Source organism: Syngnathus scovelli, unplaced genomic scaffold, assembly GCF_024217435.2.
Source record: "Syngnathus scovelli strain Florida unplaced genomic scaffold, RoL_Ssco_1.2 HiC_scaffold_23, whole genome shotgun sequence".
NCBI classification, from domain to species: domain Eukaryota; kingdom Metazoa; phylum Chordata; class Actinopteri; order Syngnathiformes; family Syngnathidae; genus Syngnathus; species Syngnathus scovelli.
The window spans coordinates 627,203-699,291 of NW_026061323.1; the positions used below are offsets into that span (position 1 = coordinate 627,203).

General features: G+C 47.0%; 2 long non-coding RNA genes across 2 annotated transcripts; both read left to right on the plus strand.

Moving 5' to 3' along the window:
- Positions 1–7,594: 7,594 nt before the first annotated feature.
- On the plus strand, positions 7,595–39,299 carry LOC137839857 (uncharacterized). Its single transcript, XR_011086251.1, has 4 exons — positions 7,595–7,804; positions 36,377–36,440; positions 39,082–39,153; positions 39,236–39,299. It is a non-coding gene; the product is annotated as an uncharacterized lncRNA (long non-coding RNA).
- Positions 23,758–28,260, plus strand: LOC125992663 (uncharacterized). Its single transcript, XR_007489724.2, has 2 exons — positions 23,758–27,250; positions 27,334–28,260. It is a non-coding gene; the product is annotated as an uncharacterized lncRNA (long non-coding RNA).
- Positions 39,300–72,089: the final 32,790 nt, after the last annotated feature.

The window sequence follows — 72,089 nt, forward strand, 5'->3', positions numbered from 1 at the left end:
AACCACACGGGAGACAAGTAAGTCCTTTTGGACACCTGCAGGTGGAGAGTCCATTCGTCGCTGTGCGTGCAGCGATGATCGAATGGAGGTCTGAAAAATCTCCTTCCTGCAAGGGCATATTTATTAGGAACAGAGTGGGGGTGAGAGTGGGGGTCAGAGTAGACAAATGGCCGAAGCCCCTGGCCTGTTGATCAAAGCACAGCAGGGGGTCTTTCACGATGTTGTGTAAACAAAACAAATTTGATTGCTTCCTCTGCAGCTAGTCAATCAGTTCAAAAGATCTTAGCACTTTGTTCTACTACTTTTGTTAAGACAGGACAGGCGAGGGTAATTATTACAGGTTACATTCCAACATAATCCTACGATAAAGATAACCTGGAAAACCCTAACAGCTCCCATTTCATGGTGGGAGCAACACTGCCTCCCGGCGGATGGAAGAAGGTTTACCTTTCAACACGTGTGTGTGTGTGTGTGTGTGTGTGTGTGTATGTGTGTGTGTGTGTGTGTGTGTGTTTGTGTGTGTGTGTGCGTGCGTGCGTGCGTGCGTGTGCGGGCGTGCGCGCGCGCGCGTGTGTGTCAGTAAGTTAAACGGTACATGGATGCAAAGACAAATCAAACAATTTGCATGCATGCATGTGCTTGTGTTTGTGAGCGTGTGCACGTGTGTGCGTGTGTGTTTGTGTGCATGCGTGCGTGTGTGTAACCCTTCCAGGAGTACAAAACTAGCTCTCGGGGTCATGGAGACGCGCAAAGTGCCCCACCACGATAAGGTGATGATGATGATGATGATGATGATGATGATGATGATGATGATGATGATGATGATGATGATGATGATGATAGAACTTTATTCATCCCACACCGGGGAAATTCACTTGTCACAGCAGCGCATAATGAATGCAAGAACAATACAAGTCCAAATAAAAACAAGTGCCAGAATTATAAAAAAGGGGAAATAACAGACAAGGACAAACACAAGCGCTGCTAGCAGAGACGAAACCCATTCATTTTATCAGGTGGCATGCATGTTGTAAAGTTTGACAGCAGAGGGAATGAAGGACCTGCGGAACCGTTCCTTCCTACACAGAGGGTGCAAAAGCCTGCCGCTAAAGGAGCTGCTCAGGGACCGCACAATCTCATGGAGGGGGTGAGAGGTGTTGTCCACGAAGGATTTAAGCTTAATCAACGTCCTCCTCTCACCCACAACCTCAATGGAGTCCAGGGGACAGCCCAGGACAGAGCTTGCTCTTAATTAATTTGTAATCAAATATAATTTACGATTGGCCTCATGCGGGCCGGACAGGGACGCACAAAGGGCCGGATGTGGCCCGCGGGCCGTATTTTGCCCAGCCCTGAAGACACCGAAGGACCTCAGTCTCCTCAGCAGGTGGAGGTGACTCTGGCCCTTTTTGTACAGGGCGTGGGTGTGATCAGTTCAGTCCAGTTTATTGTTAAGGCGAACACCCAGGAATGTGTAGTTCTCCACTCAATAAGATCCGCTGGGTCACTGTATCCCTCCGGGGATAATGGGATACACCTTCAGGTTAGTACAGTTGCAGGCTGCCAGAGATCCAGTCTAACGGAAATCTGCCCATATGTGTACCCCCGGAGCAGTGGATCGCTCTAAGTCTGGCCTCTACCCTTCGACCTGTTTGGTTTGGGTAACACTGCCAGGAGTAGCGGAACAGGTCGAAGGATTGAGGCCAGACTAAGAGCGATGCAGTGCTCCGGGGATACACATATGGGCAGATTTCCGATAGACTGGATTCCTGGCAGTCCCCTGCAACTGCACTCACCTGAGCTTCACGTGCCACTGGAATATGGTGAGTGTGGCTTTATGTGGATTGTGGGGGAAGGAAATGCGCGCCCCATTCCTCACAGAAATCCACTCTTTGCGCAAGCTTCAGCTTCTTTTGTAAAGTCCTCTGGTGACAGGATAAAGCGAAGGGGGCAGATCAAGGATGTGACTGGAAGTTCCAAGCTTGAGTCCTTCACAGGGGCGGAGCGGGTGTGATGATCGTTGGAAGATTGGGATTCAGGAACAAGATCTTGCTTCAGCACCTGCTGGACTGAGCAGCCCTATTTAGGATTTGCATTGCTCACCCGAAATTGGAGAAGGGTCTGGAAAGGGTGACCCAAAATTTGCTTGTTCCTCATACCTGGGTGGCCAACTGTAGCCACCAAGGCATCCCCCACTGCGGTCGAAAACGTTAGCAGAGTTATTTCAATAAAATGAGTAATACTGTGGACAAAGAACAAAATGATGACCATCACAACTCATTTTGGTTTGCCAGTGCCAATCAACACATTGGTAACAACAGTTTTTTTTTATTGAGCACATTTGTCAAACAGATATAGTAAAAACAATACTTCCTGTGTACCATCCTTCAAAATAAAAGTACGTAATACATAAAAGTAAGTAAATATAGACCACATATACTAACCATAACAAATGAAAACCCATGACTATGTGTTAGGGTTGACAAATTACTTTGATTGTATGACTATGTTGGGATGTAGACTAGAATAATTAACTTTGTTAAAACCTTCCACCTTTCCTTGACTCGTGGAAAGTTTCCACATTCAGTTGTTGAAACTTTCCAAATGATTTGCTTAGTTAGTTATCTAAAATGGTCCACTCGTATCTGTTTCCACAACCTTATAAAACAAAACGCTAAGACTCTCTACACCACGGGTGTCCAAACTTTTTGCAACGTGGGCAATATTTGGTTAGATGAAAATAGCCCATTCGCACTGACATTCCTCAAACCATTAGTACTGTAAATGAACTTGTAAATATATAATTATATATTTTGCTTTCTGCAGACAGGTTAATATTGCAAATGAGAATCTGTTGTCATTTACACTACCAGAAAAGTTAAAGATTAAAATAATAATAAACTAAATACAAATGAACAACTTTATGAAAGTTGAATGACTTTTTCTTAGGTGTATTAAGTTTGTTTTATTATTGTTATTGTTGCATTAATAACAAGGATGATATTGGTGTTTGTGACTGCAGTAAACAGGCCAGGTTGCATTATGTCAGATTTTTAATCCAAATCCATCCATCCATCCATCCATCCATCCATCCATCCATCCATCCATCCATCCATCCATCCATCCATCCATCCATCCATCCATCCATCCATCCATCCATCCATCCATCCATCCATCCATCCATCCATCCATCCATCCATCCATCCATCCATCCATCCATCCATCCATCCATCCATCCATCCATCCATCCATCCATCCATCCATCCATCCATCCATCCATCCATCCATCTTCTTCCGCTTATCCGGGGTCGCGGGGGCAGCAGCTTCAGGAGGGACTCCCAGACTTCCCTCTCCTCAGCCACTTCATCCAGCTCATCCCGGGGGATCCCAAAGCGTTCCCAGGCCAGCTGAGAGATATAGTCTCTCCAGCGCGTCCTGCGTCGTCCCCGGGGTCTCCTACCGGTGGGACATGCCCGGAACACCTCCCCAGGGAGGCATCTAGGAGGCATCCTGATGAGATGCCCGAGCCACCTCATCTTGCTCCTCTCAACGTGGAGGAGTAGCGACTCTACTCCGAGTGTCTCCCGGATGACCGAGCTTCTCACCCTATCTCTAAGGGAGAGCCCGGACATCCTGCGGAGAAAACTCATTTTGGCCGCTTGTATCCGGGATCTCGTTGTTTCGGTCACGACCCATAGCTCGTGACCATAGGTGAGGGTAGGAGCGTAAATCGACCGGTAAATTGAGAGCTTTGCCTTTTGGCTCAGCTCTCTCTTTGCCACGACGGACCGGTACAGAGTCCGCATTACTGCCGATGCTGCACCGATCCGTCCTTCAATCTCGCGCTCCATCCTCCCCTCACTCGTGAACAAGACCCCAAGATACTTAAACTCCTCCACTTGGGGCAGGATCTCATCCCCGATCTGGAGAGGGCATTCCACCCTTTTCAGATCGAGGACCATGGACTCGGATTTGGAGGTGCTGACCTCATCCCGACCGCTTCACACTCGGCTGAGAACCGCTCCAGTGAGAGCTGGAGATCACGGCCTGAAGAAGCCAACAGCACCACGTCGTCTGCAAAAAGCAGAGAATTCTGAGGTCCCCAAACCGGACCCCCTCAACGCCTCGGCTGCGCCTAGAAATTCTGTCCATAAAAATTATGAACAGAATCGGTGACAAAGGCCACTCACTGGGAACGAATCCGACTTACTGCCGGAAATGCGGACCAAACTCTTGCATCGGTGATACAGGGACCGAACCGCCCTTATCAGTTGGCTCGGCACCCCGTACTCCCGAAGCACCCTCCGAAGAACGTCCCGAGGGACACGGTCGAACGCCTTCTCCAAGTCCACGAAACACATGTGGACTGGTTGGGCGAACTCCCATGCACCCTTGAGGATCCTGCTGAGGGTGTAGAGCTGGTCCACTGTTCCACGGCCGGGACAAAAGCCACACTGCTCCTCCTGAATCCGAGGTTCGACCTCCCGATGGACCCTCCTCTCCAGCACCCCTGAATAGACCTTACCAGGGAGGCTGAGGAGTGTGATTCCCCTGTAATTGGAACCTATCCTCCGGTCCCCCTTCTTAAAGAGGGGAACCAACACCCCAGTCTGCCAATCCAGAGGTACTGTCCCCGATGTCCACGCGATATTGTAGAGGCGTGTAAGCAATGACAGCCCCACAACATCCAGAGCCCTTAAGAACTCACTATCCGCAGTAATACTATTCTCTCATCAGACACCTTCAAGTTCCTGGGAACCACAATCTCTCGGGACCTGAAATGGACCGGCCACATAGACTCTGTCCGCAAGAAGGCCCAGCAGAGGCTGTACTTCCTGAGACAGCTCAAGAAGTTCAACCTGCCACGGGAGCTGCTGAAGACCTTCTACACTGCCATCATCCAGTCTGTCCTCTGCACCTCCATCACTGTCTGGTTTGGATCGGCCTCCAAACAAGACAAGCACAGACTGCAACGGACAATAAGGACTGCAGAAAAGATAATTGGAATCAACCTCCCATCTATCCAAGACTTGTACCTGTCCAGGACCAGGAAACGTGCAAGTAACATCTCAACAGACCCTTCGCACCCAGGTTGCAGCCTGTTTGAACTACTCCCCTCCGGACGCCGTTATAGAGCTCTGTACACTAAAACCAGCAGACACAGAGACAGCTTCTTCCCCCAGGCTGTCGCTCTGATGAACTCACACCACTCTTAGAGTCTCAGAGTCATTACTGTGCAATAACATCCCGCTTGCCACACCTTTTTTGTCTACACTGTTTGTACTATGTGTCCTCTCTGCATCCATTGCAGCCTGGTCATCCTAGAAGAGGGACCCTCCCATCTGTGGTCTCTTCTCAAGGTTTCTCATTTCCCCTAGCTGGAGTTTTGAGTTTTTCCTTGCCCTCTTGGGAGTTTAAGATCAGGGGGTGTTTGAGAATATCTTTCGTTCTTCACATGTCCTGAGTGTTGTTGTTAGTCAACTAAATGTTGAACAGAGGCTGTGATTTACCGAAGTCAAATTCCTTGTTTGGCACGCTCAAACATGGCGAATAAAAAACTCTTGAATCTTGAATCTTGAACTCCAGGCACATCTCATCCACCCCCGGGGCCTTGCCACCGAGGAGTTTTTTAACTACCTCAGTGACTTCGACCCCAGAGATTGGAGAGTCCGCCTCGGAGTCCCCAGGCCCTGCTTCCACAATGGAAGGCGTGTAGGTGGAATTGAGGAGGTCAGCAGCACGCCATCCCCACTGTAAACAGTGTTAACGTTGCACTGCTTCCCCCTCCTGAGACGCCGGATGGTGGACCAGAATTTCCTCAAAGCCGTCCGGAAGTCATTCTCCATGGCCTCACCAAACTCCTACCACGCCCGGGTTTTTGCCTCAGCAACCGCCGAAGCCACGTTCCGCTTGGCCATCCGGTACCTGTCGGCTGCCTCCGGAGTCTCACAGGCCAAAACGGCCCGATAGGACTCCTTCTTCAGCTTGAGGGCATCCCTTACCGCCGGTGTCCACCAGCGGGTTCGGGGATTGCCGCCACGACATGCAGCAACGACCTTACGGCCACAGCTCCAGTCGGCCGCCTCAACAATGGAGGCGCGGAACATGGTCCACTCAGACTCAATGTCCCCCGCCTCCCCCGGGACGTGGGAAAACCTCTGCCGGAGGTGGGAGTTGAAGCGCTTCCTGACAGGAGATTCTGCCAGACGTTCCCAGCAGACCCTCACAGAGTATTTGGGTCTGCCAGGTCGGACCGGCATCTTCCCCCACCATCGGAGCCAACCCACCACCAGGTGGTGATCAGTTGACAGCTCCGCCCCTCTCTTCACCCGAGTGTCCAAAACATACGGCCGCAAATCCGATGACACAACTACAGAGTCGATCGTCGAACTGTGGCCTAGGGTGTCCTGGTGCCAAGTGCACACATGGACACCCTTATTTTTGATTATGGTGTTCATTATAGAAAATCCGTGTCGAGCACAGAAGTCCAATAATAGAACACAGCTCGGGTTCAAATCGGGGGGGCTGTTCCTCCCAATCATGCCCTTCCAGGTCTCACTGTCATTGCCCACATGAGCATTGAAGTCACTCAGTAGAACAATGGAGTCCCCAGAAAGAGTGCTCTCCAGCACTTCCTCCGGGGACTCCAAAAAGGGTGGGTACTCTGAGCTGCCATTTGGTGCATACACACAAACAACAGTCCGGACCCATCCCCCCACCCGAAGGCGGAGGGAGGCTACCCTCTCGTTCACCGGGGTGAACCCCAATGTACAGGCGCCCAGCTGGGGGGGGCAATAAGTATACCCACACCTGCTCGACGGCTCTCACCGTGGGCAACTCCAGAGTGGAAGAGAGTCCAGCCCCTCTCGAGAGGGCTTGTACCGGAACCCAAAATGTGCGTGGAGGCAAGTATGACTATGTCTAGTCTGAACTTTTCTGCCTCTCACACCAGCTCGGGCTCCTTTCCAGCCAGAGAGGTGACATTCCATATCCCAAGAGCCAGCTTCTGTAGCTGGGGATCAGACCGCCAAGGTCCATGCCTTTGGCCGCCGCCCAGCTTACACTGTACCCGACCCCTTTGGCCCCACCCACAGGTGGTGAGCCCATGGGAAGGGGGACCCACGTTTCCTTTTCGGGCTGTGCCCGGCCGGGCCCAATGGGCGAAGGCCCTTCCACCAGACGCTCGCCTTCGAGTCACGCCTCCAGGCCTGGCTCCAGAGGGGGGCCCCAGTGACCCGCGTCAGGGCGAGGGAAAACGCAATCCATTTATTTTATTCATCATAAGGGGGTTGTGAGCCCCTTCGATGGCCTTCACACATATGTTATTCTACACCAATCCTCATTATTGTGTGAAGGCAATGGTTTTCACTCATATGTTATTCTACACCATTCACTTTTATTATTATTATTATTATTATTATTATTATTATTATTATTATTATTATTATTATTATTATTGTGTGAAGGCGATGGCCTTCACACATGTCACATATAACCGAGGTTGGCGTTGTCGTACAGTCATTGTCACCCTATAACAGGAATGCAGGATTGTTATTCTACACCTGTCATGTCTTTGTAGTCTATGATCAGTGTTACGATAGAGTAGGTCACGTGACTAGAATCAGGAAGTAAGCGCATGTTAATATGGTGTTGAAAGCGAACGCTGCCTGGACAGCGATTCACAGAGCCAACAATGGCACCACATCTACACTCTCACAACAAGGCAAGATGGCTACACGTAGATCAGCATCTTATCTTCCCCCGCAAGGTGACGATTCATATCTACGTGCAGATACTGTGACAGGTAAGTCTATTACAGCTCCACGGCCCATATCAGAGAATGGTCTAGCCGATGCCAACCTCACTTATACACCGGCGAACAGACTACTCATTGGCCACAACAACATGCCCCTATCACAGGTATGGGCAAACTACGGCCCGCGGGCCACATCCGGCCCACGGGACCGTTTAATCCGGCCCCCCAACCCTAAATAAATTGTATTGTTAAACTTTTTTTTTTTTTTTTCTCGGTCATTTTGCCTGCAATGACTGCGTTTCCCCAGTAGATGGGGAACCACTCGCCTGCGCATTTACTACCGGAAGCCGTGTCAGAAAGCTCGGTGCACACTCACAAGTGCGTGTACGTACTCAGTAGTACGGAAATGGCGCACTCGCGCTCTATTTGTCTCAGTGCCGAATTTAGAGGGTGGGCTGTGACGACAGCATTCTTGTAATTTGCGCGCCGAGCTTTCGGATACAGTTTTACGCTAAAGCCACCCACAAACCTTCCCCTGGAATCCTTCCATTAAAATGAGTCGCCCAAGGAAAAGCAAGGTGGACACTGAGTGCCGAGTGTTTCAAAAGAGTGGCCAATTGAGATGAGATGGTTCAAGATGGCGGCGCGTGCACACGCAGCGGCCACTCTCTGTCCCGTTCGGTGTTTTGTGAGTGTTTACTGAGTGTTTGTCTGGCAGTTTTGTGTGTATTCGTCTCGTGTGATACGTCGTGCTACTAGTGCGGCGGGCATGTTCTGCTCAACATCGGCGGAAGTGGGTTTTATGGCGTTCTGGACTTTGGTGTGGAGAGATTTGCTGCTGGTGTTAGCGCTCGGACTGCTTCGTCATGGAGCGACGCCGGACTGGCCTGCTCTTCCTCCCCCGGTTGGACTGCGTCCTGAGCTCGGACTGCTCCGTCCTGGAGCATTGTTGGGATGCGTCGGCAGCGGGTCTGCGAGGCAGCGGAAGAGGGGCCAGCGCGGAGACGTCGGGCCAGGCTTGCGGCCAACCCAGCTCGCCCATCCGTGCCTTCCATTCTCCTGGCGTACGTTCGTTCGCGGGACGACAAGATGGGTTGCGTTCGCCTGATAGGATCCACGAACCGGACAGTGCGTGCCTGCTGTGTGCTCGTGTTCACAGTGGCCTGGTTGACTGTCATCTTACCGGACTCTGCTGTGCATCGGGAGCGGCTAGCGTGCTATCACGCTTATTGTTCATTGATGTTGACTTCTTATGTTATGTTTCCTGTGTTGTTTACTTGTATGTGCGTTGTGAACTCTGTCTTGTCACCCTGGGATAGTGAGAAACGTAATTTCGGTCTCTTTGTGTGTCTTGACATGCGGAGGAATTGACAATAAAGGAGACTTTGACTTTGACTTTGACTTTTTGAATTTGGCTCGACGTACGCGACGTGACGTTCAGCCACATAAACATCAACATCAACCCGTTACAGATCTAGGTAAACGGACCAACACCTCGGATCTCTCCTAAGAATTGCCACAACAAATTTTACTCCAGACTATGGCACACTAGCAAAAAAAGGGAGACCACTGAAAATGAAAGGGAGGCTTTCAAGTTTGTTGTAAAAAAAATGCATTTTTAATATGATCTGTACAAATAGCAGGGATTGAAACTAGCGACCATTCTCATTTTCAAACAATGCAGGATGCTCAAGGACATTGGTGCACCACCTGTTTGTGACTAATCTTAACCTGTAAAGTTCTTAAGGCTTACTTTAAGGAAGTGTTTCCCGTTTCCTCACCTCTGTTATTAGGTGTTTGTGAGTTAAAACTCTGCTCTAATTTTCAGATACCCCTCACCGTGTTGCCGTTTTGATTACTTTATTTGGATGTATGCTTTCACCGATTCTTCAAGATGATATATTTGGTCAGAATGTTTGCTGTTTGATGTGATCTCATAAGATAAACATCTTTCATTAATCTGACCTGCAGACACTGAAGTGATGGAGACTGTTATTCATAATAACAGTGTCGTATTTTATGGGAATCACTGATAGCAGTTTTTTAGGGATTTTTTTTTAATGCTGTTAATAAATGCATTTGTTTTCAAAAAACTTTTTTTGAATATCCACGCTTTACTACCTACTAAAGGCCAAAACCTCGTTTATATTACTTCACACAAACACTACATCCAACTGCTCCTGGTTCGGCCCCCCGGTCAAAATTTAGAACCCAATTCGGCCCGCAAGTCAAAAAGTTTGCCCACCCCTGCCCTATCACATCTCTTATACCAAGAGATACACAGGGTCATCAGGGCACATATACAGCTACACCCAGATACCGGGGTCCATCATGTCCTACCGTGTCCAACTACACACCCCAAAGCAACCAGCACGACCAATCAGGTATCAATGACATTGTCAGATATTTCAAGAGCTGGTCACTCCAGGTATGACTCAATTCAACGACAAGCCTGCAAGCTACAGAGCTTGGTGACTGTCCTTTCAAAACGCAGTGAGAGGACTCAATCTCACTCCCAGCGAGGAGATGGATCTACTGGTCAAGTGGCTCAAGAAAGAGTCGGGAGAGCATGCAAAGCGTATCAGGGAATTAAGAGCAGCCAAGGCAGACGGAACCCTTCCAGGCCTTCAGTCCCGAGACACACCCAGAGGAATAAGTCCCCTGGTTTACAGGCTGCACTTTAGCCTGCAAGAGGAGTGGCAGACTATCGGATTCAGCTACAAACAATGTTATGGAGTTTCATTCCCCCCCTTCGGAATTTTCGTGGACTTCATCTTCCATCAGGCTAAAATCATGAATGACCCAAGCTTCTCGGCCATTAGCCAAACGGACATTCCTGAACCAAGCAAGAACACGAAAATGCGCAGACAAAGGGAGATCTCAGTCCACAAGACGGACGTCGGTGCTGCGGAGCGCAGCGCTGGAGCCGAGAGCCCCGATCGCCAGTGCCCTATTCACAAAAAGCCTCACCTATTAAGGAAATGTCGGGCTTTCCGGGAAAAACCCATAGAAGAGAGGAGAGCGTTCCTGAAAGAGCACAGAATCTGCTTTAAATGTCTCACATCTACTAAGCACATGGCCCAGGACTGCAAGTATACAACCACATGTACTGAATGCGGGAGTGAGAACGATAACTCTGCACTTCACCCTGGACCAGTATCGCAGACCAAGGAGCCAGCTCCCACTACAGAGCATGGCGGGGAGCTAGCCCCTACAGCTCCTTCAGAGGTCACAAGCAAAGCACCGATGTCTGCGGTGGCGATCAGAGCAACAGATCATGCTCTAAAATATGCCTTGTCAGGATCTACCCTGTCAACCATCATAGGAAAGCGACAAAGGTCTACGCAATCATCGATGAACACAGCAACAGATCCTTGGCTCGTTCCGAGTTCTTCGACACCTTGTCATGTAACATGGGGAGAAGAGATGGTGTAAAGGGTAAATATGGATTGTTCACAGGAATAAATTGGTAGAGTCGAAATTCCAAATATGTCCAAAAGATGGCGCCAGACCGAAACATGAGACAAAAAAGGGGCCAAAGAAAGCTAAGCTAGTAAAAATAGAAATAAAACAGGAACACGGTGTTGGATTGAGAGTCACGCATGGAAGTACAAATGTGGTTTTTACTTTTTTGATTTCTTTGCTTGGCTAAAATGTATTCTATAACAGCTTAAAGCAATATTGTTAGTCAATTCGATCAAGGGGCCCGTCACTGTGAGAATAGTGGCGTGACATAAATTGTTTGGAGAAGTACAAATGTGATTTTTACTTTTTGATTTCTTTGCTTGGCTAAAATGTGTTCTGCAACAGCTTAAAGCAATATTGTTAGTCAATTTGATCAAGGGGCCCGCCACTGTGAGAATAATGGCGTGACATAAATTGTTTGGAGAAGTACAAATGTGATTTTTACTTTTTGATTTCTTTGCTTGGCTAAAATGTATTCTGTAACAGCTTAAAGCAATATTGTTAGTCAATTCAATCAAGGGGCCCGCCACTGTGAGAGTAGTGGCGTGATATAAATTGTTTAAAGAAATAGATCAAAGGTTTGGATTTTTATTTCAGAGTTAATTGAAGTGTAACTTTGAAGAGTTATCCTCATGAAACAGGAAGTGAAGAAAAGAGGAAGTGAAAGGTTTTACCAGGGGCTAGCTGTACACTTGGTGGAAAGTAATGCGTGGGCGGAAACAGCTGCTGAAGGGAACAGGTGTCCGAGCGTGGGAGAACTGGGCAATCTTACCCTATAGGAGGCGTGGGAAAACTGACCAATTTTATTCTATAGGGGCGTGGGAAAACTGGGCAATCTTACCCTATAGGGAGGGTATAGAAGAAAGAAAGGGGGGGGGACAGAGAAGTCTATAAAAAGTCCTGCAGGGGCAGCTATGGGGCTTTTTCCCCCAAAGAGCGCTCATACGTGAAGAAGCCCGAAGGAGTTTCAAGATTTTTTCCAAAGTCCCGGGATCTTTGTGTGAGACGCAGGATCGGTTACTTGGATTAACTTGGATTTACTCAAAAGAATTGGACTGGACAACTTTGCATGAGGAACTAGGTGAGTGGAACGACTTTCTGTATCTACGCGGGGGGGGGGGAATAGCCATCGGGTTGTCGGTCCCCTCGAGGCCAACCTGTTTCTCTAATTTGGATTTTAGAAGTAAGATCGAACTGATCACTCGACTTTGCTTCCACCAAAAATAGCACCCAACTGGTATCTACCTTTTCCCTCTTTCATGAACTGTGTTTTGCAATCGAATTGTTCTGGAATTGAATGATTTTATTAGCACGGGTATCAGTGAGTGAAATTGTTCGGTTTCTGGAGTAATTGAGATTTGTAATTCTATTTCATGTTTCTTCAATAAAAGTGTTTTGTATATTCATCTACTTCGTTGTGCGCTGATCTGTACGGAATCTGCAATCGATTGTTTGGGGTTGATTTGACAAATTTGATTAATGAGCGGGTGGTTATTATGGTATAACTTAGGACCGTAATAAATAAAAGTAACATCAGACAATTTTAGAGAATTAAATAACCTTCGTAGTTATTTGAGATACGAGTGAATTTCAGTCCGTTTGAAAGTTTGCTTCGTCTGAATAAATTAACGGAAGTGTTTGGATCGGATTATTGTTTGGTGTAGAATTTAAAGTAATTTAATTCTTTGGAGGGCGCAGGCCCGTTTCCCTTTTTGACGGGTCGCGTAAAAAGTCACTCCGTACATGTTAAAGAATTGGATAGCCTTCGTAATTATTTAAAGGAAGAATGAATTTCGTTAAATGTTAATTCGTTTGAAAATTTACTTCCTCTAAATAAAATAACGACGGTGGTTAAATCAGATTATTTGAGTTGGTGACGGATAAAAGTATTTTTTGTCCGACGGGTTTCTAACTTTGTCGGGCCGCGTCAAAAGTTAAATAAGACACGATCGAAAAATAGACTTTTCTTCCAAATTAATTACAGGGCAAATCTAATTAGAGTAGGACATTTTGGTTCGTTTTGAGAGAGTTATTAATCTTTTTAAAGCGATCGAGTGGGTTGAAGCACTCCGACAGTTAAGTGCTGGATCTACGTATAAGAAGTTAAAATTAATAATGTAAAGTGCATTAACTTTCTTCTTAAATGCTATTATGGTCACACTTTTATTAATTCAATTCTCTTTCGGATAAACAATTTGGTCGGCTCGCTGCTTGAGCGACCAAGTGGAACGGACCCATATCAACATTTACTTCGGCAAAACTAGTGCTAGGGTGCGCTATACAAACGAATCCCTGAGGTCTTAACAAAGACATCTAAAAATATCCGTAACATAATAAAAACTTCAAACAGTAGCGGGGAGCCATCAATACGATGCGGTCACTTCGAAGTCTTGCCTCGAATTGAGTTACTCGGCTCGAGCTTCAGGTGACTTGAGAGGGATTGGCGTCGTACAGAAATTAGATTGATTCCGGTGGAGTTAATTTAACTCGGGTGGTTAGATTACGGACGAATCTCTGAACCCGGCTAAGACAAACCCGTTACCGGGAAGCCGGGGGCACCTTATTGAAAAAGGTGTCAATGTCCAAGGACCCCCTTCTCCATACTCTCTCCGCACATGCTCTGGAGTGACAGAAACCATGGGGAGAAGAGCTCTGGGCTACCAAATTGAATCCATGGACGGCAAAGTTAGGCTTCTCCTACCAAGTCTTGTAGAATGTAACGACATCCCAAACAACAGATCCGAGATACCAACTCCGAATGCTGCATCCAACCTGAAATCAATCGCTCATTTCATCCCAGAACTTGAACAGAGCACTCCCATAATGCTTCTCCTTAGGCGAGACATCATCACGGCCCAAAAAGTTCGCAAGCAGGTGAACGGTCCAAGAGATGCTCCATTCGCCCAGAAACTCGACTTTGGATGGGTGATCGTCGGAAATGTGTGTTTGGGAGGGTTTCACAAGCCTGACACCATAAACAGTGGCCCTGTATACCAGGACTGTTAGAGATTTGCTCACTCCAACTTATTTTGCAAGAACCACACGGAAGACAAGCAAGTTCTTTTAGACACCTGCAGGTGGAGAGATCACTCGCTACAGGAATGAAATCTGGAGCCTCTCCCAACTGCAAAGGCATATTTATTAAGAGAAAGAGTGGGGGTAAGAGTAGACTGAATAGGAAGCCCTTGTGCTCTAGTCAAAACATATCAGGGGATGTTTTACGACCTTGTGTAGGATGAGACAAGGTAGGTTATTTATTACCGGTTGCATTCCAACATAATCATACGATAAGGATAATTTGAAAAACCCTAACAAGGACTACAGAGCAGAAACGCCCCTCCATCTTCGAACCCTGCCCGAACGTCTTTCAGGTGAAAGAGAGGTACAGTCAATTCCAAGGCACCAATCATCCTAAGCCACAGTCGACAGAGAAACTTGCCGGCAACAGAGAAACCGACCAGCTGGGTTCTACAGTGTTTCAACAAACAAAGGATGATAATAAGGTGGCTCCCTCCATTGACGACCTCTTGTTCCTGAACATCATGGAAAGGAACCTAAAGAAAGAAAAAGATATTAGCTGGGTGGCCCCGCTTCCATTTAAGTCACCAAGGCGTTGCCTCTCTGACAACAAAGTCCAGGCCACAAATCAACTTTCATTACTGAGACGGAGTCTTGAAAGGGAACCAGCGATGAAACAGCATTTCCTCACCTTCATGGAGAAGGTCTTTCGGAACAAACACATAGAAGTGGCCCCTCCTCTGAAAGAGAACGAAGAGTGTTGGTACATGCCAACCTTCGGAGTTTATCATCCAAAGAAGCCCGGCAACATCCGTGTGGTGTTCGACTCAAGCGCCCAGCATGGAGGAGTTTCACTGAATAATGTTCTGCTGACCGGGCCTGACCTTAACAATACCCTGCTCATGTTCCGAAAGAAGGCTGTGGCAGTGACAGCGGACATCGAACAAATGTTCCACTGTTGCCTCGTCAAGGAAGAGGACCGCAACTTCCTGAGGTTCCTGTGGTTCCGGGACAACAACCCATACAAAAACATTATCGAGTACTGCATGAGGGTCCACGTATTCAGGAGTAGTCCCTCCCCTGCGGTAGCCATCTACTGCTTCCGGCAGAGCAGAGAGAATGGGGACCCTGACGTCAAACAGTTTGTCAAACGGGACTTTTATGTGGATGATGGCTTGAAGTCGTTCCCTACAGTGGAAGCAGCAGTGGACCTGCTCAAGAGACCGCAAGACACTCTCTCAGAATCAAACTTGCGACTGCATAAAATCGCCTCAAACTATAGAGAAGTAATGGAGGCCTTCCCAGCCTGAGACCACGCTACAGACTTCAAAGACCTCGATCTCGGTTCCGATGCACTTCCCATGCAGCACAGCTTGGGTCTCAACTGTGACCTAATGTCCGACACCTTCACCTTCAAGTTAGGCAACGAAGAGAAACCCTTCACCCGCCGAGGCATCCTATCTAGCATGAACAGCATTTACGATCCTCTCGGATTCATCGCCCCAGTCACCATCCAAGGCAAAGACATTCTCAGTAAACTAACAAAGGATCATAGTGACTGGGACTCGCCTCTCCTACAAGAGATGGAAGAGATGTGGATCACATGACGGTCTTCTTTAGACGACCTTGGCACCCTCCAGATACCTCGGACCTACGGAGAGATCTCTCTCTCAGTAATGTCACGCAGAGAGTTATGCGTCTTTTGCGACGCCTCAACTAAAGCAATCAGTGATGTAGCCTATCTTAGGCTAACAGATGCAGAGGACACCATCCACGTGGGCTTCGTTATGGGTAAGGCTAAGCTGGCCCCCATCCCCGAGCACACAGTGGCAAGACTCGAGCTCTGCGCAGCGGTTCTTGTAGTGGAACTTGCGGAACTCATGTCCTCAGAGATCGACATGCAACTAGACGAGACTACCTTATACAGCGACACAACCCTTCTCACCCAGAAGGTGAATGTACCTTCAACCCCAGTCGGTGACTGGATCAAAGACCTCCACAAGTCCCAGTGGCGCCAAGTCCAACATCTAGCCCAAACGTTTGTCCTTCTCAAAGACAATCAGGTCGTGAGAAACGAGTGGCCTCTGGGACTGATTACTCAGGTCTTCCCCAGCAACGATGGCATGGTATGTAAAGTTGAGGTCAAGGTCTCCAAGACAGGCGGGACAAAACTGTACCAGCGTCCCATCTCCTTCTTGCCCCTGATGAGAAACAGTAAGAACTGTATGATGGACCTTTAAGGTTGTGGCAAAATGCCAGATGGGGAGTGTCATGTCTTTGTAGTCTGTGATCAGTGTTACGATGGAGTATGTTAGGGTTTTTCAAATTATCCTTATCGTATGATTATGTTGGAATGCAACCGGTAATAAATAACCTACCTTGTCTCATCCTACACAAGGTCGTAAAACATCCCCTGATATGTTTTGACTAGAGCACAAGGGCTTCCTATTCAGTCTACTCTTACCCCCACTATTTCTCTTAATAAATATGTCCTTGCAGTTGGGAGAGCCAGACTTCATTCTGGAGCGAGTGAACTCTCCACCTGCAGGTGTCTAAAAGTACTTGCCTGTCTCCCGTGTGGTTCTTGCAAAATAAGTTGGAGTGAGCAAATCTCTAACAGAGTAGGTCACGTGACTATAATCAGGAAGTAAGCGCATGTTAGTACGGTGTTGAAAGCAAACGCTGCTTGTTCTATTCTCTCCTGCAGTTCGGCAAAACTACTACCTACATTTTGTGTTATACAAGGCACCGTTGGTATGTACCTTTGTATAAGATTCAAGATTCAAGATTCAAGAGTTTTTTAATTCACCATGTTTGAGCGTGCCAAACAAGGAATTTGACTTCGGTAAATCCCAGCCTCTGTTCAACATTTAGGTGACAACACTCAGGACATGTGAAAAATGGAAGATATTCTCAAACATGCCCTGATCTTAAACTCCCAAGAGGGCAAGGAAAAACTCAAAACTCCAGCTAGGGGAAATGAGAAACCTTGAGAAGAGACCACAGATGGGAGGGTCCCTCTTCTCGGGTGACCAGGCTGCAATGGATGCAGAGAGGACACATAGTACAAACAGTGTAGACAAAAAAGTTATTATGTATTGAAATACATCCTCTGAGTTCTGAAATTATTATTATTATTATTATAGTTTTCTGTGATGTTAGACGATCTGTTGGGAAAGCGAACGTCATGTCGGTTAACATTGAGTTTCATGACTAACGTTAGTCATTCTCCTGTCGCCCTATTGTGGCCGTAGTCAATGTGTTCATGTGTAATAAATATGTTAATAATGATTCACTAATTCATAGATTTCATATTGATTTAATTCATTTAGTTTGTATGACTGATTATACAATGTGGTTTGTATTCTCCCAGTTTCACCCATTTCCTTGTTATTAAACCTGGAGTCCCTCTCCGTGAGTAGTCACCTTATCGTGGTGGAGGGGTTTGCGTGCCCCTATGATCCTAGGAGCCATGTTGTCCGGGGCTTCATGCCCCTGGTAGTGTTACCCATGGCAAAAGTGTCCTAGGTGAGGGGCCAAACAAAGCACGGCTCACCCAAGCCCCTTATGACGAAAAAGACAAATGGACTTCGTTTTCCCTCGCCCGGACGCGGGTCACTGCCCCCCCCCTCCCCCTCTGGAGCCAGGTCTGGAGGTGGGGCTCAAAGGCGAGTGCCTGGTGGCTGGGCCTTTGCCCACGGGGCCCGGCCGGGCATAGCCCGAAAAGAAAACATGGGTTCCCCTTCCCATGGGCTCACCACCTGTAGGAGGGGCCAAAGGGTCGGGTGCAAAGTGAGCTGGGCGGCGGCCAAAGGCGGGGACCTTGGTGGTCCGATCCCCGGCTGCAGAGGCTGGCTCTTGGGACATGGAATGTCACCTCTCTGGTTGGAAAGGAGCCCGAGCTGGTGTGTGAGGCAGAAAAGTTCCGACTAGACATAGTCGGAATTGCCTTCACACATAGTTTGGGCTCTGGTACAAGCCCTCTCTTCCACTCTGGATTTGCCCACGGTGAATGGCGTCGAGCAGATGTGGGCATACTTATTGCCCCTCGGCTGGGCACCTGCACATTGGGGTTCACCCCGGTGAACGAGAGGGTAGCCTCCCTCCGCCTTCGGGTGGGGGGACGGGTCCTGACTGTTGTTTGTGTCTATGCACCAAACGGCAGCTCAGAGTACCAACCCTTCTTGGAGTCCCTGGAGGAAGTGCTGGAGAGTGCTCCTTCTGGGGACTCAATTGTTCTACTGGGTGACTTCAATGCTCATGTGGGCAATGACAGTGAGACCCGGAAGGGCGTGATTAGGTGGAACCCACCAGAGTCGTGTCGTCGGCATATTTCAGCACACGGTTGCTGCTGTAAGTTGCAGTGCAGTCATGCGTCAGCAGGGTGAAGAGCAGCGGACTGAGCACGCAGCCTTGGGGGGCCCCCATGCTCAGCGTGATGCTGGCGGAGATATTGTCGCCAACACGTACTACCTGAGGCCTCTGACAGAGGAAGTCCAGTAGCCAGTTGCAGAGGTAGGTACTGAGGCCCAGCTTGTCAAGTTTGCAGATGAGTCGCTGTGGTACAATGGTGTTGAATGCAGAACTGAAGTCCACAAACAGCAATCTCACATACGAGTCCCTTCTTCCAGGTGGGTGAGGGCTGAGTGGAGGGCAGAGCAGATGGCATCCTCAGAGGACCGTTTGACTCGGTACTCAAACTAGAAGGGGTCTATGGTGGGGGTAGAATGGATCTGATGTGCTCCATGACAAGCTGTGCAAAGTACTTCATGATGATCGGTGTCAGTGCCACGGGGCGGTAGTCATTGAAGCAGGATGGACCAGGTTTCTTCGGCACAGGTACGATGGTGGCAGCCTGAAACATGATGGGACGATTACCTGCTGCAGGGAAATGTTAAAGATGTCCGTGAAGACACCCGTCAGCTCCTCAGCGCAGTCCTTCAGCGCTCGACCTGGGATGTTGTCTGGGCCCGCCGCCTTACGGCAAGCATCGTCCTCACGCTATCGGCAGAGAGGCACAGGGGCTGCTCGTGTGGAGGGGGAAGGGTCTTCAGCGGGCAAGTGCTGTTCTGAGCGTCGAAGTGAGCAAAGAAGCGGTTCAGATCGTTGAGCAGAGGGATGTTGCCCTCACAGCTCTGCGGCACGGGCTTGTAGTCCGTGATGGTCTGAATGCCTTGCCATAGGCTCCGTGCATCCCTGCTGTCTTTGAAGTGGGTGGTAATCTTGCAAGAGAATGCCTTTTTCGCTTCCTTGATGCTCCGGGACAGGTCGCCCCTCGCTGTTCTCATGCCAGCCTCATCCTCAGCTCTGAAGGCTTTGTCCCTGGCCCTCAGCAGCCTGAGGACAGCCCCTGTCAGCCATGGCTTCCAGTTAGCCCGAGTGACGATGTATTTTGTGTGGGTCACATCATCAATGTATTTCGTGATGATTCTTTGATCCAAGATGGCGGCGCGCACGGACGCAGCGGCTTACGGCTCTCCACGCCAGTGCTCTTTTTTCCTTGCCTATATTTTTTTATTTTCACTCTTTGGCACACTCTGTACTGGGAATCCCAAGTACACTTTCCACTCGCTCACGGACATTGGACACCAAGCACGGATACCTATTTCAAGTGACTTTCACCGCAAGCACAACATCCCAGACGAGATTGCGAGACCGCCGGGGTCTCCGTGGATTGTTGTCGGGCCTGGGAGGCGACGCAGGCGAAGAAGAGAGAGGAAGCAAAAGCGAGGCCGTCGGTCTGGCCTAATGCTAAGGCTACGTAAACAACCGCACAAGCCGCCTCTCCCGAGCCTGTTCCTCTCCAACGCCAGATCCCTGCTGCATAAAATGGATGACCTGGATCTACAGCTCACGGGAAACCACTACGTCCGGGACTGTTGTGTGATTATTATAACCGAAACCTGGCTGCGCCCGGATATCCCCGATGCTAGCATGCAGCTAGCAAGCCGCTCCCTGCTACGCGCGGACAGAACATTGGACTCCGGTAAACGCAGAGGTGGGGGGCTTTGTATGTATGTGCACGAAAACTGGTGCAACAATGCGACCATCGTAGGCAGCCACTGCTGTCCGGACCTTGAGTACATGGCAGTCAGGTGCCGGCCTGTTTTCCTCCCGAGGGAGCTAGCTGTTGTTATCGTCATTGCTGTTTACATTCCACCCGACGCTGACGTAAGCACGGCACTCTCTCTCCTGCTGAGAGCTGTGAGTGAACAACAACGGGCTCACCCTGATGGCTTCCACATTGTAGCGGGGGATTTTAACAAGGCCAACTTAAAGACTGTACTGCCGAATTTCCACCAGCACGTAAAGTGTGCTTCACGGGGTGAGAACACCCTGGACCATGTCTACACCAACATCAAACATGCATACAGAGCTATCCCCCTCCCCCACCTCGGGCAATCAGACCATCTGTCCCTCCTGCTCTTCCCTGCCTACACCCCCCTCAGACGCAAACTCAGACCCACCTTAAGGACCATCACCTCCTGGCCTGAGGATGCACTCCACAAACTCAAAGACTGTTTTCAACGGACAGACTGGGACCTGTTCGACCACCAGGAGCTGGGGACACACACAGACACAGTTCTGGGCTACATCCAGTTCTGCGCCAGCAATGTGACTGTGACCAAAACCATCCGGGTCTTCCCTAACCAGAAACCCTGGATATGCAGCCAGGTCCGCTCTCTCCTCAGAGCCCGCGACACCGCCTTCAGGTCAGGAGACAGAGCTCTGTACAGCGCTGCCAGAGCTGAGCTGAGGAGAGGAGTCAAACGGGCGAAAGCGGACCACAGACAACGCATCGAGTCCCACCTGTCCAGCAACAATGGCCGCAAGGTGTGGCAGGGCATCCAGGAGATCACCAACTTCAGGGGCAGTGCCGCTCAAGTCGAAGACCAAGGCGCACAGCTGGCAGAGGAGCTAAACAGCTTCTTTGCTCGGTTTGGAACATCCCAGCAGCACTCCCCTGTCCCTGCCCTGCCCCCTCCCCCACCCAGCTCTGACATCACTCCACTCACTGTTCAGGAGCACAAGGTCAGAAAGGTGCTCCTTACAGTGAATCCCAGAAAGGCCACAGGCCCGGATGGGGTCCCCGGCAAGGTGCTGAGGGCATGCGCTGAGGAGCTCGCCCCCACCTTCACCACGATCTTCAACCGCTCCCTGGCCCTAGCAACCGTCCCGCCCTGCCTGAAAACCTCAACCATCATCCCAGTGCCGAAGAAGTCGGCCATCTCTAGCCTGAATGATTACCGACCAGTGGCCCTCACTCCGGTGATCATGAAGTGCTTTGAGAGGCTGGTTCTTCAGCACATCAAGGATTATCTTCCCCCACACCTCGACCCCCACCAGTTTGCATACCGGACCAACAGATCCACAGAAGACGCCATCGCCGTAGCCCTCCATTGTGCGGTGAACCACCTGGAGCAGCAGCAGAGCTATGTCCGGATGCTCTTTGTGGATTACAGTTCGGCATTCAACACCATCCTCCCGGACAGACTCACCACAAAGCTGGACACTCTCGGACTCCCCTCTCTCACATGTGCCTGGATTAATGACTTTCTGACCAACCGACTCCAGGCTGTGAAAGTTGGCTCCCGCCTCTCCTCCACCCGTACGCTGAGCATCGGCTCCCCACAGGGCTGTGTGTTGAGCCCCCTCCTCTTCTGCCTCTACACTCATGATTGCAGACCGGCTCACAACCACAACCGGATTGTCAAGTTCGCCGACGATACCACTGTGGTCGGTCTCATCTCCAATGGCGATGAGGTAGCCTACAGAGAGGAGGTCCTGGAGCTGGTCGACTGGTGCTCTGAGAACAATCTCGCTCTGAACACCAAGAAGACCAACGAGCTCATCATAGACTTCAGAAGACACAGCCCTGAGCCAACTCCCCTCTTCATCAACGGCGAGCAGGTGGAGAGGGTCCACAGCACCAAGTACCTGGGCGTCCACATCTCTGACCGGATCTCCTGGTCAGAGAACATCACCACCATCGTCAAGAAGGCTCAGCAGCGGTTACACTTCCTGAGCGTCCTCAGGAGGTACAACCTCAACACCGACCTGTTGCTGACCTTCTACCGATCTTCCATCGAGAGTCTACTGACCTACTGCATCGTAGTATGGTTCGGCAGCTCCACCGCCGCTGACAGGGAGAAGCTGCAGAGAGTGGTGAAGGCAGCCCAGAGGATCATCGGGCGCCCTCTCCCCTCCCTTACGGACATCTACACTACCCGCTGCCTCAGCAGGGCTAAGGCCATCTCAGCGGACAGCTCCCACCCTGGCTCCGCCCTGTTTGACCTGTTGCCCTCTGGAAGACGCTACAGGCAAATGAAGACCAGGGCAAACAGACTCAGAAACAGTTTCTTTCCCCAAGCCATAGCCGCCCTCAACTTTCAACAGGTTTTCTGATTCTGATTCTGATTTCTGATGTAAGAGGAAACAGAGTCAGTATACTCCTCTATGTCCGTCTGATTGTTGCAAGTGGCTGCCTGCTTAAACATTTCCCAGTCAGTTGTGTCAAAGCAGTCTCGAAGCGCATCAGAGGCACCCTCAGGCCACACTCTTACCCGCTTGTGAGCCGGCCTGGATGCTTTCACTCTTTGTCTGTATGCGGGCATAAGCATAACAGTGATATGGTCAGAAAGTCCAATATGGGGTTAGGGGGTGGCTTTGAAAGCCCCTTTATGTGTAGTGTAGACCAGGTCCAGGAAGCTGTCACCACATGTTGGAAAATTAGCATGCTGGTGAAGCCTTGGAAAAACAGACTTTAGGTTAGCATGATTAAAATCCCCAGCGAAGACGGTGAAACCGTCAGGGTGCGCTGTCTGTTGTTCACTGACAGCCTGGTATAACTCACTAAGAGCCGTGATCCTGTCGCTTTCAATGTTGGAAAGCGGGATGTATACCACGACTAGCAGAATCGCAGTAAATTCCCTTGGCAGGTAAAAAGGACGGCACTTAATGATCACAAACTCCGCCAGTGGCGAGCAGTGCTTTCATACAACTACAGAGTCCCGGCACCATTCGTCACGGATGTAGACACGGATTCCTCCTCCTCGCGATTCACCCCCTTCACAATGGCCCGGTCTGCCCGATAGCACATTAGCTGCTCCAGATGCACAGCAGAGTCCGGAATGTTGACACTCAAGCAAGTCTCAGTGAACATGAGCACACAGCAAATACTCACTGTCCGGTTCGTAGATCTCACCAGTCGAATGTAATCCATTTTGTTGTCCAGCGATCGAACATTTGCCAGAAGAATGGAAGACACGAGTTTGGTTGGCCGCTAGCCTGGGCCGGATGCCTCCGCGCTTGCCTCTCTTCTGCCTCCTCGCACACTGCCTCCGACGCTTTCTATCCGGGGGAGGAGTAGCAGGCGAGTCCGGCGTTGTTTCAGGCCGGAGTAGTCCGAGTTCCTTTAATGTCTTTGTTTCAAAGTTCAGAACGCTGCAAAACTCGCTTTTGCCAATGTCGAGTAGAACCTGCTCGTAGCACGACGTAGGAAGGCAAGATGAATGTTAGGGTTTTCAGGTTAGTTTGATCCTATGATTATGTTGGAATGTAGACTGTAATGATTAAATCAATCTTGTCTTGCCCTCACAATGTAATGATTAAATCAATCACGTCTGGCCCTCACAATGCAGAGTAAGATGAAGTGGTTGCTTCCTCTGCTTGATTGACCAGCTGCAGGGGAAGCAATCAAAGTTGTTCTGTTTCCCACAATAGTGTAAAACACCCCCTGCTCTGATCTTATCAGAGGCCGGGGGTTCACCAAACCTGTCCACTCCCACCCCCACTCTGTTCCTCCTAATAAATATGCCCTTGCAGGGAGGAGACTTTTAGACTTCATTCGATAATCGCTGTTCAGACAGCGACGAATGGACTCTCCACCTGCAGGTGTCTAAAAGAACTTGCTTGTCTCCTGTTTGGTTCTTGCAAAATAAGTTGGAGTGAGCAAATCTCTAACATTTTGGTGCCGAAACCCGGGACCCTCATACCCATCATCTGGCTGACGGAGGACGACGCGCTGTACACCGTCGACGGGCCAGGATCCATTAGCCGGACCTGGTAAAGAAAGACCTGGGAAGGAAATTCTTCGCTGGGCCAGCATCTTAGGTCTGCCTTCGTCTGACAGAGGTGGATTGACGGGACCCGGCAGTGCAACGAACCAGGGGACAAGTAAGTTAAAGGCTTAAAGTTGTGTTGTGTTGTTAAACGCGTAACACGTAGAGGTGCACGGGAGCCAGCTTGGGTTCAAGTCCCAGTGGAAGAAACAGGCTAAGAAAGGCAGAGCTTCTTTTTCGTTCATCGAAGAAGTGTGTAGACTCTTCTTGGTCTGTTTTTCCGAGCTGAGGGATCTGGCTTGGGTTAAAGTCCCAGTGGAAGGAACGTGCTAAGAAACACGGAGCTTCTTTTTTGTTAATCAAAGAAGGGCGTAGATTTTTCTTTGTATGTTTTTCCAAGCCAAAGAACAGCTTGGGTTCAAGTCCCAGTGGAAGAAACGGGCTAAGAAAAACAGAGCTTCTTTTTCTTAATTGAAGAAGGGCGTAGATTTTTTCTTTTGTCCGTTTTTCCAAAGCTGTTTGGGAGGGTTTTACACCCATCCCTGGATAGGCCTAAAAAAGCGCTGGAGTTAGTGTGATTGAGTGTGTGACTGGTAGGATAAATTGACAAAAAAGCAGTTCTAGCATTGATCCACAGCAATAATACAGGCTAGTAATTTGTTGAAAGGTCAATTTAAACCTGCATTGAGGATCCTCAAAGCAATAGTTAAATAAATAAATAAGTAATAATAGTAATAATAATAATAATAATATTTTTGAGACAAAGAGATTGTATAACCTAAAACTACTAGAATTAATATGGGAAATAAGAACGGTAAATCTCTTGCTCTGCTCTTCTTTAAAACGAGAAGTTCATGGCAAGTAGATTTCTTAATTGTATGCAATATATGCCGAAGTGGAAGAGAAAGTATGGAGTAGAAAGGAAGTTGAGAGTTCAAGTGGTAAAGAAATGCAACTTGCTTCTAGAAGATAAATAAATAAAATTAGAATGTGCTGTCCTCAAGTGCATGGGAGGGACCAGCTCATGATCGACCACAGGAAATGGCCAGCCTGTGACGAATCATTGGTGCTGGGAACTACCTTTTGCGTGCGAGAGCTGTGCATGTGTGTGCGTATGTTAAAATGATGAACATTGGCTAAAGTTTTAGTATAAAAAAAAAAAAAATTTGCTAGACTGTGGTCTATCCAATTTGCACCGCAGAACAGAAATGATTTTGAAAGATAAAAATGAGAGGAAAAGAGAGAAGTCTGTTTGCGAGCAGAAACTAATCCACACTAGTGCATGTTAAGTGTCGAGCCCACATGAGAAATTCGAAAAAAAAAAAAAAAAAAAAAAAAAAAAAAGACAGAACATGCTTTCAGGAATTGGAAGAAGCTAAATTGTGAATTTAAGATTTTGCAATGCTACATTTAATAGGAATAATTGATTGGTTGTGTTATAAGATTATGCAAAATTCTAATTGCAAGCTAAATCTGAGCGATTGAGTTCTTTAAATTTAAAAACAAAGAAAAATTCAGATTAATTTGCCAATTGTTTGTTTTAGTTGAGTTTTTTTTTGAATTGGTGGATTGTTCTACCAGGAAACCTGAGTTGAAAATGATATATGAATGTTGTGTGGTGAGCTTGGATGAATTGGGACCAATGTGATAGGAAGACTCCTTTTTGGAGATTGTGTGAGATACATATGATGAGCATTGATGAATGATTGCCTGAATGAAAGGTTGAATGGTTGAAGTCGTTGGCGACTACTATGGAAAATTAGTAGAGCGACTTTGATGAAAGAGTGATTTTGAGCAGGTTGAATGTTAGAAAGAAACACATAGCTTTTGGATTGATAATTAACTAGAAAAAAAATGGAGAACCAGTAACACATGTAGAAGATGTGTGAACTGAGAAATTAAGAAGCGTTTTGGAAAGAAAGTCAAACTAAATGATGATGAAATCATATGTAGTACTGCAAAACTTTACTACATATGGATTCTCTAAATCATACAATTGAGTAAAATAAAACATACGTTTTGATTTGTATTCAAATTTCTAAGATTCTTGTGATAAACAATGAGAAAACGATTGAAAAGTAACCAAAGAAACTACAACAAAGTGAAAATGTCTAATCATTTGCTAGCTGAGTCGCTCCCCATTCGGGGAGGCCATCCATTTACTTGCTAAGCTAGTTGTAAAAACAGGGGCATGATTAGAGAATGGCATCTATAAATGACCTACCCTACCAAAGAACCTATGCAAATGGGCTGCAATATTGAGCCATGGTGCGCGTCACATGGCTCAAGAGGAGGGATAGTGGGGCAGGTCAGTCAGCTTTATACAACATATGGATTTGATTCATATTCAAAATATTTTCAAAACAAAACAAACATTTTTTTTTTTGTAGAGCTTGTTTCAAAAAACAAAAAACAAAAAAAAAAAAAAAAAAAAAAAACCTCCTATTTGCCAGTTAAATGGGCACTACAATTGACTACGAGAGTTGCAAGCAACAGATGAAGAGCAGTCCTGGGCAGATTATCTAATCAGGACGCTCAAACTGAAAGATGTGTCCAATGCAAATTTACTGCCGCCTGATCTCTCCCCCTCACAGGTGGACAACCCTCAGGTCCACTGTGAGAGCTCACACACAGGAGGCGTGCTATGTGTGTTCGAAACTCCCCCCTTCCTCCACGCAAGTTCGCTTGGAGGCCAGAGCAATGAATGTCACTGAAGCGAAACACGGTGCCTATGATGAACACTTCTGGGCAAATCTCAATGTGACTGTTAAAGGACGAACAATACCACAAGTGGCCTACACAGAGAGACCAGCTGGAGTGAATTACACATGTTACATCCAAGGTAACAAGACCCACGTCTGCATTAACGACGACTGCTCTCCAGGAGGAAACTGGATGGGAGCTCTGGACATCACCGATGAGTGTCAAGATAAGAGAGCCATTTCAGGTGGTGAGGGCTCTCCAACCAACATGGCTACACCATCAAACGGAACATACTTCATACAGAATGGCTGGTGGCTTTGTGGTCACAAGGTTTATCCGATGCTGCCCGCCAACTGGACAGGAGTGTGTGCACCAGTGTGGGTGACAGACCACACCTACAGGATATGACATCATCAGCTGACAGGAGCACACAACTCTTCTGGACTCGACGCAGAGCAGTTGCAACCTTTGACCCTCATGACCCTGTCTGGGGTGCGAACGTTCCAGATGACCATAAAGTATGGTCCGTCGGAGACAAAGTTGTCCTTGCGCTCTTCCCTCAGATGTACTGTTTCTGTGTTTTTCTTTTTGTTTTTATTGATAGCATTCTGGTCGCCTGTGGCACAGGGGCCGTGTAAGAATTTTCCTGCTAATAACATCTGGCCAGCAGGTTTTTCGCTTACACAATAAGTTTGATCTGGGGTATTGAGGTAATGCCTCATCTTCACTGGAAAGTGTTGCTATCATTGTTTGTTGTTTTTATTTTTACCATTCTACTTTCTTCATTATACGTATATATGTTTTTTTCTTGCTTATCGTTGTTGTTTGGGGTGGCATAATCATATGATAAATCAGGAGGGAGATGTTAGGGTTTTCAGGTTAGTTTGATCCTATGATTATGTTGGAATGTAGACTGTAATGATTAAATCAATCTTGTCTTGCCCTCACAATGTAATGATTAAATCAATCACGTCTGGCCCTCACAATGCAGAGTAAGATGAAGTGGTTGCTTCCTCTGCTTGATTGACCAGCTGCAGGGGAAGCAATCAAAGTTGTTCTGTTTCCCACAATAGTGTAAAACACCCCCTGCTCTGATCTTATCAGAGGCCGGGGGTTCACCAAACCTGTCCACTCCCACCCCCACTCTGTTCCTCCTAATAAATATGCCCTTGCAGGGAGGAGACTTTTAGACTTCATTCGATAATCGCTGTTCAGACAGCGACGAATGGACTCTCCACCTGCAGGTGTCTAAAAGAACTTGCTTGTCTCCTGTTTGGTTCTTGCAAAATAAGTTGGAGTGAGCAAATCTCTAACAACGAACACATAAAACTGTCGGACAAACACTAACTAAACGAATAAAACACCGTTCGGGTGGGACAGAGAGAGGTAGCTGCGTGTGCACGGGTCTGTTGGGAACGTCTGGCAGAATCCCCTGTAAGGAAGAGCTTCAACTCCCACCTACGTCCCGGGGGAGGCGGGGGACATTGAGTCCGAGTGGACCATGTTCCGCGCCTCCATTGTTGAGGCGGCCGACCGGAGCTGTGGCCGTAAGGTCATTGGTGCCTGTCGTGGCGGCAATCCCCGAACCCGCTGGTGGACACCGGCGGTAAGGGATGCCGTCAGGCTGAAGAAGGAGTCCTATCGGGCCATTTTGGCCTGCGGGATTCCGGAGGCAGCCGACAGGTACCGGATGGCCAAGCGGAACGTAGCTTCGGCGGTTGCTGAGGCAAAAACCCGGGCAGGGGAGGGGTTTGGCGTGGCCTTGGAGAATGACTTCCGGACGGTTTGAGGAAATTCTGGTCCACCATCCGGCGTCTCAGGAGGGGGAAGCAGTGCAACGTCAACTAGGTTTACAGTGGGGATGGCGTGCTGCTGACCTCGACTTGGGACGTCGTGAGTCGGTGGGGAGAATACTTCGGAGACCTCCTCAATTCCACTGACACGCCTTCCATTGTGGAAGCAGGGCCTGCGGACTCCGAGGCAGACTCTCCAATCTCTGGGATCGAAGTCACTGAGGTAGTTAAAAAACTCCTCGGTGGCAAGACCCCGGGGGTGGATGAGATCCGCCCGGAGTTCTTAAGAGCTCTGGATGTTGTGGGGCTGTCATGGCTGACACGCCTCTACAACATTGCGTGGACATCGGGGGACAGTGCCTCTGGATTGGCAGACTGGGGTGTTGGTTTCCCTCTTTAAGAAGGGGGACCGGAGGGTGTGTTCCAATTACAGGGGAATCACATTCCTCAGCCTCCCTGGTAAGGTCTATTCAGGGGTGCTGGAGAGGAGGGTCCGTCGGGAGGTCGAACCTCGGATTCAGGAGGATCAGTGTGGCTTTTGTCCTGGCCGTGGAACAGTGGACCAGCTCTACACCCTCGGCAGGATCCTCGAGGGTGCATGGGAGTTCGCCCAACCAGTCCACATGTGTTTTGTGGACTTGGAGAAGGCGTTCGACCGTGTCCCTCGGGAGGTTCTGTGGAGGGTGCTTCGGGAGTATGGGGTGCCGAGCCAACAGATAAGGGCGGTTCGGTCCCTGTACCACCAATGCCAGAGTTAGGTTCGCATTTCCGGCAGTAAGTCCGATTCGTTCCCAGTGAGGGTTGGACTCCGCCAAGGCTGCCCTTTGTCACCGATTCTGTTCATAGTTTTTATGGAAAGAATTTCTAGGCGCAGCCGAGGCGTTGAGGGGGTCTCGTTTGGGGACCTCAGCATTGCGTCTCTGCTTTTTGCAGACGACGTGGTGCTGTTGGCTTCTTCAGGCCATGATCTCCAGCTCTCACTGGAGCGGTTTGCAGCCGAGTGTGAAGCGGTCGGGATGAGGTCAGCACGTCCAAATCCGAGTCCATGGTCCTCGATTGGAAAAGGGTGGAATGCCCTCTCCAGATCGGGGATGAGATCCTGCCCCAAGTGGAGGAGTTTAAGTATCTTGGGGTCTTGTTCACGAGTGAGGGGAGGATGGAGCGCGAGATCGAAGGGCGGATCGGTGCAGCGTCAGCAGTAATGCGGACCCTGTACCGGTCTGTCGTGGTAAAGAGAGAGCTGAGCCAAAATGCAAAGCTCTCAATTTACCGGTCGATTTACGCTCCTACCCTCACCTATGGTCAAAAGCTATGGGTCGTGACCGAAGGAACGAAATCTCGGATACAAGCGGCCGAAATGAGTTTTCTCCGCAGGATGTCTGTACTCTCCCTTAGAGATTGGGTGAGAAGCTCGGTCATCCGGGAGAGACTCGGAGTAGAGTCGCTACTCTCCCACTTTGGGATGAGCCAGATGAGGTGGCTTGGGCATCTCATCAGGATGCCTCCTGGACGCCTCCCTGGGGAGGTGTTCCGGGCATGTCCCGCCAGTAGGAGACCCCGGGGACGACCCAGGACGCGCTGGAGAGACTGTGTCTCTCAGCTGGCCTGGAAACGCCTTGGGATCCCCCGGGATGAGCTGGACGAAGTGGCTGGGGTGAGGGAAGTCTGGGAGTCCCTCCTAAAGCTGCATCTTATGAGCAGCTCTCGTAATGCATTAGCGGATTTAATGCTGGAGGTGCGTGCTTTTGTGGAAGAGCCCCTTATAACTCGAGGTTCAAACCCCTTCTCTTGGTGGCAAATTACAGGTGTGGTTTATCCCAGATTTTCTCATGTGATGAAAAAGAGACTGCATTATGGCTACATTTGTCCCATCTGAGAGGATATTCAGTAAGATGGGGCAGATATTATCAGAGAGACGAAATCGACTGAGCTCATCAAAAGTTATTCAACTTGTATTTTTAAATGCAAATCTCGAGTAAAAGCAAAATAAATTACAATGTATGTCCATTCATCAAGTTTTTTTTTCATGTTTACATTTTGTTTTACAATGGAGGATAAAATATTGAAAAGGCAGCAACAGCAATGTCTAAATATTCTATATTAATTTTATACTAATTTATACAAACATAGTTGCTCCATCAGAGCACAGACACGGCACACATGTTCACGTTTATTTGACTATTTTGATGTGTTTGCGCCTTTTATAACTGGATCATTTTGGTCACTTTTTTGAATTTTCTACTGTGCCCTCCCCTGCCATCATGAAAAGGGGAAAAAACAAATTCGATTGTCATATTCATCAAATTGTTTTTATTATAAACTTTATAATATTAAGTCATTTTCCTTTTAATTTCAGTAGTTTTGTATTATTTTGTACCAAAATCGCTGAATTTTTATAGTTATGCTAAAACCGAAGACGAGTCGCTCGCAGGAGGCAACTTCCTGCCTTGCCTCCTCTGAGGATTGTGTAATCACACGGCTGCCTATGCTGACAGGCTATGCAGTTAGACTGAACTGCTGTCTGTCTCTATGTCGCTGCTTAAGTGTTCAAACACTAATTATAATAATTAACTAATTTTGGTAACTCAGCTGATGTATATAATATCTAGTGTTTTTTGTCATCTGTCTGTAACGTCGTGTTTCAAGAGATCCAACGGAGGCAACGAAAAAAGTGCTCTAGCCTTATGGCAGGGATCTCCAGTTCAAATTTACAGTGAACAACTGAGGAGCAGTTGTCCATTCATTTCGTTTTACATTTGTTTTTTTTGTTTTTTTTCATTTTTACATTTTGTTTTACAATGGAGGATTAAATATTGAAAAGCGAGCAACAGCAATGTCTAAATATTCTAGATTAATTTTATATTAATTTATACAAACATAGTTGCTCCATCAGAGCGCAGACATGGCACACATAGCTTGGTAACTTTTCTATTACACATAAGGCAGAGCTCATGGACATTGGCCTGGCTCGTCAGTGGGGAATCGACTTCCTGCCTCTGAGCCCCTCCATTCCCGCACGTGCCATTGATGGCCGTCTGATTGGCGAGGTGGCTTTCGCGACGGAACCAGTTAAGTTACTGCTCTCCGGCAATCACCATGAAACCATCCAGTTTTTAATTCTTTCCCTCCCAGGACAGCAGCTCATTCTGGAGCCCCGCCCAGGTACAGTGCCGACATCTCCAATGTCCCAGCGTTGTATCACGAACTCAAGGAGGCTTTTAGTAAAGCCAGGGCCACTTCTCTTCCCCCACACCGGTCCAACAATTGCACCATCGATCTGTTGCCCGGCACCTCCCCTCCCAAGGGACGCGTCTACTCCCTGTCCGCTCCGGAGCAGGACTATGGAGGAGTACATCCGGGAGTCCCTGGCGGCCGGTATCATACGGCCATCCTCTTCGCCTACTGGAGCGGGTTTCTTCTTTGTAAAGAAGAGGGAGGGCACGCTCCGCCCGTGCGTCAACAACCGGGGAATAAACAAAATCACTATAAAGAACCGATACCCTCTGCCTCTTCTTTCTTCCGCCTTCGAGAGCCTTCAGGGTGCCACCATCTTCACAAAGCTGGATCTTCGCAATGCCTACCACCTGATCCGCATCTGGGAGGGAGACGAGTGGAAGACGGCTTTCAACACCCCGAGCGGACACTACGAGAACTTGGTAGTTCCATTTGGGCTCACCAATGCCCCAGCGGTTTTCCAGTCCTTAATAAATGACGTTTTACGAGACATGCTGGACAAATTCGTGTTCGTTTATTTGGACGACATCCTCATCTTCTCCCGCTCGCTCCCTGAGCATATCAGGCATGTTCGGGCGGTGCTGCGCCACCTCCTGGAGAATTGGTTCTACGTAAAGGCAGAGAAGTGCGAGTTCCACGCCCCCTCTGTCAAATTCCTCGGCTACGTAGTGCGTGAGGGATCCATCAAAATGGACCCCGGGAAGGTGCAAGCGGTCACGTCATGGCCTGTTCCCGAGGCACGCAAGCGGCTGCAATAGTTCTTAGGATTCGCAAACTTTTATCGCCGCTTTATCGGTGGATACAGCACGGTGGCCGCACCCCTCACCGCCCTTACCAGCCCCGCCTCCCCGTACAAATGGACGGAACGGGCAGAACAGGCATTTCGGGAGCTTAAGAGGAGTTTCACATCCGCTCCCGTCCTCCGAGTTCCCGAGCCCGACAGACAGTTTGTGGTCGAGGTGGACGCCTCGAACGTTGGTGTTGGGGCGGTGCTGTCCTAGCGTAGCCGCCAAGACGATCGTCTCCACCCGTGCGCTTTCTTTTCTCACCGCTTGTCAGCTTCAGAACGGAACTATGATATCGGAAATCGGGAGCTCCTCGCCTTCAAGTTGGCCCTGGAGGAGTGGCGGCATTGGCTGGAGGGCGCCACCACTCCGTTCATTGTCTGGACCGACCACCGCAACTTGGAGTATCTGAGATCGGCCAAGAGACTGAACACGAGACAAGCACAGTGGGCTCTGTTCTTTGACCGGTTTGAGTTTTCTCTTTCCTACAGACCAGGTTCCCGTAAGGCGAAGGCGGACACCCTGTCACGTTTGTTTCCTGGTGGGGAGGAGGGACAGGGTCCACCTCCCACTATCCTCCCGAGCTCGGTTTGGGCGGCATCTCTTTCATGGGAGATTGAGCGCCAAGTGGAAGCCGCCTGGTGCGATCAACCCAGCCCCAGCAACTGCCCGGAGGGTTGCCTGTTCGTCCCTGAAGGCCTGCGGTAGTCCGTCCTGCAATGGGTGCACGACTCACGCCTGGCCTGTCATCCCGGGGCTGCCCGCACGAGGTTATTGGTTCTTGTCACAAGCCTAGTGTGTGCTGCAATATTACCGTATTTTCCAGACTACAAGTCGCTCTGGAGTACAGGTTGCACCAGCTGTAAAAATGCATAATAAAGAAGAAGCAAAAAACATGTCGCACCGGAGTACAAGTCGCATTTTTGGGAGTACAGACATGAATAGGCAACAACAGGCTAAACAATACGCTATGCTAACGTTACATGAACACAAATGAGCTGAGAACAAGCCTGGCGTAACATATTAACAGTTATTCAAATAAGTATAAAATAAATAACACGTTTATCAAACCATTGTTGGATTTTGTCCACAATTTAGGGAGCGCGTTATCTGCGCCTCCCGGCTAAAGCCATTGCCAATCACCTGTTATCCAATTTACTCACTGCGTGCTCGTTTGATTTCTTCAGATTTAGGAAAATGCTAAGACACTGAAGCACAAATTAGACTTACACAGGTTGGTTGAGCTCAATCACAATTCTTGTTCAAAAAGCTCTGTTTTCAGGAAAGTACAATACAGCGCTGGGCCCTTAAAGAGCAGAAAGTCTCCATTCAGAAAAGGCAATGTTTAAGGTTCTTTGATCAGCTTATATTCAGTTGCACATTGTAGGCCGAGATTGATGGGTGATGAGTCTTTGGGGTGGGGCAAGTTCGCCATGGGAGTGGGTGCTGGTTATGGGCGATTCGGTGTGTGTGGGGGCTGTTGTCTTCCGTCCCGTCTTTCGGCCTTGGCGATCATCTTTGGCTGAGTCCTTGGCTGGCTCCCTCTGCTGGTTTTATCTCCACGTGACTTTCCTGTGAACATTCTTCTCCAATCTTGGACATACACTGTCGTACCTCATTCTTTCTTTGTTAGGCAAAATATTTCCCTCTGTGCAGAGCGTTCAGTAGTAATAAAAACCTGCCGTCTAGCATTAGTCAAAACATAAGATACAATCAAGTACTGAACGGTCAAGACGACTCTGGCAATGTCCATGATTTAGAGTAAAACATCAGGCATGCATTACACACTTCCTTAAGGGTCATTAAGCTATTTAGGCAATATATCAAAAGACATTTGTTATTTCAAAGTGCTCAGAAATATATATCAGATCATAAAGTTTATAAAAACCTTTCTCATTACCACTTATTAAAAATGTCTAGTTATGTCTTTATTGATTTGGTGTGTAGGTATAATTATATGCTTAAAATGTTTCTTTTATTGATTTAATATGTGAATATACTTGTCTGCTTATGTACTTTATTCAATGATGTTTGAGCACATCTGTTTTTGTAGCTAGGCAGGACTTTTTGCATTTTGACCCTATTCCTTCACCATCCGTGTCACTCCAAATCATTAAATCCATCGAAATCTTCGTCCTTTGTGTTCACTTCTAAACAACGCAGCTGCTGACTCCGGAAGTACATGCAGCGCTGGCGTCAGACTTGTCAGTTGCGGTTCCAGTTATTCCACAGGCCTATATAACTATATATAAACTATATATCAAATAACTAACATAAATAAAAATTGTATCAAACCATCCGTGTCACTCCAAATCATTAAATCCATTGAATTCTTCGTCCTCCGTATCACTTATAAACAACGTTGCTGCTGACTCTGGAAGTACATGTGGCGCTGACGTAAGACTCATTGTCAGTTGCGGCTCCAATTATTCCACAGGCCGAGTGTGCCCTCATGCGGTTAAAAGTGAAAATAACGTGATCAACTATACTATAGTCAGTAAGTAATGTGTTAATGACCAAGTAATAGTGTGTTAATAATTTCGCATATTATTTGCTCCTGATTATAAGTCGCACACCCGGCCAAACTATGAAAAAAAACTACAATTCATAGTCCGGAAAATACGGTACTCAGAATACTGTGTTTAGACTAGTGTGGCCACATAGAACATATTGATTTAGAAAATTTCCTAGTAGACTGTCCTTTTAGGTTGAGGTTCTGGGGTGGTTATGCTTGGTGGAAGTCTTACGTAAAAAAAAAAAACAAAACATCACTTCTGAACCCTCCAACCCCCAAAAAGGCATGTTTGTTGAGCCATTAAAATGTAATTGTCCATGAAAGCATGACATTTTCAACACTTTTAGTGGGTCAATTTGTAAAAATTCGGAGGCCGAACCTCGCAAGATGAGCCAAAAGAACCCGAGAAAACCCGACCGCGCGACCCCGATGCCGACTGACTCCGATCGCTATTGTATTTTCGTTACTTTGAAGATTGTATTAAGCCCTAATCATGCCTCCAAAGAAAGCAAGTGGGAGCAGTAAAGCCATCCTAAAACACAGACGCTCTTAAAGCAATGCGACAGTGAGCGCCCGGCGCGCTGAGGTTGCGCGATCGGACCAAATTAAGCTCCCTGCGCACTGAGGTCAACTTAAATTTTGGAAAGTACATCAGGACAGTATAAATATTTTCTAAATTTCAGCAACGGCTCTGTCACAATAATGCGACCAGCGCGGTGCAGTTGCGCGGTGCAGTTGCGTGGTGCAGTTGCGCGGTTGGCGGCGCGCTACGGTTGCGCGTTCGGCAGTGCGCTGCAGTTGCGTGTTCGGACAAAAATGCGCAAATGAAAAAATGCTTAGAAAAGACGGGGTTTTTTTTAGTCTTGGAACGGATACATTTTTTTCCCATTATTTGTAAAGGGAAAAATAGATTCGGAATTCGACCGATTAACTTCTCGAACCACCTTCTGAAACGGATTGTGGTTGAAAACCGAGGTTTGACTGTATTTTTATTAATCAATGGAAACACTGTTTTTTAAATTATTATTTTTATTTTCTTTTTAAAGCTCTGCGAGCAACCGGATCATCGGAGCCAAGGACCACGCTTCCGTACAGATCAACATAGCAGAGGTAATCTTTTTCCAACTTACCGTATTTTTGGCACAATAAGGCACTTGGGGTTAAAAGGCACAATTGCAGGGTCTGTTTTGTATTTAATCCACACATAGAGCGCATTATCGGGCCTATTTATGGCATGACTTATGATAAACAAAAAGTTAGGGTTAGGGTTAGGGTTAGGGGTTTAACCATGTACTCTATGTACTCACATTATTGTTAATAGATATTTATATGCAAATCCATCCAAGTCCATGACTTCTGTATCCAAATTAAACAATTGGGCAAGTTTGCCATGAAACATGCCAAGTTCCATATTGTCTTGTCGTCACGTTGCTCTTCTGCAATGATCCTGGCTTTCCAGAAAGCTCTAATTGTGCCTTGTAAGCAGTGTTCTCTCTAATTTTTCAAGTGACTGTGCAAACACACAAGCTCCCTGTGCACACTGTGGACCACTGTGTGCAACACCAGAATGAATGAATGAATGAACAAATAAATAAATAAATAAATAAATAAATATTGTCAATGAGAACTTTAACTTGCTCGGGGTCGGATTTTGTTTTGTGTGACAGCTCGTTCCTTTTCTGTCGATCTTTTGCGTTCTTTGCAATAACGTACCGATCCGCTCTCCCATCTTGAGTCTTTGTACAATTCCAACAGCTTTCAAATGACATTTCTCCTGAATGTGACGCGCGAGGTAGTCCAACTTCCATTTCTTCCGTATTTTTACCTCCGTAAACTCGCCCGCCACTTTGGCTTCACTGCATGTTTTGCAGAGGAGACCTTTCTCATTCAAAAAGTTTCACTGTTTCCTCTTGTAGTTGCACACACTCCGACAGCCATCCAAACTTAAAAGAAGCATCTCTTATTTATTTTGGCTTGGCGAGTGGATGTGTCGCTGCTCATTCGTTTCGCCATGATTAGCTAATTTAGCATTTGCATCGCTTGACTCTGCCGCGCTGCATGGATAGGCAGGACACATATGTGTCATACATATACTATGTAGCCTAAGTGAAACATATCATTGGCTGGACAACTGTCAATTACTGATTTACACTACAAAAAGGCACAGAAAGAAAATCATTCATCCACTTAATTAGATTAGAGTACGTCTAACAGTAGATCTTAATCAATCAGTTTATGCTGAATTGTATTTTGTGCGCAGCATGTAATTTCATGTGCGCCAAGACTGCACGACCAGTCCGCAATTGCGCAGCTTAGAGGGAACACTGCTCGTAAGGACGTCTCTTTGTCTATGCCAGGGTTCGGCAACCCAAAATGTTCAAAGGGCCATATTGGCCCAAAAAAAACAAAAAACATACCTGTCTGGAGCCTTAAAAATCTAAAAGCCTTTTATAATGCAACATAGTGTCAATACATAAGTTGTATGCCTACTATTAAAATAATCTAAAGAAAAATAGTGGTGTCAATTTGGTCGCTTCTTCTTGCGGCCCATTAGAGTTCACGTACTTGCATAGCAGCGGTGTCTGTTCGATATCGGTCACGTCACTCGACTCACCCATCACAGGCAATTGAAAAAGCTGTAGCTGAATTGATGTCCTTGAGCTTGAAAGACTGCATCCATGCGGTTCGACAATGATTCATATTGATGAAATCATCAGGAAAGAATGCAGTCTTGCGTGCCTCTCAAGAGTTCAAGATTTTTTGGTTTTGTCTTCCAAGCGTCCGCCATCATTCTACCCCAAACATGCTCAATGATGTTCGTGTCTGGTGACTGGGCTGGCCAGTACTGGAGCACCTTGATCTAGAACAAGGGCGTTCTATTCAGCCTACTCATACCCCCACTGTTTCTCTTAATAAATATGCCCTTGCAGGAAGGAGGGTTCAGACTTCATTCCTTCAACGGGTGAAATCTCCACCTGCAGGTGTCTAAAAGGACTTGCTTGTCTCCCGTGTGGTTCTTGCAAAATAAGTTAGAGTGAGCACAACTCTAACACCTTTTATGATTGGTGTTAGAGATTTGCTAACTCACACTTATTTTGCAAGAACCACACGGGAGACAAGCAAGTTCTTTTAGACACCTGCAGGTGGAGAGTTCACTCCCTCAGGAATGAAGTCTGAAAACCCTCCCAACTGCAAGGACATATTTATTAAGCGAAAGAGTGGGGGCTGGTGTAGACTGAATAGGAAGCCCAAAACATATCAGGGGGAACTTTTACGACCTTGTGTAGGATGAGACAAGGTAGGTTATTTATTACCGGTTGCATTCCAACATAATCATACGATAAGGATAATCTGAAAAACCCTAACAATTGAGAAGAGGTAGCTAATATTTCTTGACATTTTAGTATGTTGATATTGCCTTCTAACTTGCAAAGGTTTTGCTAGGATTGGGTGTATTGTATGACAAGGCGACAAAACTTGTTTTGCCAAACTCTGACCTTTCTGTGTTCATTAAAAGATCAATATTTCTGCAGTGAAGCAAATTTATTTTCATACATTACACCTCATTTGGGTGAGTCAAAGTCAGGTTATAAGCCATTGTTTCTACAACATGGACAAGCGACAGAACTTCTGTCAGACACTGTATATAGTTTGTCCTTTTTCAAGCTCTATGTACGTTCTGTATTATATGTAATGTGGACGTATTTCTATGTATGAAATAAAGTCATTCATTCAACTATGTCTGCTACAGGTGGACAAGGTCACGGGTCGTTTCAACGGTCAGTTCAAGACCTATGCCATCTGTGGCGCCATCCGCAGAATGGTGAGTCATCCTGGATTGTGTTCAATGGTTCAAATGCTTGTGGTTTTTTACATGTGCGTGTTCTCTCCTAAATGCAAAACAGGGGGAGTCTGATGATTCCATCCTCAGGCTGGCAAAGAATGATGGTGTTGTTGCCAAGTAAGATGACATTTTTGTCATCAGCACGTATCTTGTGTTATAATGTGCATTTTTCTCTCCATAGGAACATCTGAGTGATATCTTTAAAATAAAATGTAACAAAATCCAAATGCTTTATTGGTCCTGGTTTTTATTTTATTTTATTTGTTTTTAGCGCATAGAGCACATTTGTTTTGTTTGTTTTTTAAAGTCCATTAGATTACAATTACAAAGTGAATAATTATCCCAGTAAAAATACTGAATGTTTGTCCTGTCATCCGTACATACATCATCTACCGATTATCTGGAGGTTGGGCCGTAGAGGCAGCATTTTCAGCAAGAAAGCCCAGACTTCCTTATCTCCAGCCACTTCTTCTAGCTCTTCCCGATGTATCCCAAGGAGTTCCCAGGCCAGCTGGGAGTCGGGAGCTGTGTCCAAATTCACAGGGTGCGTTCTCCGAAGGCCGTGTTTTAGGATGCATGACGTAACTTTCGGCGTGACTCAGCTGCCCAAGTAGTTGAAACGCAGGGATGTTTTTTCACTTGTTGAATATGAACGTAACAGTTAAAATGCACCTGTTTTCACCATCTGAACGAGTGGCTATTTTGCTCACCAGTTTTCTAAAGCTGAACTGCGATTGTTTTTGACTTGAGACCTGGCAACAGCGATGTCATTTTTAGTCGGCAGCGAGTGGCAATATGGTTGCCCCCCTGTGATGGATAAGAACGAGTGAATTTTGTTACTTATCTCATTCCAAGGACGCAATATTAATAAGAATGATGTATTTCGGCTCCTGTGGGCATATATAACATATTTTAAAGAAAATGTTGGGTTGAGTTACCCTTTAATAGGAGTGGAGCGCACTCTTGCTCTCTGAACATGCCTACTCACAGAGTAGTGCTACTTTGCTGGAGCACATCCTCGCACTCTGGGCAGTAGTCATGGACACCCTGAACTGGTTGTCACCAAATCGCGGGACACACATAGACAAATAACCATTAACACTCAAACCTACAGACAATTTATAGTCGTCAGTCGGCCTACCATGCACGTCTATTCAACATTGGAGAACATTGGAATACCAGGAGGAAACCCAGGCAGGCATGGGGAGAACATGCGAGCTCCACTCAGAAAGTCCGTAGCCGAAATCGGACCCACAACCTTTGCATTGTAAGGCAAACATGCTAACCAGTGCTCCACCATGCTGCCAAATAAAAAGTTTTACTGGGTTAATTGTAGTACATACTGTTGGGTTGACAACATTTATCTGAAATCAATCTCAGAGGCGGTAGGTCTTTTTGGCTTAGCGTTTTCTTCTGCGCAGAAGGGCGCACCCCAAACACACGCAACAAGTGTGGCTGAGATCCGCGCTCTGCTCGAATTTAGCCGTGCCTTTTATTGAGAGAGAAACAAAGGGGCAAGTGTACGTGATCGGGTAGGTTCCCAGGCAGGAAGTACATTCCATAGTTATCTCATTACCACAGAACAAATGGGATACTCTTATGGACGGAGCAGTATGGACGTCTCATGACTATTAGCTTAACAAAGACCTAGTCTTAGTGGCCCTGGGAATACATCCCTGTGCCGTACTCATGACTTCAACTTAAATAAGACCCCTGTCTGCTTCACCCATCCGATGACAATCATGATCTGAACATGTCTAGCTAACTATGGGGCTTATTGTATAGCGCGGCTAATGACTCCAGTCATTAGCCGGCCATATGCCCCCAAGTCATTTTCACAAGGCTAGATGGTCACATACTGCGGAGAATCTTGCACACAAAAGTAGATACATAGAATCCAATGATAAAAAGTATATCATTTCCAACACATACCGTAATTTCCGGTGTACAAGCCGCGACTTTTTTCCAAAATTTTGAACCCTGCGGCTTATAGTCAGGTGCGTCTTGTTAGGGTTTTCCAGGTTATCTTTATCGTAGGATTATGTTGGAATGTAACCTGTAATAATTACCCTCGCCTGTCCTGTCTTAACAAAAGTAGTAGAACAAAGTGCTAAGATGTTTTGAACTGATTGACTAGCTGCAGAGGAAGCAATCAAAGTTGTTTTGTTTACACAACATCGTGAAGGACCCCCTGCTGTGCTTTGATCAGCCAGGGGCTTCGGCCATTTGTCAACTCTGACCCCCACTCTCACCCCCACTCTGTTTCTCTCAATAAAAATGGTCCTGCAAGAGGCCTGAGTCAGACCTCCATTTCGATCATCGCTGCACGCACAGCGACGAATGGACTCTCCACCTGCAGGTGTCCAAAAGGACTTACTTGTCTCCTGTGTGGTTCTTGCAAAATAAGTTGGAGTGAGCAAATCTCTAACACGTCTTATATAAGATTTTTTTCGTGATTTTTGTGATGACTTGATCACTTTTACTCTTAACACTATTATATACAGTAAAAGCTACAAAACAAACTGACAAATAAGTCGTTTTCAAATCAGACGAGTAAAAACTGGTCAAATATTTTTTTAAAAAGATATTAAAAGTGAAGACAATTTGCAATTCTAGTAATGACACATGAATTTGATGCACAATTTGTTTTACAATGGAGGATTAAATATTGAAAAGCGAGCAACAGCAATGTCTAAATATTCTAGATTAATTTTATATTAATTTATACAAACATAGTTGCTCCATCAGAGCGCAGACATGGCACACATAGCTTGGTAACTTTTCTATTACACATAAGGCAGAGCTCATGGACATTGGCCTGGCTCGTCAGTGGGGAATCGACTTCCTGCCTCTGAGCCCCTCCATTCCCGCACGTGCCATTGATGGCCGTCTGATTGGCGAGGTGGCTTTCGCGACGGAACCAGTTAAGTTACTGCTCTCCGGCAATCACCATGAAACCATCCAGTTTTTAATTCTTTCCCTCCCAGGACAGCAGCTCATTCTGGAGCCCCGCCCAGGTACAGTGCCGACATCTCCAATGTCCCAGCGTTGTATCACGAACTCAAGGAGGCTTTTAGTAAAGCCAGGGCCACTTCTCTTCCCCCACACCGGTCCAACAATTGCACCATCGATCTGTTGCCCGGCACCTCCCCTCCCAAGGGACGCGTCTACTCCCTGTCCGCTCCGGAGCAGGACTATGGAGGAGTACATCCGGGAGTCCCTGGCGGCCGGTATCATACGGCCATCCTCTTCGCCTACTGGAGCGGGTTTCTTCTTTGTAAAGAAGAGGGAGGGCACGCTCCGCCCGTGCGTCAACAACCGGGGAATAAACAAAATCACTATAAAGAACCGATACCCTCTGCCTCTTCTTTCTTCCGCCTTCGAGAGCCTTCAGAGTGCCACCATCTTCACAAAGCTGGATCTTCGCAATGCCTACCACCTGATCCGCATCTGGGAGGGAGACGAGTGGAAGACGGCTTTCAACACCCCGAGCGGACACTACGAGAACTTGGTAGTTCCATTTGGGCTCACCAATGCCCCAGCGGTTTTCCAGTCCTTAATAAATGACGTTTTACGAGACATGCTGGACAAATTCGTGTTCGTTTATTTGGACGACATCCTCATCTTCTCCCGCTCGCTCCCTGAGCACATCAGGCATGTTCGGGCGGTGCTGCGCCACCTCCTGGAGAATTGGTTCTACGTAAAGGCAGAGAAGTGCGAGTTCCACGCCCCCTCTGTCAAATTCCTCGGCTACGTAGTGCGTGAGGGATCCATCAAAATGGACCCCGGGAAGGTGCAAGCGGTCACGTCATGGCCTGTTCCCGAGGCACGCAAGCGGCTGCAATAGTTCTTAGGATTCGCAAACTTTTATCGCCGCTTTATCGGTGGATACAGCACGGTGGCCGCACCCCTCACCGCCCTTACCAGCCCCGCCTCCCCGTACAAATGGACGGAACGGGCAGAACAGGCATTTCGGGAGCTTAAGAGGAGTTTCACATCCGCTCCCGTCCTCCGAGTTCCCGAGCCCGACAGACAGTTTGTGGTCGAGGTGGACGCCTCGAACGTTGGTGTTGGGGCGGTGCTGTCCTAGCGTAGCCGCCAAGACGATCGTCTCCACCCGTGCGCTTTCTTTTCTCACCGCTTGTCAGCTTCAGAACGGAACTATGATATCGGAAATCGGGAGCTCCTCGCCTTCAAGTTGGCCCTGGAGGAGTGGCGGCATTGGCTGGAGGGCGCCACCACTCCGTTCATTGTCTGGACCGACCACCGCAACTTGGAGTATCTGAGATCGGCCAAGAGACTGAACACGAGACAAGCACAGTGGGCTCTGTTCTTTGACCGGTTTGAGTTTTCTCTTTCCTACAGACCAGGTTCCCGTAAGGCGAAGGCGGACACCCTGTCACGTTTGTTTCCTGGTGGGGAGGAGGGACAGGGTCCACCTCCCACTATCCTCCCGAGCTCGGTTTGGGCGGCATCTCTTTCATGGGAGATTGAGCGCCAAGTGGAAGCCGCCTGGTGCGATCAACCCAGCCCCAGCAACTGCCCGGAGGGTTGCCTGTTCGTCCCTGAAGGCCTGCGGTAGTCCGTCCTGCAATGGGTGCACGACTCACGCCTGGCCTGTCATCCCGGGGCTGCCCGCACGAGGTTATTGGTTCTTGTCACAAGCCTAGTGTGTGCTGCAATATTACCGTATTTTCCAGACTACAAGTCGCTCTGGAGTACAGGTTGCACCAGCTGTAAAAATGCATAATAAAGAAGAAGCAAAAAACATGTCGCACCGGAGTACAAGTCGCATTTTTGGGAGTACAGACATGAATAGGCAACAACAGGCTAAACAATACGCTATGCTAACGTTACATGAACACAAATGAGCTGAGAACAAGCCTGGCGTAACATATTAACAGTTATTCAAATAAGTATAAAATAAATAACACGTTTATCAAACCATTGTTGGATTTTGTCCACAATTTAGGGAGCGCGTTATCTGCGCCTCCCGGCTAAAGCCATTGCCAATCACCTGTTATCCAATTTACTCACTGCGTGCTCGTTTGATTTCTTCAGATTTAGGAAAATGCTAAGACACTGAAGCACAAATTAGACTTACACAGGTTGGTTGAGCTCAATCACAATTCTTGTTCAAAAAGCTCTGTTTTCAGGAAAGTACAATACAGCGCTGGGCCCTTAAAGAGCAGAAAGTCTCCATTCAGAAAAGGCAATGTTTAAGGTTCTTTGATCAGCTTATATTCAGTTGCACATTGTAGGCCGAGATTGATGGGTGATGAGTCTTTGGGGTGGGGCAAGTTCGCCATGGGAGTGGGTGCTGGTTATGGGCGATTCGGTGTGTGTGGGGGCTGTTGTCTTCCGTCCCGTCTTTCGGCCTTGGCGATCATCTTTGGCTGAGTCCTTGGCTGGCTCCCTCTGCTGGTTTTATCTCCACGTGACTTTCCTGTGAACATTCTTCTCCAATCTTGGACATACACTGTCGTACCTCATTCTTTCTTTGTTAGGCAAAATATTTCCCTCTGTGCAGAGCGTTCAGTAGTAATAAAAACCTGCCGTCTAGCATTAGTCAAAACATAAGATACAATCAAGTACTGAACGGTCAAGACGACTCTGGCAATGTCCATGATTTAGAGTAAAACATCAGGCATGCATTACACACTTCCTTAAGGGTCATTAAGCTATTTAGGCAATATATCAAAAGACATTTGTTATTTCAAAGTGCTCAGAAATATATATCAGATCATAAAGTTTATAAAAACCTTTCTCATTACCACTTATTAAAAATGTCTAGTTATGTCTTTATTGATTTGGTGTGTAGGTATAATTATATGCTTAAAATGTTTCTTTTATTGATTTAATATGTGAATATACTTGTCTGCTTATGTACTTTATTCAATGATGTTTGAGCACATCTGTTTTTGTAGCTAGGCAGGACTTTTTGCATTTTGACCCTATTCCTTCACCATCCGTGTCACTCCAAATCATTAAATCCATCGAAATCTTCGTCCTTTGTGTTCACTTCTAAACAACGCAGCTGCTGACTCCGGAAGTACATGCAGCGCTGGCGTCAGACTTGTCAGTTGCGGTTCCAGTTATTCCACAGGCCTATATAACTATATATAAACTATATATCAAATAACTAACATAAATAAAAATTGTATCAAAGCATCCGTGTCACTCCAAATCATTAAATCCATTGAATTCTTCGTCCTCCGTATCACTTATAAACAACGTTGCTGCTGACTCTGGAAGTACATGTGGCGCTGACGTAAGACTCATTGTCAGTTGCGGCTCCAATTATTCCACAGGCCGAGTGTGCCCTCATGCGGTTAAAAGTGAAAATAACGTGATCAACTATACTATAGTCAGTAAGTAATGTGTTAATGACCAAGTAATAGTGTGTTAATAATTTCGCATATTATTTGCTCCTGATTATAAGTCGCACACCCGGCCAAACTATGAAAAAAAACTACAATTCATAGTCCGGAAAATACGGTACTCAGAATACTGTGTTTAGACTAGTGTGGCCACATAGAACATATTGATTTAGAAAATTTCCTAGTAGACTGTCCTTTTAGGTTGAGGTTCTGGGGTGGTTATGCTTGGTGGAAGTCTTACGTAAAAAAAAAAAAAAAAACATCACTTCTGAACCCTCCAACCCCCAAAAAGGCATGTTTGTTGAGCCATTAAAATGTAATTGTCCATGAAAGCATGACATTTTCAACACTTTTAGTGGGTCAATTTGTAAAAATTCGGAGGCCGAACCTCGCAAGATGAGCCAAAAGAACCCGAGAAAACCCGACCGCGCGACCCCGATGCCGACTGACTCCGATCGCTATTGTATTTTCGTTACTTTGAAGATTGTATTAAGCCCTAATCATGCCTCCAAAGAAAGCAAGTGGGAGCAGTAAAGCCATCCTAAAACACAGACGCTCTTAAAGCAATGCGACAGTGAGCGCCCGGCGCGCTGAGGTTGCGCGATCGGACCAAATTAAGCTCCCTGCGCACTGAGGTCAACTTAAATTTTGGAAAGTACATCAGGACAGTATAAATATTTTCTAAATTTCAGCAACGGCTCTGTCACAATAATGCGACCAGCGCGGTGCAGTTGCGCGGTGCAGTTGCGTGGTGCAGTTGCGCGGTTGGCGGCGCGCTACGGTTGCGCGTTCGGCAGTGCGCTGCAGTTGCGTGTTCGGACAAAAATGCGCAAATGAAAAAATGCTTAGAAAAGACGGGGTTTTTTTTAGTCTTGGAACGGATACATTTTTTTCCCATTATTTGTAAAGGGAAAAATAGATTCGGAATTCGACCGATTAACTTCTCGAACCACCTTCTGAAACGGATTGTGGTTGAAAACCGAGGTTTGACTGTATTTTTATTAATCAATGGAAACACTGTTTTTTAAATTATTATTTTTATTTTCTTTTTAAAGCTCTGCGAGCAACCGGATCATCGGAGCCAAGGACCACGCTTCCGTACAGATCAACATAGCAGAGGTAATCTTTTTCCAACTTACCGTATTTTTGGCACAATAAGGCACTTGGGGTTAAAAGGCACAATTGCAGGGTCTGTTTTGTATTTAATCCACACATAGAGCGCATTATCGGGCCTATTTATGGCATGACTTATGATAAACAAAAAGTTAGGGTTAGGGTTAGGGTTAGGGGTTTAACCATGTACTCTATGTACTCACATTATTGTTAATAGATATTTATATGCAAATCCATCCAAGTCCATGACTTCTGTATCCAAATTAAACAATTGGGCAAGTTTGCCATGAAACATGCCAAGTTCCATATTGTCTTGTCGTCACGTTGCTCTTCTGCAATGATCCTGGCTTTCCAGAAAGCTCTAATTGTGCCTTGTAAGCAGTGTTCTCTCTAATTTTTCAAGTGACTGTGCAAACACACAAGCTCCCTGTGCACACTGTGGACCACTGTGTGCAACACCAGAATGAATGAATGAATGAACAAATAAATAAATAAATAAATAAATAAATATTGTCAATGAGAACTTTAACTTGCTCGGGGTCGGATTTTGTTTTGTGTGACAGCTCGTTCCTTTTCTGTCGATCTTTTGCGTTCTTTGCAATAACGTACCGATCCGCTCTCCCATCTTGAGTCTTTGTACAATTCCAACAGCTTTCAAATGACATTTCTCCTGAATGTGACGCGCGAGGTAGTCCAACTTCCATTTCTTCCGTATTTTTACCTCCGTAAACTCGCCCGCCACTTTGGCTTCACTGCATGTTTTGCAGAGGAGACCTTTCTCATTCAAAAAGTTTCACTGTTTCCTCTTGTAGTTGCACACACTCCGACAGCCATCCAAACTTAAAAGAAGCATCTCTTATTTATTTTGGCTTGGCGAGTGGATGTGTCGCTGCTCATTCGTTTCGCCATGATTAGCTAATTTAGCATTTGCATCGCTTGACTCTGCCGCGCTGCATGGATAGGCAGGACACATATGTGTCATACATATACTATGTAGCCTAAGTGAAACATATCATTGGCTGGACAACTGTCAATTACTGATTTACACTACAAAAAGGCACAGAAAGAAAATCATTCATCCACTTAATTAGATTAGAGTACGTCTAACAGTAGATCTTAATCAATCAGTTTATGCTGAATTGTATTTTGTGCGCAGCATGTAATTTCATGTGCGCCAAGACTGCACGACCAGTCCGCAATTGCGCAGCTTAGAGGGAACACTGCTCGTAAGGACGTCTCTTTGTCTATGCCAGGGTTCGGCAACCCAAAATGTTCAAAGGGCCATATTGGCCCAAAAAAAACAAAAAACATACCTGTCTGGAGCCTTAAAAATCTAAAAGCCTTTTATAATGCAACATAGTGTCAATACATAAGTTGTATGCCTACTATTAAAATAATCTAAAGAAAAATAGTGGTGTCAATTTGGTCGCTTCTTCTTGCGGCCCATTAGAGTTCACGTACTTGCATAGCAGCGGTGTCTGTTCGATATCGGTCACGTCACTCGACTCACCCATCACAGGCAATTGAAAAAGCTGTAGCTGAATTGATGTCCTTGAGCTTGAAAGACTGCATCCATGCGGTTCGACAATGATTCATATTGATGAAATCATCAGGAAAGAATGCAGTCTTGCGTGCCTCTCAAGAGTTCAAGATTTTTTGGTTTTGTCTTCCAAGCGTCCGCCATCATTCTACCCCAAACATGCTCAATGATGTTCGTGTCTGGTGACTGGGCTGGCCAGTACTGGAGCACCTTGATCTAGAACAAGGGCGTTCTATTCAGCCTACTCATACCCCCACTGTTTCTCTTAATAAATATGCCCTTGCAGGAAGGAGGGTTCAGACTTCATTCCTTCAACGGGTGAAATCTCCACCTGCAGGTGTCTAAAAGGACTTGCTTGTCTCCCGTGTGGTTCTTGCAAAATAAGTTAGAGTGAGCACAACTCTAACACCTTTTATGATTGGTGTTAGAGATTTGCTAACTCACACTTATTTTGCAAGAACCACACGGGAGACAAGCAAGTTCTTTTAGACACCTGCAGGTGGAGAGTTCACTCCCTCAGGAATGAAGTCTGAAAACCCTCCCAACTGCAAGGACATATTTATTAAGCGAAAGAGTGGGGGCTGGTGTAGACTGAATAGGAAGCCCAAAACATATCAGGGGGAACTTTTACGACCTTGTGTAGGATGAGACAAGGTAGGTTATTTATTACCGGTTGCATTCCAACATAATCATACGATAAGGATAATCTGAAAAACCCTAACAATTGAGAAGAGGTAGCTAATATTTCTTGACATTTTAGTATGTTGATATTGCCTTCTAACTTGCAAAGGTTTTGCTAGGATTGGGTGTATTGTATGACAAGGCGACAAAACTTGTTTTGCCAAACTCTGACCTTTCTGTGTTCATTAAAAGATCAATATTTCTGCAGTGAAGCAAATTTATTTTCATACATTACACCTCATTTGGGTGAGTCAAAGTCAGGTTATAAGCCATTGTTTCTACAACATGGACAAGCGACAGAACTTCTGTCAGACACTGTATATAGTTTGTCCTTTTTCAAGCTCTATGTACGTTCTGTATTATATGTAATGTGGACGTATTTCTATGTATGAAATAAAGTCATTCATTCAACTATGTCTGCTACAGGTGGACAAGGTCACGGGTCGTTTCAACGGTCAGTTCAAGACCTATGCCATCTGTGGCGCCATCCGCAGAATGGTGAGTCATCCTGGATTGTGTTCAATGGTTCAAATGCTTGTGGTTTTTTACATGTGCGTGTTCTCTCCTAAATGCAAAACAGGGGGAGTCTGATGATTCCATCCTCAGGCTGGCAAAGAATGATGGTGTTGTTGCCAAGTAAGATGACATTTTTGTCATCAGCACGTATCTTGTGTTATAATGTGCATTTTTCTCTCCATAGGAACATCTGAGTGATATCTTTAAAATAAAATGTAACAAAATCCAAATGCTTTATTGGTCCTGGTTTTTATTTTATTTTATTTGTTTTTAGCGCATAGAGCACATTTGTTTTGTTTGTTTTTTAAAGTCCATTAGATTACAATTACAAAGTGAATAATTATCCCAGTAAAAATACTGAATGTTTGTCCTGTCATCCGTACATACATCATCTACCGATTATCTGGAGGTTGGGCCGTAGAGGCAGCATTTTCAGCAAGAAAGCCCAGACTTCCTTATCTCCAGCCACTTCTTCTAGCTCTTCCCGATGTATCCCAAGGAGTTCCCAGGCCAGCTGGGAGTCGGGAGCTGTGTCCAAATTCACAGGGTGCGTTCTCCGAAGGCCGTGTTTTAGGATGCATGACGTAACTTTCGGCGTGACTCAGCTGCCCAAGTAGTTGAAACGCAGGGATGTTTTTTCACTTGTTGAATATGAACGTAACAGTTAAAATGCACCTGTTTTCACCATCTGAACGAGTGGCTATTTTGCTCACCAGTTTTCTAAAGCTGAACTGCGATTGTTTTTGACTTGAGACCTGGCAACAGCGATGTCATTTTTAGTCGGCAGCGAGTGGCAATATGGTTGCCCCCCTGTGATGGATAAGAACGAGTGAATTTTGTTACTTATCTCATTCCAAGGACGCAATATTAATAAGAATGATGTATTTCGGCTCCTGTGGGCATATATAACATATTTTAAAGAAAATGTTGGGTTGAGTTACCCTTTAATAGGAGTGGAGCGCACTCTTGCTCTCTGAACATGCCTACTCACAGAGTAGTGCTACTTTGCTGGAGCACATCCTCGCACTCTGGGCAGTAGTCATGGACACCCTGAACTGGTTGTCACCAAATCGCGGGACACACATAGACAAATAACCATTAACACTCAAACCTACAGACAATTTATAGTCGTCAGTCGGCCTACCATGCACGTCTATTCAACATTGGAGAACATTGGAATACCAGGAGGAAACCCAGGCAGGCATGGGGAGAACATGCGAGCTCCACTCAGAAAGTCCGTAGCCGAAATCGGACCCACAACCTTTGCATTGTAAGGCAAACATGCTAACCAGTGCTCCACCATGCTGCCAAATAAAAAGTTTTACTGGGTTAATTGTAGTACATACTGTTGGGTTGACAACATTTATCTGAAATCAATCTCAGAGGCGGTAGGTCTTTTTGGCTTAGCGTTTTCTTCTGCGCAGAAGGGCGCACCCCAAACACACGCAACAAGTGTGGCTGAGATCCGCGCTCTGCTCGAATTTAGCCGTGCCTTTTATTGAGAGAGAAACAAAGGGGCAAGTGTACGTGATCGGGTAGGTTCCCAGGCAGGAAGTACATTCCATAGTTATCTCATTACCACAGAACAAATGGGATACTCTTATGGACGGAGCAGTATGGACGTCTCATGACTATTAGCTTAACAAAGACCTAGTCTTAGTGGCCCTGGGAATACATCCCTGTGCCGTACTCATGACTTCAACTTAAATAAGACCCCTGTCTGCTTCACCCATCCCATGACAATCATGATCTGAACATGTCTAGCTAACTATGGGGCTTATTGTATAGCGCGGCTAATGACTCCAGTCATTAGCCGGCCATATGCCCCCAAGTCATTTTCACAAGGCTAGATGGTCACATACTGCGGAGAATCTTGCACACAAAAGTAGATACATAGAATCCAATGATAAAAAGTATATCATTTCCAACACATACCGTAATTTCCGGTGTACAAGCCGCGACTTTTTTCCAAAATTTTGAACCCTGCGGCTTATAGTCAGGTGCGTCTTGTTAGGGTTTTCCAGGTTATCTTTATCGTAGGATTATGTTGGAATGTAACCTGTAATAATTACCCTCGCCTGTCCTGTCTTAACAAAAGTAGTAGAACAAAGTGCTAAGATGTTTTGAACTGATTGACTAGCTGCAGAGGAAGCAATCAAAGTTGTTTTGTTTACACAACATCGTGAAGGACCCCCTGCTGTGCTTTGATCAGCCAGGGGCTTCGGCCATTTGTCAACTCTGACCCCCACTCTCACCCCCACTCTGTTTCTCTCAATAAAAATGGTCCTGCAAGAGGCCTGAGTCAGACCTCCATTTCGATCATCGCTGCACGCACAGCGACGAATGGACTCTCCACCTGCAGGTGTCCAAAAGGACTTACTTGTCTCCTGTGTGGTTCTTGCAAAATAAGTTGGAGTGAGCAAATCTCTAACACGTCTTATATAAGATTTTTTTCGTGATTTTTGTGATGACTTGATCACTTTTACTCTTAACACTATTATATACAGTAAAAGCTACAAAACAAACTGACAAATAAGTCGTTTTCAAATCAGACGAGTAAAAACTGGTCAAATATTTTTTTAAAAAGATATTAAAAGTGAAGACAATTTGCAATTCTAGTAATGACACATGAATTTGATGCACAATTTGTCTTCGCGGGCCACATAGAATGATGTGGCGGGCCGTATCTGGCCCCCGGGCCTTGAGTTTGACACCTGTGCTCTTAACCCTTTCTCTTACTCTGCCATGTGACTCAGAGATTACACAAAACAGTGGCGCTGTTTGGACCATCTGCATTGTATTAAAACCTAATCAATCAGCATTTAAATTCAATTCTTATGATATTTTGCTCATCAAAAACAAGTTGTAATGAATGTGAACTTTTAATGCATTTTATTCAGAAGGTTACTTTGAACCCTGAGGCTTAAATGGCGACGCGGAGTACTTATGGAGTTTTACGGCATCCGGCCTCCAGGGGGCGCTCTAGCAGGAAGCAAGAGCGAGACAGAAGAAGAAGAGATAATGCGCCGAAGAACACTTGCTAGTTTGTGTTTACAACATTCCGCGCATCACGCAGAACGCGATCCAGACGGACATTACTGAAAGGAAGCTTTTATACACAAACCGTCATTATGGGGGACAAAAGAAATGCATATGATGCCGCTTTTAAGCTAAAGGCAGTCGATGTTGATGACATTGTGTTGCGGCACCCTTTTCTTTATTTCGTGGTCCCGTCTACTCTGGAGCTATACGTGTCGCTCGCTAGTTTAATGTAATTTAGCGCTTCGTGCATGAATAAGATTAGCATGAACAGACCCTCATCATGGAAAATGCTAGAAGAAATGGATAAAAACGATGATGAAAGAGATACTGAGAAAGTGTGTGGCGAAGGATAGCTAACGCTATTCCAATCGGAAATTGAGGAGGAAGACTTTGATGGTTTCAGTGCACAGGAGGAAGATGAAGACGATGAAGCTCTTTTTTTTACTTTTACTTTAACCAGCCCTGTGAGTGCTGTGCTATCGTGTTGCTGCTATGTTACCGCCGCGTCTCAGTGACTTTTACCGGTATGTTTGATTTAATCAAACCCCATTAGTGCTGTGTTACTTCCGTGTTGCTGCGGTATTACTGCCGCATCACAGGCAGTGTTTGGAAAGAAATGTTAAGGTATGTTATTAAAACTTTAAAAAAGCTTTCTGTGTCCAGTATTTCTTTGTTAATAACTCGCGTGCACAATTCCGTGTTGCTGCGGTACTACTGCTGCGTCACAGGCAATGTTTAGAAAGACATATTAAAGCATGTTATTCAAACATTTAAACGGCTTTCTGTGTACTGTCTTTCTTTGTAAAAAACTCATGTGCACGTGTGGCTTATAGTCCGGTGCGGCTTATGTAAGAAAAAAACTAAAATATCCCCGAATTTTAGCTGGTGCGGCTTATACACCGGTGTGGTTTATATACCGGAAATTACGGTAATGGTATGTAGAATGCTTAAAGTAGCTTTTTACTCACGCATGCACAATGCAATGAGGCATTATGGGAAGTCCAAGTTTGAGCGTACTCGCAAATACGTTTGAACGTGTTTTAGACAAGTGTTAGGACTAACGACGTGAGAGGTAACAACGTTTATAACGCCATTATACTTTTCCAGTGCCGGATAATCTCAATTAATCTAGTAATTGTTATAACGCCGTTACCGTTTCTAAACATGAAATGTGGCGCGTTACTTATCTGCTTGGGACTCGTCAACACGCAATGTAAAAAGGCTTACGCTTCTCTTCAAATTAACTTTTGATTCTCTACGCCGGTGTTTCCCAACCACTGTGCCGCGGCACACTGGTGTGCCCGTGAGAGACGTTCAGCTGTGCCGTGGGATTGTCCAATATTAATTACGGAGCGCATTGTAAACAGGATCGCCAAACCACTCGTCAGCTTGCGCAAGGCCAGGTCAGCCACTTGCTAATATTGTCTCGGTCTGATTGTATTGCATCAGCACATATTCAGTTTATGCTATGTGCTTTTGCTGACAGTGACAGACAACTATGACGGTTGTGGTCCAATGGAAATCAGAGCACACAGTTCATCCGGAGAACCATCCATCCATCCATTTTCTGAACCGCTTAGTCCCCACGGGGGTCGCGGGCGTGCTAGAGCCTATCCCAGCCGTCATCGGGCAGTAGGCGGGGGACACCCTGAACTGGTTGCCAGCCAATCGCAGGGCACACAGAGACAGTCAACCAATCGCACTCACACTCACACCTAGGGACAATTTGGAGTCTTCAATCGGCCTACCAAGCATGTTTTTGGAATGTGGGAGGAAACCGGAGTGCCCGGAGAAAACCCACGCGGGGAGAACATGCAAACTCCACACAGGGAGGGCCGGAGGTGGAATCGAACCCGCACCCTCCTAACTGTGAGGCGGACGTGCTACCCAGTGCGCCACCGAGCCGCCCTTCCGGAGAACCTGGATTGGTGATTTTTCACATACATAAAATAAACAGTCAAGTTGAGACACCTCGACTGTGATGATAGCCACTGAGCTGCTGTCAGAACAGCAAGTGACTTTTTTCTTATTGTTGCAATATTTATAGACCTAGTATAAAACGGTAAACAATATCACGTTGATTCTTTTATTTTAATCACAATCACTTTAAATAGTTTATTTCTTACACCGTCTAAAACCTTCACTTTTATTTTAAAAAAGAAATACAAGTTAAAGAATACTTAGTATTTATTTCTATTAAGTTATTCGACTCTCCATACATATATAGGAATAGGACTTCACGTCTTTCGTTGTAATATAACTGATTTTAATGTAGGATCTTAACAGATTTTTGTTGGCGGTGTGCCGCGAGATTTTTTTCCAATGAAAAGGTGTGCCGTGAATGAAAAAAGGTTGGGAAACACTGCTCTACGCCTCATGTCAGTCAAATAGCTTCGGGAATGTGTCGTAACATTATGTGCAATGGAATGCCGAGCCTTTGATTTGGGGAAAACAATGAAATCGAGAAAATGATCATCATCGCCGTCCGTCCTCATCCCTAGTTGTGTAATGCTTCTCTGTATCTATACTGGGATAAAACACAACCGGAGTGGGCTTGCAGGTCTTTTGAGTGAGGAACTTGGCATCCTTGGTATGTTTTTACGTTTTGCTTAGTTCGTTTTTCTCCTGTTGGACAGTACGAAGACCCAACATTGTTTACATGACCATCAGTGTTCGCTCTAATTTTTCAAGTGTCTGTGCAAACACAGGTTAAATAAATAAATACAGTCAAACCTCCGTTTTCGAACGTCCCGGTTCTCGAACAAATCGGAATTCGAACAAAAAATTCGAGATTTTTTTTGCTTCGGTTGTCAAACAAAATTCGTAGGTCGAACCTCACGAGATAAGCTGAAAGGACCCGAGAAAACCCGACTGCGCGGCCTGGATGCCGACTGACTCCGTTCGCTATTGTATTTTAGTTACTTTGAGGATTGTATTCACCCCTAATCATGCCTCCAAAGAAACAAGTGGGAGCAGTAAAGCCATCCTAAAACACAAAGACGCTCTTAAAGCAATGCGACAGTGAGCGCCCGGCGCGCTGCGATTGCGCGATCGGACCAAATTAAGATCCCTGTGCACTGAGGTCCACTTAAATTTGGAAACTACATCAAATATTTTATAGATTTCAGCGACGGCTCTGTCACAATATTGCGACCAGCGTGGTGCAGTTGCGTGGTCGGCGGCGCGCTATGGTTTCGCTGGAGTTGCGCGATCGGACAAAAATGCGCAAATGAAAAAAAATGCTTAAAAAGGGCGGTTTTTTTTTAGTCTTGGAACAGATTAATTTTTTTTCCATTATTTGTAATGGGAAAAATAGATTCGGGATTCGACCGATTCACTTCTCGAACCGCCTTCTGGAACGGATTGTGGTCGAAAACCGAGTTTTGACTGGATTGTCAATGAGAACTTTAACTTGCTCGGGGTCGGGTTTTGTTTTGTGTGACAGTTCGTTCCTTTTCTGTCTGTCTTTTGCGCTCTCTCGCAATAAAGCAATAAAGTAATGTGCCATCTTGAGTCTTTGTACAATTCCAACAGCTTTCAAATGACATTTCTGCTGAATGTGACGCTTGAGGTAGTCCAACTTCCGTTCCTTCCATATTTCTCCCTCCGTAAACTCGCCCGCCACTTTGCCTTCACTGCATGTTTTGCAGAGGAGACCTTTCTCATTCAAAACCTGGTGATCCTGAAAGGGGGATCCTTCCATCTGTGGTCCCTTCTCAAGGTTTCTCATTTTCCCCTGGCAGGGTTTTTTTTGAGTTTTTCCTTGCCCTTTTGGGAGCTTAAGATCAGGGGATGCCTATTCATGTCTGTACTCCCAAAAATGCGACTTGTACTCCGGTGCGACATGTTTTTGCTTCTTCTTTATTATGCATTTTTAAAGCTGGTGCAACCTGTACTCCAGAGCGACTTGTAGTCTGGAAAATACGGTAATATTGCAGCACACACTAGGGTTGTGACAAGAACCAATAACGTGTTAATAAATAAACGTGTTATTTATTTTATACTTACTTGAATAACTGTTAGTATCAGGGATGAGAACGGAAAATGTGAAAAAACACTGAAAAGTAGCCAGTGTCTGGGGGCCGTATGCCCCTATTAGGGGGCCGCAGGGGGCCAGGGGCAGCGCCCCGGAGGGGGCCCAGGGGGGCAAAGCTCCTGGATTTTGGCAGTATAGCAACCCCAAAACCATGAATTTTATCACTCAATTTCAACAGTTTTGTTAAAAAAATATTCCTGCTTGGTTGGCTACCAAGGTGAATATAATACATCAAAATGGCACAATCAATTCTGGAGTTTTTCCTTTTAATGAAAACTGTTCATTTTTTGCATCATACATCGACAACCACATAGCTTATCAAACGGGGATGAGAATGCCAAATGTGAAAAAACACTGAAAAGTAGCCGGTCTGGGGCGGGCCGATGATATGTATATCCCTAGATCTATCTAACTAAATAACTCGTCTACAAGAGATGAAAACCCAATCGCAAGTTCACATTGAGGCGGTGTAAAAACACTTAGTTCTCCGCGTAAGTTAACAAATAGAAATGATGTGACGAAAGTAGCGCCAAAATGCTGCCAAAAATAAGGCGGATGTTGTTGCATACTGCTGCCAGTCAGTTAGGTTTAGAGAGGAAAGCCGATTTCCGTAAGATGCCGTCGCGGCAGGCGGGCGAATGCTCGCGAGTCGCCGAGGCTAACGTTGCCTGGCCGCATCTAATCCGCCCCATATATAAACAACATTTTCCCAATGGATTTCACGATTCACTTAAACGATTACTTACTTTCGACGGAAAAAAACACGGAAATCTGCGGATCCGCGGAAAATTCTCATCCCTGTAATATGTTACGGCAGGCTTGTTCTCAGCTCCTCATTTGTATTTATGTAACGTTAGCATAGCGTGTATTATTTAGCCTGTCTGTTCTTGGTGTTGGATTTTGTCCAATAAAGTTACCCCAAAAATTTGACTTGTACTCCGGTGCGACACTTTTTTTTCCCTTCTACTTTATTATGCATTTTACAGCCGGTGCAACTTGTACTCCAGACCGACTTGTAGTATGGAAAATATGGTAATATTGCGGCACACATTAGGCTTGTCACAAGAACCAATACTTCCGGTAACAATTTGGTACCAACATTCAAAAACTACGTCGATACCTGCTTTTTGTGGTACCGTCAGAAATGAATAATTAACTTTTCACTCTGCAAGTTGTGGATTCTTGCCGGAACTGAAAAGGACAGTATACGCACGCGAGCAGCAGTCAGCGGCGCTGAAAAGAAGAAAACGTTCAGTCTTTCATAATAATGGCTTCAGCAAGTGGCAGTGGAAGTCCAACATGGCGGGTCGTTGAGAAGCCAGGTCGCTCAAAGAGTCGTGTGTGGAAAATTTTTTCATTCAAGGGGGATGCAACCGGAGCAATTATAGATTCGTCCGTTTACTATCACTGTTGTGCCATGTTACGTTATAAATACGTTAACCCAAATATGCCTAAATGCCGTCATTTTGGCATGAGTCAGCTGGGGTGATTTGGTTGCCAAATGTTAGAGATTTGCTCACTCCAACTTATTTTGCAAGAACCACACGGGAGACAGGCAAGTTCTTTTAGACACTTGCAGGTGGAGAGTTCACTCGTTGAAGGAATGAAGTCTGTCTCTCCCAACTGCAGGGACATATTTATTAGGAAGAACAGAGTGGGGGTGAGAGTGGGCTGAATAGAAAGCCCTTGTCCTCTAGTCTAAACATCTCAGCGGATGTTTTACGATCTTGTGATAAGGAGGACAAGGTAAGGTATTTATTACCGGTTGCATTCCAACATAATCCTATGATAAAGATAACCTGGAAAACCCTAACACCAATTGTAGTTAATGTCAAACACATAGACAAAGTGCGCATACAAAGGCTCAAATATGCAAAATTACATTTGGGCACATGTTGAAGGTATGTGCGCAAGTCTTCCTGGCTATAGCAGATGGATTAGTGATTTTAAAAGTAAGTCGATTCTGTTTTTTACCATGATACCAAATTAGTATCGAGAATTGTGGAAAATCACAGGTATTGGTACCGACGACTGAAATTCTGGTATCGTGACAACCCTGGCACACACACATAAATATGTCAACGGGGCAAATTGCTAGTCCGTGGGGGTTGACAGTGTGCCAATTGTGTGAAGCCAGTCTTTCCACCCTGGCCTCCAAATATCTCAACCATTGTCCCCTTCAAGGATTGACGTTCGACAAGCGCATTTTAAGTACCACAACCATTACATTTGCTCACCATTTACGAGGGACGTAGAGGTCCACAAATTCACCAGCGTCATTCTGCATGTTGATTAGCAGGTCGTCTGCAAAGCAAAGCTGCAGAGAATATTTTATGTCAACAATTTCACTACACACTCCAATACTTCCATTCATCCATCCATCTTGATGCACACATTCAAAATAGCCACAGCAGTGCGTTTTAATATAATTGGCTCACATGACCTGGGAGCTATTGAGCAAAAATGCTATTAACAGTATTAATTCATTGAAAAAAATTTAAGCATTCATCACATTGAGCCTATTTGGAACTATCATCCTTCACAGTTTGGGGTCAAAAAGTCACATGACCTGGAGCTATTGAGCTAAAGCGCTAACATTTATAGTCATAAATTCACAAAAAATATTTGAAGCATTCGAATGATATTATGAGGTGTATCTCAACCGGCCTATGTGGACTATCATCCTGCACAGTTGGGGGTTAATAGGTCACATGACCTGAGAGCTATTGAGCTACACCGCTAATATTTACAGTCATGAATTCACTCAAAATATTCGTAGCTTTGGAATGAAATTCTAAGAGGTGCATCTCAACCAGACCATGTGGGGCTATTATCCTTCAGTTTGAAGTCAATAGGTCACATGACCTGGGAGCTATTCAGCCTCTTAGAATTTCATTCCAATGGTTCAAATATTTTTAATGAATTTATTAGTGTAAATATTAGAATTTTAGCTCAATAGCTTCCAGGTCATGTTACCCATTGACCCAAAACAGTGGAGGACGATAGTCCCAAATGGGCTGGTTGAGATACACCTCCTAGAATTTCATTTGAATGCCTGCTTGTTTTAAAATTGAATTTATTACTGGAAATTGAATTTTACCTCAATAGCTCCCAGATCATGTGACCTATTGACCCCAAACTGTTGGATGATAGTCCCACATGGGCTGGTTGTGATACACCACTTAGAACTTTATTCCAATGCTTCAAATATTTTAAATGAATTTATAACTGTGAATATTTGCATTTTTCCTCAATAGCTCCTGAGTCATGTGACCTAATGGCCCGTGACATTGCAGGATGGTCGTCCCACATGGCCTGGTTGAGATATACATATTTTCAGTTGAATGCTTATTATTTTATCCGATTTATTACTGTAAATGAGCATTTTAACTCAATAGCTCACAGGTCATGTAACCTTTTGACCGCAAAAATTGCAGGATGATAGTCCCATGTTGAATGCTCCTCAGATTTTTTTAAGAATTTGTTAATTTGATATACACTGATGAGATTTACACATTTATCATTTGGAAAAAAAACGGACGCGTTTACATGTTATCACACTATGCTTTCCCTTCGATCTCTTTAACGGCATTTACATGCTATCGTAATGCAATGCTTTCCCTTCGCTCTCTATACCGGCGCTTACATACTATAGCACTGCCCTGCTTTTCCTTCGCTCTCTTTTAACGTAAAGCATATAATATGGGCACGCTTCCCGTGCGACTGGCTTGATCGCAGTGTTACCTGGAAGCGAGTCGAACCGTTAAAGCCAGAATTAAACCCAGAACGTCTGCACTGCGAGACGGACGTGCTAACTAGTGCGTCACCGTGCCACCCCAACCCCTTTCTCGGCTAAATCGCAATCTCGTAGAATGCAATGTGCCAATGCGTGGGGGTGTAAAACTGACCAGAAGACTCTTAGCATAGCAACTAACATGTGGAACGTCCACGCGTACCGGCGTGGAAACTGTCAATTAAACTGCATTTTAACTTTTTGTCCTCTAAACAAACACACACAGTAACGCTATCTGTTTAACGACGATAAACGTCGGTAAAATACACGGTAATATCACCGCATGTGCTCGTATGAATAATTATCCCAGTAAAAATACTGAATTTTTGTCCTGTCATCCGTACATACATCATCTACCCATTATCTGGAGGTTGGGCCGTAGAGGCAGCATTTTCAGCAAGAAAGCCCAGACTTCCTTATCTCCAGCCACTTCTTCTAGCTCTTCCCGATGTATCCCAAGGAGTTCCCAGGCCAGCTGGGAGTCGGGAGCTGTGTCCAAATTCACAGGGTGCGTTCTCCGAAGGCCGTTTTTTAGGATGCATGACGTAACTTTCGGCGTGACTCAGCTGCCCAAGTAGTTGAAACGCAGGGATGTTTTTTCACTTGTTGAATATGAACGTAACAGTTAAAATCCACCTGTTTTTCACCATCTGAACGGGTGGCTATTTTGCTCACCAGTTTTCTAAAGCTGAACTGCGATTGTTTTTGACTTGAGACCTGGCAACTGTGATGTCATTTTTAGTCGGCAGCGAGTTGCAATATGGTTGCCCCCCTGTGATGGATAAGAACGAGTGAATTTTGTTACTTATCTCATTCATGATGTATTTCGGCTCCTGTGGGCATATATAACATATTTTAAAGAAAATGTTGGGTTGAGTTACCCTTTAATAGGAGTGGAGCGCACTCTTGCTCTCTGAACATGCCTACTCACAGAGTAGTGCTACTTTGCTGGAGCACATCCTCGCACTCTGGGCAGTAGTCATGGACACCCTGAACTGGTTGTCACCAAATCGCGGGACACACATAGACGAATAACCATTAACACTCAAACCTACAGACAATTTATAGTCGTCAGTCGGCCTACCATGCACGTCTATTCAACATTGGAGAACATTGGAATACCAGGAGGAAACCCAGGCAGGCATGGGGAGAACATGCGAGCGCCACTCAGAAAGTCCGTAGCCGAAATCGGACCCACAACCTTTGCATTGTAAGGCAAACATGCTAACCAGTGCTCCACCATGCTGCCAAATAAAAAGTTTTACTGGGTAAATTGTAGTACATACAATTTCAAGAAGCATGGCAGTCATATACAATGGGTTGACAACATTTATCTGAAATCAATCTCAGAGGCGGTAGGTCTTTTTGGCTTAGCGTTTTCTTCTGCGCAGAAGGGCGCACCCCAAACACACGCAACAAGTGTGGCTGAGGTCCGCGCTCTGCTCGAATTTAGCCGTGCCTTTTATTGAGAGAGTTCACTTCTCGAACCGCCTTCTGGAACGGATTGTGGTCGAAAACCGAGTTTTGACTGGATTGTCAATGAGAACTTTAACTTGCTCGGGGTCGGGTTTTGTTTTGTGTGACAGTTCGTTCCTTTTCTGTTTGTCTTTTGCGCTCTCTCGCAATAAAGCAATAAAGTAATGTGCCATCTTGAGTCTTTGTACAATTCCAACAGCTTTCAAATGACATTTCTGCTGAATGTGACGCTTGAGGTAGTCCAACTTCCGTTCCTTCCATATTTCTCCCTCCGTAAACTCGCCCGCCACTTTGCCTTCACTGCATGTTTTGCAGAGGAGACCTTTCTCATTCAAAACCTGGTGATCCTGAAAGGGGGATCCTTCCATCTGTGGTCCCTTCTCAAGGTTTCTCATTTTCCCCTGGCAGGTTTTTTTTTGAGTTTTTCCTTGCCCTTTTGGGAGCTTAAGATCAGGGGATGCCTATTCATGTCTGTACTCCCAAAAATGCGACTTGTACTCCGGTGCGACATGTTTTTGCTTCTTCTTTATTATGCATTTTTACAGCTGGTGCAACCTGTACTCCAGAGCGACTTGTAGTCTGGAAAATACGGTAATATTGCAGCACACACTAGGCTTGTGACAAGAACCAATAACGTGTTAATAAATAAACGTGTTATTTATTTTATACTTACTTGAATAACTGTTAGTATCAGGGATGAGAACGGAAAATGTGAAAAAACACTGAAAAGTAGCCAGTGTCTGGGGGCCGTATGCCCCCATTAGGGGGCCGCAGGGGGCCAGGGGCAGCGCCCCGGAGGGGGCCCAGGGGGCAAAGCTCCTGGATTTTGGCAGTGCTCGTTTAAGGCGGTTCCAGAAAGAGAGCAACGCAGAGACTCACCGTAACCGACAAAAGGACGACGAAAAGGACAGGCCACCCCTTCTTCTTCTCTGATGGTATGACGGTTGACGGCAGTTAGCATCCGTTGCGGCCACACATCAAAAACGTAAAGTCTAAAATTTCAAGAAGCATGGCAGTCATATACAAAGCAAAAGAATTACTGGATTATCATTCACTTCGTACACTTTATTGTTCTCTTGTCTTGCCCTGTGCTAAGGTTTGGGGGAATACTTATACAACTTCACTACAGCCACTTATCATTCTGCAGAAAAGAGCAATAAGGACTATTCATAAAATCAACTACTTGGAACACACAAATCCACTTTTCATACAATCCAAACTATTAAAATCCACTGACATAGTATCTTACCAAACAGCAATAATCATGTATAGCAAGTAAGCAAAACAACTACCAGAAAATATCCCAAACTTATTTAGGAATCGGGAGGGAGGTTATAAGTTAAGGGGGAATCACAACTTCAAAATCTTAAACATAAGAACAACCTTAAGAAGTTTCTGCATCACTATAACTGGGGTCAAACTATGGAACAATCTAAGTGAGGAACTCAAGCAAAGTCCAAATATCCACCAGTTTAAAAGAATGTACAAAAATGTGTTGTTTAGCGGGTACAAAGGCTAAAAGTGCCAAAGGGCTACACACAAGTTAAAATGAAACAGAAAAATAAGTGTGAAAGTGTATCTACTTGTGGTCTGTTGTAGAATTACAGTATATGTTGAATCATTGGTTTAATGGATAAAGTGAGAAAGGGGTAGGAATCTAAAAAGCTATGCTTCTTCCTACTCCTTTTCGAGCGTGAAATAAGAAGTCACAGACATCAACAAAATAGTTTGAGCTATCAACAGCTTTCTTGGATTCCCAGAGATGTAGAAGGTCAGGAAGCTCCAGACAGCATCGTTTGACTTGTCATGGACTGGTGGACGTCTGCAAGGCGAAACAGCAAGCATTCTGTGCAATAACTTTATTAATAAGTACTCATTAGGGAACGCATGATAACATATATATACAATTTATCTAACAGTCAGCTTTATTGTCAATTTTTCCACATGCCAAAGACACACAAAGAAACCGAAATTTCGTTCCCCCCTATCCCACGGTGACAAGACATGGCTCACAACAGACAAACAAGTAAACAAGTATATCAAAAGCGTGCTGAATAAATAATGAATAAATAACACAACAATAAATAAGAGGAGCAGAAAAAAAAGGAGCAAGTGCGCGTACAGCAGACATTCCCGAAAATAGCGCAACAGTGCCGCACGCTACGCAGAAGGGGGTAGCGAGTTCAGGGCCCTAACAGCCTGGAGAAAGAAGCTGTTGGCGAGTCTGGTGGTGCGGGAGCGCAGGCTCCTGTACCTCTTCCCAGAGGGCAGAAGGTCAAACAAAGAGTGAGCCGGGTGACTCACATCTCTGGCAATCGAGGTTGCCTTGCGGGCGAGATGCGAGGTGTAAATGTCCTTCAGGGAGGGGAGCGAAGCACCAATAATATTACCAGCCGTATTCACTATGCGCTGCAGGGCCTTCAAGTTCTGTTCAGTGCAGTTACCACCCCAGACAGCGATGCAACTGGTGAGGACGCTCTCTATGGTGCCACGGTAGAATGTAGACAGGACTGCCTGAGGAGCACATGCACGCCTGAGCTTCCGCAGGAAGTACAGGCGGCGCTGAGCTTTGTTTGCCAGTGACGAGGTGTTTGCGGACCAGGAGAGGTCCTCACTGATGTGCACCCCCAGGAACTTGGTGCAGCTCACCCTCTCCACCACAGCACCGTCGATGATCAGCGGCAGGTGTGTTGTGTGACCCTTCCGGAAGTCAACAATGATTTCCTTGGTCTTATTGACGTTCAGCAGGAGGTTGTTGTCCCTGCACCACGTGGTCAGAAGGTCAACTTCCGACCTGTACCGAGTCTCGTCGCCCTTCGTGATGAGACCCACCAGAGTCGTGTCGTCAGCAAACTTCACTATGCGGTTGTCGCTGTAAGTCGCACTGCAGTCATACGTCAGCAGGGTGAAGAGCAATGGACTGAGCACGCTGCCCTGGGGGGCCCCTGTGCTCAGCGTGATGCTGGCGGAGATTTTGTCGCCAACATGCACCACCTGAGGCCTCTGGCGGAGGAAGTCCAGTAGCCAGTTACAGAGGGAGGTACTGAGGCCCAGCTCGTCGAGTTTGCAGATGAGTCGCTGCGGCACAATGGTGTTGAAGGCAGAGCTGAAGTCCACAAACAGCAACCTCACATATGAGTCCTTTCTCTCCAGGTGGGTTAGGGCCGAGTGGAGGGCAGAGCAGATGGCATCCTCAGAGGACCGCTTGGCACGGTACGCAAACTGGAAAGGGTCAATGGTGGGGGGGAGAACGGACTTGATGTGCTCCATGACCAGCCGCTCAAAGCACTTCATGATGATGGGCGTCAGTGCCACAGGGCACTGAAGCAGGACGGTGCAGGTTTCTTCGGCACAGGAACGATGGTGGCAGCCTTGAAACACGAGGGGACGATGGCCTGCTGCAGGGAAACGTTAAAGATGTCCGTGAAGACACCCGACAGCTCCCCAGCGCAGTCCTTCAGCGCTCGACCCGGGATGTTGTCAGGGCTCGCCGCCTTACGGGTGTCAATAGCGGCAAGCGCCCTCCTCACACCGTCGGCAGAGAGGCGCAGGGGCTGCTCGTGTGGGGGGGGAGTGGTCTTCAGCGGGCAAGTGCTGTTCTGGGCGTCGAAGCGAGCAAAGAAGCGGTTCAGATCGTTCAGCAGACGGACGTCGCCCTCACAGCTCCTCGGCGCGGGCTTGTAGTCCGTGATGGTCTGAATGTCCCGCCAAAGGCTACGTGCGTCCTTGCTGTCCTTGAAGTGGGTGGAGACCTTGCACGAGAACGCCTTCTTCGCTTCTTTGATGCCTCGGGACAGGTCGGCCCTCGCTGTCCTCAAGCCAGCCTCATCCCCCGCTCTGAAAGCCTTGTCCCTGGCCCTCAACAGTCTGAGGACAGCCCCCGTCAGCCACGGCTTCCAGTTCGCGCGAGTGACGACGGATTTCGAGCAAGTCACATCATCGATGCACTTCGTGATGTAAGAGGTAACAGAGTCAGTATACTCCTCTATGTCCGTCCAATCGTTGTATGTGGCTGCCTGCTTAAACAAGTCCCAGTCAGTGGTGTCGAAGCAGTCACGAAGTGCATCGGAGGCACCCTCAGGCCACACTCGAACCTGCCTCCGAACCGGCCTGGATGCCTTTACCAATTGTCTGTATGCGGGCAAAAGCAAAACGGTGAGATGGTCAGAAAGCCCCAGATGGGGGAGGGGGATGGCTTTGAAAGCTTCCTTCTGCGCCGAGTAGACTAGGTCCAGGAAGCTGTCAGTAGCCAGTTGCAGAGGGAGGTACTGAGGCCCAGCTCGTCGAGTTTGCAGATGAGTCGCTGCGGCACAATGGTGTTGAAGGCAGAGCTGAAGTCCACAAACAGCAACCTCACATATGAGTCCTTTCTCTCCAGGTGGGTGAGGGCATTACCACTCATTACCACTTATCAAAAATGTCTAGTTATGTCTTCTTTATTGATTTGGTGTGTATGTATAATTATATGCTTAAAATGTTTCTTTTATTTATTTAATATGTGAATATGCTTGTCTGCTTATGTACTTTATTCAATGAGGTTTGAGCATATCTGTTTTTGTAGCTAGGCAGGACTTTTTGTATTTCAACCTCATTCCTTCAAGAGTCATGTGTTTTTTCTCAGTAATAGTAACAACAATAGTATCTAACATCTAATAACTAACCCACTTTACCACCGGCGAGGTCTTCTTTCTTTTTCTTTTATTTATCACGCTTACATCTTTTGCGTAAGAAACATCCTCATCTTCATCCCTAGGGTATTTTAAACGTTTAAAATCAGCACGAGCCAAGGGATTCGAGACGCTTAATTCAGGTAGATTAAGCTGTGCTAATGTACGCAGAAATTCGGTACATCCTACCGGTTGACCGGCTAGTTTTTTTTTCCACCCACGACTAGATGTTTTAACAAATCGCTCATATGTGAGCCTTTGACAGTTTTTTCCTTTAAAAATGAATTCACTTAGCGGTGTCCAGCTTACATCCTCTGCCGATAATCTTTTCAACACATAGATGCCATTGCGGCGAGAACGTGGTCAGATGACATCCAATATCCCCCCATTCTTCACCGGTCACCTTATCTGTGTCATGCGGTCGCGTTTATTTTTCCGGTTTTCTGTCTCGTCGGTGTCGTAACTTTACTTCCTGTTTTATTTTGTCTTCCCTTCCGTTTCAGTTCGTGTTTCCTTCCTCGGTGTTTGGTTGTCTTGTCTTCCCCGATCCCGATTGTGGCACCGGCGTGATTGGCGCTAATTGTCAGCACCTGCCTCCCAGCCCTTTTGTGTGTATTTAGTCCGCGTCTTCCCCTTGTCTTGTGCCAGTGTGTCTTGCCTCGTCCCGACCACCAGCAGAGCGACGCTTTTTGTTAGTGCCTTGATCCCCATAGCCTTTTTGTCTCGCCCCAGTGCGACGCTTTTGTTTGAACTTTTTGCCACGTGTTTCCCTCGCAAGAGGCGTTTTGAGTTGTACTTTTGATCAGTGTGTGTGCTGGAATAAATCAGAGAAAGAAACAACTCTGCATCCGAGTCCTCCGCCTTGTTCCCTGCCTGACAGTACACACTGGCCAGACATGGACTCGGCAGAGTCGGAGCACCTGTGCGCCGCAGTGCGCTCCCACGCCTCACAGCTCGCCCAGCACCAGAGGGAAGTGGGCAATTTGGGCGAGGAAATCCGAGGGCTCGCTAAGAGTCAAGAAGATTTCAGAGGGGCGGTCGCCACCCAAGTAGCAAAGCTGGGTCAACAAATGCAGGACGTGCTCTCGCTCTTAAACACGGGACCAGCAGCGACCCCCAGTACACCCGCTGCTTCCCCAGTGACTCCCCTTGCCGTAGCTCCCATGACCGGCGGTGCCAGACTTGCTCCTCCAGAACGGTACTCCGGCGAACCCGGCCTTAGCCGGGCCTTTATTACTGAGTGCGAGATGCATTTTGAGAGATCCCCAGCGGATTTCCCCACCGAGCGCTCCAAGGTGGCCTACATGGTATCGTACCTGACGGGAAGGGCCCGCACGTGGGCCACCGCGGAATGGGCCAGGGATTCCATCTCCTGTCGCTCTCTCCCCGCTTTTATCGGGGCTCTGCGAACGGTGTTCGACCCAATCTCCGCTGACCAAGAAAAGGCTCGCCAACTCTGTCAGATAGCCCAGGGACAAGAGACCGTCGGAGATTACGCCATCCGTTTCCGCACGCTGGCCGCGGAGTGCGGCTGGAACGCGCCGGCGCTGTATGACATCTTCCTCCGAGGCCTTTCTGGATCCATACAGCTAATTCCCCTAGATCTTCCCACCGATCTTGACGCCCTCATCGCTCTGGCTATCCGCAGACAACCGGCTGCAAGAGTGCAGGAAGCCGAAGCAGGAACGCCCCCGCCTTCGTGCCAATAGCCGTTCCTTCCGTCCTAGACGCGAACCACCCCAGGCCGGATGGGGATCGGCAGCACCAGGAGCCAGAACCGATGCAGTTGGGCAGAGCAAAGTTGACAGAGGAGGAGAAGTTACGACGACGCCGGGAAGGAAGATGCTACTACTGCGGTGAGCTCGGACACCTCCTCCTCTCTTGCCCGGTGAGGAGGACCCTGAAGGTAAGCGCCTTCTCTGCGGCTCTGTCCCCGGGGCGAGTGCTCCCCAAGGGCAGGATTACACAGCTGGGAAAAGAAATAGAACTTGAAGTGCTAATAGACTCAGGAGCGGATGAAAGCTTGATAGACTGGGCATTTGCTCGCCGATGGGGGGGGTAAAGACTGACCTGCTGAACACTCCCGTGAACGCCAAGGCACTCAATGGACAGGCACTTTTTGAGGTAACCCACATAACAGAACCTGTCTCGCTGTCTATTGGGTCCCACCATGAGAATATACGACTACATGTCGTGACCTCCCCAATGAACCCCCTCATTCTCGGGTATCCATGGCTTCAACGCCACAACCCCGCTATAGACTGGGGATCAGGGGAAATAACGGGATGGGGGCCCAACTGTCATGATTCCTGTATCAAGTCTAACCCGCGCGCTGTGCCTCCTGCTCTAGACGCGCAAACTCCAGACTTAACCGGGGTTCCTGCGTGTTACCACCAATGGGCCGAGGTATTCAGCAAGGCCAAGGCTACCTCCCTACCCCCCCACCGTCCGTATGATTGCGCCATTGAACTCCTGCCGGGTTCAACCATACCCAAGGGGAGGCTTTATTCTCTTTCGGGACCTGAAAAGCAGGCCTTGAACGATTATATAGACTCCTCCCTGCAAGCAGGATTGATTTGACCATCATCGTCGCCTGCGGGTGCGGGGTTCTTTTTCGTGGGCAAAAAGGACGGCGCCCTACGTCCCTGTATTGACTATAGCCCCCTCAATCAGATCACAATCAAAAACCGGTATCCGCTCCCACTGATGTCGACCGTGTTCGACCAATTACAGCAAGCCCGGGTGTTCACAAAGTTAGATCTGCGCAACGCATACCATCTAGTGCGCATCCGGGAAGGGGACGAATGGAAGACGGGGTTTAACACACATCGAGGACACTTTGAATACTTAGTAATGCCATTTGGCCTCACCAATGCTCCCGCGGTGTTTCAGGCCATGATAAATGATGTTCTGAGAGACTGTTTGGACCGATTTGTGTATGTATATTTGGATGATATTTTGATTTATTCCCCGGATCTGAAGACCCATAGGTTTCACGTCGAGACGGTGCTGCGACGACTCCTTGCACACCAACTGTACGTTAAGGCCGAGAAAAGTGAATTCCACACGAACACCGTATCTTTTCTCGGTTTCATCGTAGCCCCGGGAAAAGTAGAGATGGACCCGGCGAAAGTTAGCGCGGTAACGGAATGGCCTACCCCTGACTCCCGCAGAAAGGTGCAGCAATTCCTGGGCTTTGCCAATTTTTATAGGCGGTTCATCAAGGGCTTCAGTGCCACGGCGGCTCCCTTGCATGCGCTAACGTCCCCTAAGGTTCCCTTCTGCTGGTCGGCGGAGGCGGCCTTCCAGGAGCTGAAGAACCGCTTCAGCACCGCTCCCATCCTCACGCTTCCCGACCCGTCACGACAGTTTGTGGTGGAGGTGGACGCCTCCAATCGAGGAGTAGGGGCCATTCTATCACAGAGAGCCAAGAGCGACAACAAGCTCCATCCGTGCGCGTTCCTGTCTCGACGGCTGACGCCAGCCGAACAGAATTACGACGTGGGAGATCACGAACTGTTGGCATTGAAACTGGCATTGGAAGAATGGAGACATTGGTTGGAGGGAGCACAGCAGCCCTTTTTGGTCTGGACAGACCATAAGAATTTAGAATACATTAAGTCAGCTAAGAGATTGAATTCTCGCCAAGCCCGCTGGTCACTTTTTTTCAATCGATTTAACTTTACTCTGTCTTACAGACCGGGAACCAAAAACACCAAGCCTGACGCCCTCTCCCGTGTCTACAACCCAGATCCAGAAGTTAAGAAGCCTGAATCCATTCTGCCTCCTCATTGCCTGGTAAGAGCAGTGACCTGGCCTATCGAAGGCCTGGTACAGCGGGCCAATGGTAACGAGCCACCCCCTAGTGGTTGCCCTGAGAACAGACTATTTGTCCCCGATCAATTACGATCCCAAGTCGTCCATTGGGCTCACACCTCCAGACTCTCCTGTCATCCGGGCATGCGCAGAACCCTGTTTGTCGTCCAGCAGCGATTCTGGTGGCCCTCCATGAGGGCAGACGTCAGAGAATACGTCGCAGCCTGTCCCGTCTGCGCCCGGAATAAGAACTCCCACGGCGCCCGTATGGGGTTGCTGCATCCCCTACCCATTCCTTCGCGTCCGTGGGCAGAGATATCCATGGACTTAGTCACCGGGCTTCCGGCCTCAAATGGGCGAACAACCATACTCACGGTGGTAGACAGATTCTCAAAGATGGCTCACTTTATCGCCTTGCCCAAGCTCCCGTCCGCTAAACGAACGGCCACAGTGATGATGGACCACATATTCCGGATTCATGGGTTCCCAAAGGACATTGTTTCTGATAGGGGGCCCCAATTCATATCCAGGTTTTGGAGGGAGTTTTGCAGCCTCATAGGGGCAACCGTGAGTCTCACGTCGGGCTATCATCCGGAGGCAAACGGGCAGACGGAACGCATCAACCAGCAGTTGGAAACAGGTCTCCGCTGCCTGGTCTCCCAGAACTCCTCCTCGTGGAGCAAGAACCTCACCTGGGTGGAGTATGCCCACAACTCCCTGCCCACCACGGCTACAGGTATGTCTTCATTCAAGTGCGTGTATGGCTACCAGCCCCCAGTCTTCCCTGACAGTGAGCCGGAGGTGACGGTGACCTCGGCCCACGCCTTGGTGCGCCGCTGTCGTCGCGTCTGGTCGGCGGCGCAGGCCATGCTGGTCCGCCAGGGGGACCGGGTCAAGCGGATGGATGACCGGAGGAGACGTCCGGCGCCCGTGTACCAGCGGGGTCAACGTGTTTGGCTGTCCGCCAAGGATCTCCCCCACCGGGGGGACTCCAGGAAACTAGCGCCTCGCTTCGTGGGTCCGTTCCCCATCGCCAAGGTCGTGCACCCGGCCGCGGTGCGTCTCCGCTTGCCCAGGTCCCTTGCAGTCCACCCCACCTTTCACGTCGGGAAGATCAAGCCGGTTGTGGACAGTCCGTTGGTGCCAGATCCTGCGCCGCCCCCGCCTCCGTGGACTGTGGGAGGTGGGACGGCCTACACGGTGAAAGAACTGTTGGACGTGCGTAGAAGGGGCCGGGGCTGGCAGTACCTGGTGGACTGGGAGGGTTATGGGCCAGGGGAGCGGCAATGGGTGCCGCCTAGTTATATCTTGGACCCGGGACTGTTTGAGGACTTTTATGCAGCTCACCCCGAGGCTCCTGGGCCGTCTGGGATCCGGCCCTAGGGGGGGGGGGGGGGGTTATATCATGCGGTCGCGTTTATTTTTCCGGTTTTCTGTCTCGTCGGTGTCGTAACTTTACTTCCTGTTTTATTTTGTCATCCCTTCCGTTTCAGTTCGTGTTTCCTTCCTCGGTGTTTGGTTGTCTTGTCTTCCCCGATCCCGATTGTGGCACCGGCGTGATTGGCGCTAATTGTCAGCACCTGCCTCCCAGCCCTTTTGTGTGTATTTAGTCCGCGTCTTCCCCTTGTCTTGTGCCAGTGTGTCTTGCCTCGTCCCGACCACCAGCGATTCTTTGACGTCCGAGCTCTCAGTAAGATTCCTCCTTTTTGTCTCGCCACAGAGCGACGCTTTTTGTTAGTGCCTTGATCCCCATAGCCTTTTTGTCTCGCCACAGAGCGACGCTTTTTGTTAGTCCCTTGATCCCCATAGCCTTTTTGTCTCGCCCCAGTGCGACGCTTTTGTTTGAACTTTTTGC